Source organism: Benincasa hispida, chromosome 10, assembly GCF_027475165.1.
Source record: "Benincasa hispida cultivar pf3 chromosome 10, pf3_genome.v1.1, whole genome shotgun sequence".
Taxonomy (NCBI): domain Eukaryota; kingdom Viridiplantae; phylum Streptophyta; class Magnoliopsida; order Cucurbitales; family Cucurbitaceae; genus Benincasa; species Benincasa hispida.
Window position 1 is genome coordinate 9,247,739 of NC_143487.1, and position 72,089 is coordinate 9,319,827.

The 72,089-nt window shown below is 32.5% G+C and overlaps 4 protein-coding genes and 1 pseudogene across 10 annotated transcripts; 1 reads left to right on the forward strand and 4 right to left on the reverse strand.

Annotated features, from left to right (window-relative positions):
* The first annotated feature begins 1,754 nt into the window (after positions 1–1,754).
* LOC120089377 (bZIP transcription factor (DUF630 and DUF632)) lies at positions 1,755–8,118 on the forward strand. 6 transcript variants are annotated; one of them, XM_090305678.1, is made up of 6 exons: positions 1,755–1,845; positions 3,547–4,708; positions 5,142–5,213; positions 6,322–6,536; positions 6,657–6,880; positions 7,072–8,118. In XM_090305678.1, exons 2-6 carry the CDS (start codon positions 3,607–3,609, stop codon positions 7,787–7,789), a joined length of 2,331 nt encoding a protein of 776 aa, XP_090161804.1. In that variant the 5' UTR covers positions 1,755–1,845; positions 3,547–3,606; the 3' UTR covers positions 7,790–8,118. The 6 variants fall into 6 exon arrangements, with proteins under 6 accessions (XP_090161804.1, XP_038902750.1, XP_038902755.1 ...); XM_039046822.2 differs by having other exon boundaries at positions 1,822–2,143; XM_039046827.2 differs by lacking the exon at positions 1,755–1,845 and adding an exon at positions 1,869–2,798.
* A 697-nt stretch (positions 8,119–8,815) lies between these two features.
* Positions 8,816–10,041, reverse strand: LOC120089378 (NDR1/HIN1-like protein 13 pseudogene; annotated as a pseudogene). Its single transcript, XR_016523708.1, has one exon. The product of XR_016523708.1 is annotated as an NDR1/HIN1-like protein 13 pseudogene (transcript).
* Positions 10,042–10,974: 933 nt separating this feature from the next.
* Positions 10,975–18,720, reverse strand: LOC120088297 (protein argonaute 4-like). The gene is made up of 23 exons (XM_039045495.2): positions 18,529–18,720; positions 16,831–17,098; positions 16,469–16,674; positions 16,140–16,364; positions 15,904–16,040; positions 15,726–15,823; positions 15,546–15,643; positions 14,946–15,105; positions 14,738–14,854; positions 14,551–14,658; positions 14,404–14,466; positions 14,221–14,334; positions 13,982–14,147; positions 13,795–13,907; positions 13,508–13,645; positions 13,223–13,353; positions 12,617–12,682; positions 12,386–12,449; positions 12,173–12,284; positions 12,019–12,092; positions 11,829–11,923; positions 11,713–11,744; positions 10,975–11,585 (listed from the first exon to the last, which is right to left on the reverse strand). Exons 2-23 carry the CDS (start codon positions 17,095–17,097, stop codon positions 11,410–11,412), a joined length of 2,760 nt encoding a protein of 919 aa, XP_038901423.1. The 5' UTR covers position 17,098; positions 18,529–18,720; the 3' UTR covers positions 10,975–11,409.
* A 3,695-nt stretch (positions 18,721–22,415) lies between these two features.
* LARP1A (LA RNA-binding protein) lies at positions 22,416–33,508 on the reverse strand. The gene is made up of 15 exons (XM_039044625.2): positions 32,782–33,508; positions 31,336–31,855; positions 30,975–31,134; positions 30,215–30,305; positions 29,877–29,948; positions 28,051–28,309; positions 27,761–27,929; positions 26,744–26,813; positions 26,008–26,112; positions 25,577–25,917; positions 25,262–25,405; positions 25,111–25,174; positions 24,458–24,603; positions 24,128–24,232; positions 22,416–22,967 (listed from the first exon to the last, which is right to left on the reverse strand). The coding sequence occupies exons 1-15, from the start codon at positions 33,028–33,030 to the stop codon at positions 22,817–22,819; spliced, it is 2,646 nt and encodes an 881-aa protein (XP_038900553.1). The 5' UTR covers positions 33,031–33,508; the 3' UTR covers positions 22,416–22,816.
* A 25,527-nt stretch (positions 33,509–59,035) lies between these two features.
* LOC120088561 (NDR1/HIN1-like protein 6) lies at positions 59,036–60,217 on the reverse strand. Its single transcript, XM_039045953.2, has one exon. It carries the CDS (start codon positions 60,046–60,048, stop codon positions 59,269–59,271), a length of 780 nt encoding a protein of 259 aa, XP_038901881.1. The 5' UTR covers positions 60,049–60,217; the 3' UTR covers positions 59,036–59,268.
* Between the last annotated feature and the right edge of the window lie 11,872 nt (positions 60,218–72,089).

The window sequence follows — 72,089 nt, forward strand, 5'->3', positions numbered from 1 at the left end:
AGTAGATTTACAATATTCTTCAATTGAAGCTACAATCGCAGGAAGTTTAGAGGGTAAAAAATTTAATCGATATAGTTGCACTTGCAAATATTGTACTCATGTTTGAACCGGAGTTTAAATATTTGATTTTGATGTGATTTTAATTTTGATTCATTTTAGTTATTGTATTTATTTCTTTTTAAAGTGGCATCAAAGGCTACAATGAATAACACTTGAGAGTATAAGAATTAAAATAGACATTAATATATATATATATATATATATATATAAAAAGTCTAATACGAACCAAACCTAGAACTACAATAAAATCCAAAATAATATGAATTTGTGTTTGTTGGTCCCCTTTTTGGGGCCAAAAGTAAATTTGTGAAAAGTGAGGGGACGTGTGTAGAAAATGACGTGGCATCTGAGTGGATGCTTTGTATTACAAATTACATACAACCTTATTAGCTTTGAGATTCTCTGCTTCGCTGTCATTTGTACAACCTCTGTTTTAAAGCCTTTTTTCCCCTTTCCTCTATCTTTTAACAGAATCCAAATTAAAGTCTCAATTCAAAGAATATTGTACTGCGTTGTTGTGACATTTCTTTATTTTATTCAACTTTAAAAGGCATTGCCATTTTGTCATTTAATATCACTTCTATTATTATAAATCTAAATTAACTGACTCTAACGTAACATGATTGTCAAATATTAATAAATTTACATCCTTCTCCTCTACTATTTTCTCGTTAATTTAAATGTGCTTACCATTGTCACAATAAAAAAACACATCAATTGTTGTATTTATTATGGTGTCTATATTTTATTAAAAAGGCTAAAGTTTTATCTTTCGGTCGACAAATTTGGTAAATAGACAAGTTTAGAAGTCTCACGTGCTATTAAATTAATTATAATAGTAAGTCAATAATAAGAGGTTAAAACAATCTGTGAGGGTCTTTTTTGAGGAAATAAAAAACAATAACTTAAAAGGTTATATTATATGTTTAATTATTGAACTTTAACGTTGGTGTCTATTTTATTCTAAACTTTCGAAAGTATTTTGATTTTTTAAAATTAAGTCTATTTTCTTTCAATTTTTTACAATAATTTTTTTTTATCTTAATTGAGTAGATTAGTTGAATTCTTAACTAAACTTTAAAAATTAAAAATAAAATTTTTTAAAACTACTTTTTTATTTAAAAAATTAACTTGGTTTTTGACCGTAGATAACAAAACAAAAAAATTGAAAGGTTTTATAGATTTAATTTTAAAAAAATTAAAACAAACAATCAATTATCAAACAAGTCTTAAATTTTCAATTTAATATACAAATGTTTCAATTTTATGTTACTTAGGCAAACAAAATGTTTAAAAACTAATTGAGACATAAAATTTAAATTTATAATTTTGTATCTAGTAATTCAATTTTAGTCTTTATATTTTTCATACGTCCAATTTTAATTTTCATATTTTAAATAAATATTAAATTAATTATTGTCCTTTTTTTTAACTACTTTTTATTTATTATTAGCTTTTATCACTATAAATATTAAAAATATATTTAGATATTTTAATTTTTTTCAAAAAAATTATTATAATTATTTAATCAATTTTGATAAAAAATAAGTTCGATACTAAATTTAAGATTATTTAAAAGTTAAAAAATTAAAATGGAACAATACAGACCAAAATGATATTTTAACCTTTCACTAACCTAAAAAAATCCAGGATTAAAAGACACAATTTGTAAATTAGGAAGTTACAGACAAATTTAGTAAGAGTTTGAAGCCTGAAAAAGTTACCTTACAGTTACAGCAGAGCTTTTGGAGCGTGGATGCTACGCGCCAATGGATGTGAGAAAAGGTAAGTAGGAGTAAAAGGGCTCCACTGTTCAGCCTCCACTTCCGCCATTTTGCATGGACTGGACGCCACCGCCCACCGCCCACCACCACCACCAGTTTCTTCACATTCTTCATTCCTTTCTCCCTCTCTTTTGCCGTTTATCTTTTTCTCTCTGTAAAAACTAAAAACCCCAAATTCTCTGTTCTTTCTCCTACTCATACTTCTCTCTCTGAATTGAATGATTCTACCACGTGGGTCATCTCTAAAAATTCCCCATCTTTTCTTTCTTTCCTCCTGTTCATGGCTCTCGTGTTCTCTGGTATACTCCCTTTTGCAAATTCCTTTTCTTTTCACTTTTCTGTTCTCAAATTCATTGGTTTTTTTGGTCTTTTATGCACCTTTTTTCTTCTTTTTTTGTTTCGTTTAGTTTCAAGTTCATTTTAGTATTTTCGGATCGGTTCTTGATTCTCTGTCATAATTGTCGATACCAGTGAGTGAGCTTTTGGTTTTTCGTGGTCCTGAATCTTATCTATTTGCGTTTCCTTCTGGTTAAGATGGGGTTTTCCCTTTCTGTTTCTACATCGCTATTTGGTCGGTTCTCCAATATTTCCAGTCTTCGAATTTGATTTATTCTCTGTATGTATATTTTGTTTGTTCCTCTGGATTTGAGTTAAATCCTTTGTGTTGAGGGCAAATTCTATTTTTAGTTCTGGTGGCTTTTCCCTGAAGATTTGTGGAAATTCATCTCTTCCCTTGATTTTTTTCTCTCTCACTTTTAGGGCTCATATCTTTAGTTCCCTACTTTTTAGTCTGTGGTGGCTTTCCTTTCTGTTTAATTCTTTCTTTGTTCTTCATGTTTTCTATGGGACTTTCAGTTTGAATTCTTCTGGATTCTATTTGGTTCTCACTTACTGCTTTGCAGTTCATGTTCTGGATGTTAGAGTAGCTTTCGTAACACGTTTTAATTAAAGCTGGCAAGTTTGTTTTGCTTTGTGTTATCGATTCTTCAAGTTTTTTAGCTTGATTTCTTGCTTTGGAAGGATTGAATGGAAAATGAATTTAGAAGGAAGCTCTACTCTATTTTCTTTTTCATTGTTAGTTCTCTCACTTGTCTTTTCCATAGAACATCATCGTATCTAATCTTTTTAGATCCTTCTGTTTGCCTCTTGCAATTCAGCTGTTCTTTCTCTCCCTTGCTGGTTAAAAAATTGTTAGAGGCCAACAATGCCGTGTTTGTCGCCTGAACTTTTCAGTTCAGAACTCTCATCTTAACCAATGATTTATACACTACACGTTCTATTTTACAGTGTTCTCTCGGGATGTTTGTTCTTTTGTATGCTTATCCTCAAAATCTCATGCTTCTTTTTGACGTGTCCATTTCTTTCATAACTTCGAATCATTGGGAAAGTATTTTTTCACCTGAGAGAGTTTCTCTGTTTAATTTATGAACATCTTGTTTGAAAATCAGTAGTTTTTGTCAATAGTCGTTAGAAATTTCAGGGGAGTGCAATTGAATTATAGATTTGGAGCGTTCTAAAGTCTTTGAATTATCTTTCCCTTTTTTTTTTTTTGGGATGAGGCATCGTTTGTTCATCAGTTGTCAAAACATCTATAAGAATTTTTTGTTTCTCTTGCCATCTTCATAAAATGCACCTTTGTGCGGTTAGTTTTATTTTCTGCTTCATGGTTTCTTACTAGGTTATGCTTGACTTTCATTTGCAGGATGAGTGTACCATCCAAGTTCTGTTCTGAGAGGGATATCCAGCAGTAAGGTCAACGGATATGGGAGCCTCGAGTTCTAAAGTAGAGGAAGATAAGGCCCTTCGACTATGTCGTGAAAGGAAGAAGTTTGTTAAGCAGGCCCTTCATGGAAGATGCTCACTAGCAACAGCCCATGCTGAATACATTCAGTCATTGAGATGTACAGGGACTGCTCTCAAGATATTTGTACAACCTGAAGGTCCAATAGAATCACCCTTATACACTTCCAATATTGCAACTCCTGAGCCCCTTGCCTTTACTGAAAAATCGTCTCAATTTTCATTTTCTCCATCCTTCTCACAACATGTGGATACTGCTGGTAATCTTTCTCCATCACCTTCTCCTCCTACTTCAAGTCGGTTTCAGGCAAATCATATGCAATTCAGGGGTACTTTTGCTCACAAGGTTGAAGAAAAATTGCCCTCACCTGTTATTGGAACTATAACCTCATCAGACATTCCAGCTAGTGCCACACCTCAAACCTTCGAAAGACCTCAAACACTATCATTTGAAGGCTCTTCTGCACCTCAGGAAGGAGGTTGGGATTACTTTTTTCCTTCAAATAATCATGAATTTTCCTTTCAAGATGGGAATGGTTTGAATAATGGAGGGTTTGAGTTTGAGAATGCTGGTGGTGGAAGATACTTTAAGGAAGAGGATGGAAATTTTGAATATGGAGATAAAGAAGGGAAGGGTTCTTTACATGGTGGGGAGGAATCTCAAAACTCGGAGGATGAGTTCGATGAACCTGCTTCAGAAACTCTGGTGCGAAGTTTTGAAAATTTTAACAGGGTACACGATGATGGAGCAGCAAATGCTTCTCCTACTTTGCATACTGTAAAAAGTATAGCTTCAGAGCCTGAGTTAGTGAATCAGGGGAAGAACCATTCTCCTGGTTTGTCACCTTTACGAACCACGTCTTCAGTAGTTCCATTTACATCTGTTTTTGGTAAAGCAACTGCAAAGGAGGACAGTATTGAGAATACAGCCGTCAAGGACTTATTTTCAAGCATGAAGGAAATTGAGATTCTCTTTATAAAAGCTTCTGAATCTGGCAAAGAAGTTCCAAGAATGCTGGAAGCAAATAAGTTGCACATACGTCCAATTTTTCCTGGAAAAGAAAGTAATTTCTTACTCTCTCTCTCTCTCTCTCTCCCTGTCCTTCTGTGTGTGTGCGCATATTACACAAAGCTTTGAACTTATGGTGAACTTCATAGATTTGGTTTTTCTTTCTTAATTGATAATGTGATCCACCCTATAAACAAGAAAGGTATCAGGGATTTACCTGAAGCCTAATGGGGCGATGGTGCTTCATGATTTGGTATGGTTCTTTCATTATTTCAACGTTGCAGTTAAGTTATTTGGAGTAGTTGTGTAGTGATCAGCTCAGCCGATCACTTGACATTGTAATTCTTTTTAAGGATTTAGATGTCTGAAAGGTTTTTCTTCTTCTTCTTCTTCTCTCTCTCTCTCTCTCTTTTCCCCCTCCCTTCCTCTCTCTCTCTCGTGAATATCTTGTGAAAATATTTTACTGGATTGGTTTTCCACCTGTGCAGACCCACCATTATCATCAACATTATTGAAGTCCTGCTTTTCATGTGGAGATGACCCGAGTGTTGTTCGTGAAGGTATAAGCCCCTGTGTTTGTTTGGTCTTCATAAATTATGAATTAAGTCTGTTTATGAATTACTAGCTCTTCAGTTTATGAATTATCTATCTCTTCAGTTGATCTGGAAGGTCCAAACTCTCTTTGTTAGTTAAACTCATGAGGTGAAATAACTTGTCAATGTTTATTTGTTGAAATGTCTGAATTGTGAATTCCCAATGTTGATGACTTCCAAACATTATTTCACATGTCTATGACATCCATCTTAATTACTAGGTTTAATATCTCCTTGTGGGCATCGCTTACTAGACTTTTCTGTTTGTTTGTTTTTTTTGTTTTTTGGTAATTTTAAGATTTAAGATAGATCTTATTCTTTTGGATTAGAATCCCTTTTTATAGTTAGGGTTTACACTCCTTTTTTACAAGGCTTGCTTTTTTGGATGCCCTAGTACACGTAATTTCTTAAAAAAATGGATATATACATAAAGAGGCTATTTTATTAACTTCGGAAATTCGGGTACAAACAGGGGAGTCCTCCCTTTATATAGGTTCGGTTATTATAGGTGAAGGCTTAGGTTACAAATACGTACTAAAAGTAAAAGGTATGATCCTACTAACTAATCCTTAAAACTTAAACAAAAATGAAATCAGGATTTTTGCATTGTCATTTTCTCATTTTTCATCATCATTACTTAGAGCATTATCAGTGGCAGGAAAGTACTGTTGATTCATTGTTCAGTTATGTTTGTTGGTTCTTGCAATGCCTGTCGCTAAACATGATGGGTTGACAAATAGAACGAGCAAGTCCTTATGTCTTATGTAGTTTTCTTGTTGAATGAGCGTATGAAATTATGTACTGCAATGGAAGTAGCATTATTTCTCATTGTTCTTTCGTGCCGTAGGCTTGTATATGTTGAATCAGCTTGGAACATCTAATTAATTTTGAAACATGCTAGTCTTGTTCCCTCTATAACTTCACTGAGATGCTTGTATGACTCTGTTGAGATATTTTATGAGCCCACATTTCTGTATTGATAAGCTATGGTTGAATGAGATAAATGTAGTCAATTCATGTAACTATTCACTATGATATGTTCATTAATCAGTTGTTGCTCTTTGTGTTATCTTAGAGCCGGTTCAAACTGCAACAAAGTACTTGACTTGGCATAGGACCACGTCATCACGCTCCTCTTCATCCAGGAATCCTTTGGGAGGAAACTCAAAAGAGGATGTTGAGGACCAGTCTAGCAACTTATTCGAGAACTTCTGCATGAACTCAGGCAGTCATGCTTCAACCTTGGATAGGCTATATGCATGGGAAAAGAAGCTCTATGATGAAGTCAAGGTACTGCCGACGATTATCCTTTTACTCATTTTTCCTATTTTATGCATCTTTAGATTTCAGAAATGACTTGTCACATGTCAAGGTAAGTCTTTAAAATAGGTTTTGTTTTGTTAATTACAGGCTAGTGAGATGGTCAGGAAAGAGTATGATCTCAAATGTAAAATGCTACGGCATTTAGAATCAAAGGAAGTTGGTCTACCAAAAATTGATAAAACACGAGCTGTTATCAAGGATTTACATTCCAGAATCAGAGTGGGAGTTCATAGAATAGATTCTATATCAAAGAAGATTGAAGAATTGCGAGACAAAGAGCTCCAACCGCAACTCGAGGAGTTGATTGAAGGGTGAGTTCCTTTTTTGCTGCCATCATGCTTGGTTTGTTTTCAACAGATTCATTTTAGAATATATATGCTTTTTGTTTGTTGCATATTTTTGGTGATAATTAAGTTATCTTGATATGTCGGTGTAGTGTTTATCTTTGGGTCGTAGTTTTGGGGATTCACCACTTTGTACTTTTCATTTGGACAATGATTAGGTTAAGTCGGATGTGGGAAGTGATGTTTGATTGCCACGAGCATCAACTACAAATCATCAAAGCAGCATCCTACCATGGCACCATGAAAATCTCGATGCAGTCTGAAACAAGGAGGCACAACACCATTTATTTAGAAACCGAACTCGCATCTTTATCATCAAGTTTTATGAAGTGGATCACAGCCCAGAAGTCGTATCTGCATTCGATAGATGGGTGGCTTCTCAAATGTGTGGCTCTACCTCAAAAAGCATCCAGGGGAAAAAGGAGAGCACAAGCTCCATCCATCAAAACGTATGGACCACCCCCTATATACATTACGTGTAGCGTCTGGTTGGAAAAGATTAATGATTTACCTACAAAGGAGGTCGTAGATTCGATAAAGGACTTGGCAGTTGAAACTGCCCGTCTTTTGCCACACCAAGAGAAAAACCCAGGGAAGAGGAAGGTTGGGAAAAATCTTTCAATCTTAACATCGTTCAAGGCTGGGAATGACAGTGAGTCAATGGGGAATAATTTGTTACAAGGGGAAGCATCAGAGAGCTTGATCTCTGGTTTTGATCATTTCAGACCAAGCTTGGTTAAGTTTTTTGAAAAGTTGAATAACTTTGCAGATTCTTCTGTGAAAATGTATGCAGAACTTGGGAAGACCATTCAAGATTTCAAGAGTAATTATGAACAGTGGAAATCCCAGAGACTGGAAAAACAAACGGGCATCTGAGTATGAAGAAGAAATTGAAAGGAAGGTCACAGGATTTGTATATGAAAAGACAAAATAAAGAAGGCTGTTCTCTATGTCTTACCTACCGAAACTGAAGCAGAAAATAAAGGAGAAGCTGATGTAAGCAGCAGATATAGATATATATATATATATATTTGAAGATAAGAAAATTGATGTTGGAAGGTGTAATTACAGAGTTTTACATTACACGTCAAAATAGAATCAATTTGCTGAGTTATTAGGCATTGTACAGTTCTATTTTCTTTTCCCCAAAACATGAAGACACCTTCAAGTTCATTCATATGAAAAACTTTATCACATTCACATCATTCATTCATTCATTCTCATTATACAACTTCATTTTAGGATTTGATGAATAAGCAATGTAGGATAGCATATATTTTGAAGGGTATTATCCTTTTTCTATGGAAGAATCTGAAATCTGTCTCGTTTATTCAGAAGGTGTTTGGTTAAAGTCAATTCATCTGTGGGTGGATAAAAAATCTTTGCCATTATAAGTAGTAACCATTTGATCATTTAATGAATATTTAATTGCTTTCAATTGAATAGATCGTAATTGTTAGGCTATAGTTTTATCAAATTATCGTTGCACTGAAATATCTTCCTCATTTCTTGTCTGCACGTAGGCAGCATGTGCTTTGTTATCCGAATATATATATATATATATTCCAATTTGGCTTCTTATCCTTTTTAAAAAGGGTAAAAATTTCATTCCAAATATGCTATTTTCTTTTTCAATTAAGTTCTTGCAACCACTTCTATTCTCTATTTTACCCACTTTTATGCATTTCATCGAACAAACTCTTCTTACTCATTTATTATAGTTTTTTTTTTCTAATTTCTTTTTATGTGTGATTATAGTGAGATGCACAGAGATAATGTGTAGCTATTTTTCAAATTCTAAAATCTAAACTAATAATCCAGGTCTTAAAATTAAACAAAATTTAATTTTCAAAGTAAGAGAGGAAAAGCAAATTACGAAACAGGCCCCTCATGCAATCCCACTCACGAGCACGCATACAATTCTCATTTTATTTTTTAATTTTTTTTTAAAAAAGGAAGAAGAATAAGGAGAAAAAAAAAAGCGGGAAAGAAACATAAATAACTGAATGTTAGAAAATGGGAAGAGAGACAATTAACGAACCTGGATGGATGGATTGTGTTTTCTACCACAGCTTCATGCTATGATCACACCTTTCCTCCATCACTTTCGTCTTTCCCGTTACCTTCTTCACCAAGATCTTGCACAACACTTTTGCCTTAATCGTCCATGTCTTCACCCAGTACACCTTCAGCTTCAGTGGAGCTTTCAGATCCACCCTCAGTCTCATTTTCCCTTGCTTCTCCCAATCCTGCAATGCTTTCCCCCCACTGCTCGATAATCTAATACCAGATCCTTTCAACTCTACTGCCATAACCGTTACGTTGCTCGACGGCTGATACAACAGCGGTAATGCACCTTTGCACAGCATCACATCCGAGAAATAGACCATGACGCTGCTGTTTTTCTCGTAGTAGATTCCGATCTTTTTATTCTGGTTTTCGGCTCGTAAGGCGACGTTGAATTGGGGAGAGATTGAGGTGGTGTTCTGTTTGAACCCGTTGATCGAGACGGCGAGGATGGAGTAGCGAGGAAAGACGGGTTGGAGGATTAGGAAGAAGAGGGCGGAAGCAATGCCGGTGAGGACGAGGAATAGGATGAGGAGGAGGAGAATGAAGGAGAGAAATCGGCGGCAGGGGCAGGGGCGGTGGTTGTGGCGAGTGTAGAGGTTGAAGCGAACAGCGTTTTCAGGAGGAGGAACTCGGTAGACTTGGTCCTTGGGGATCTGGATGACGTAGGTGCCAGGAGGAGGGTTTTTAGGAGGGGGAGGGAGAGAATTGCCGGAGTTTACAGAATTATTATTAGAAGCAGAATAAGGGTGAAGGGAGTCATCAGTGGGGTGAACACGTTCCGCCATGGAAGCACGTACAGTAGAGAACCGAGGTATAGGAATCGAAAGAGAGAAATGGAAGTGCGTAAAACAGGAAAGAAACAGAGAAGAGGAGGAAGAAGAAGAAAGAGGTGAGCCGCTGCTCTGCCACTCTGCTTTTGTTTTCTTCCATCTTATTTTATCATGACGTGAAATCGTGACTGCATCACCCCTATTTTTAAATAAATTATGAGGATTCTCTATCATTTTTTTTTTTAACTTTGAAAACAAAAATTATTTAATACTTTTTACCATTCACTTAAGGGATATTAAAAAAAAAAACTTGGATTGGATTATCGATTTTGGATTGGATTCAAATAATTGAAAATTTTATAGGTTAGGTTGGTTCATGGATTCACCTAATACTCACAAACCAATCCTAACCAATCAGAATTTATTATTAACTTAAATTTTTTTTTTTTTTGTTATTTATAATACAATTATTTATGTTTATATTGATTTTAATTCTATTTAATTTCATACTTTTTAAAATAATTTATTCAGAAAATTTTCACTGAAGTAGTTAATCTAAATTCAGTAGTTAATCTAAATTCAATATATAAAAATTCAATATATAAAAATAATCCTAATTAATCTAAACCAACCCAATTCAAATATTTCACGAATTCATTTTTTAATAAGGACTATTTGGATTGAAAAATTTACAACAACCCAACTCATGATCATCCCTTATTTGTCTACTCACCAAATCTTTTTTTTTAAGGGTTAGAGAACATTTTGATCCCTCAACTTATAGTTATCACTTTATTAGAAGTGTAGGTATGAAAAATAATTTCTAACATTGTTTTTCCACGTACATAAACACAGATTTTAGATCAAAGAAGAGAGAAATATAGTTTTTTAAGTCTCCCGTCAAGAAAATTATTAAATGTATAAATTTCAATGTTACTTTAATTTTCTCAAGACGTCAATAAGTTTCAATAATGAAAAAAAGTATAGTCAAAAGAGAAATATTAAAGAAATATTAAACGATAATCTAATCTTAATAATGTGCAATTTGGAACATTTGATAGAAACCGAAACAAGCCACGTTTAGGATTAAATTTATGCTCATAGGATCAAAATCCATTTTGTGCCGAAAAAAATCGAGATGAATTCAGTCCGAGTAGGGGAATGATTTAACGCCCTAATCTGTGTCCCCTAAAAGTCACCACGAAAAGGTAAGTATAAAACTTTTAGGCACTAATTGTAGGCTTTAGATTAATAAACCAGAAATAAAAAGAGATTCAAATCTGCCATGGGAGGCAGTACAAAGCCTGCAGCAAGATGACCCACTATACGACTATGCTGCCAGTTTTAGAGGATACTAAAATCAAAATGGCCCCCTCTTCTCCTTGCTGGCTTTTTTCTATATATATATATTATATATATATATATATACTAAACAAAGGCAGGCCAGCATCACAAAATAAAATCAAAGGAGTTTTTAAGGTTCTTTTGTTGTTCAAACACAAAGGACGAAGGGTGCCATTTTAAACCACAACACTCCCAGAGTCACTAAATAAAGGTTGGTTCCCATCTACTATTGATGGACAACAAAGCCTACCACATCTCCTGTGCACCAAAATTAGACCACTAACTTACTACCATCTTCCAACCCCTTCCTCCTCAACAGAAGAACATGGAGTTGCAAACCTTCTCCTGTAACCTGGGCAGTTGGGGAACAGGAACTGCCCCAGCACTTGTCAGCCCGCCATCGCTCGAGGCTGTCTCGGATGTTTCTTCAAATTTGATGAACTGCCCAATCTGGGTGGCTGCCAAGTGTGCGTAGCAAACAGGAGCAACTACAACAATGACACGAGAACACAATATTACTAAAAGCCACAACTGAGTTCTTTGGTTTGATACGCTCAAGGGCAACAACTTAAACAAAATGTTAAATAGTAGATGAACTTGGGAACATTGACTTACCGACAGAAATAGCAGTAGTACTTCTTTGGTATCTGTATACACGATGATAAAAACAACATATTATGAACCCGTGAATGAAGAATGTAATATTTATTTCTGTTGAATATTTTACTTACACATAGGATAGAGAGTGCACTAGTTCTTGCAGGTCATCTGCAGAAAAACCGACTTCATCTAACAGAACGTGATAATGAGTTGGCCTCGTAGTGCCCTTGGAGAGTATAAAGAGAGAAAAAATTAGCAACCAAACAAAAGAAACAGCTAACAGGAATGATTTTGAAAGAGAATTTTAAACAAAAAACTCACAATCATTCCAGCATGAGCACAGAGATAGAAATCGTTGTTTCTTGGATGACAAATTTTGTTGTCAATGATAGTTCCTACACAGAAGGGTAAATAGTTATGTATTCAGAGGGGTAGAACAATTGCAATACACGCCATAAAAAATCTATAGGAATACCGGGAGGAACGTTGTCAGGAGATCCAGCCTGAAAGAACTTAGTGTGATGGTTCTTCTGTGCAACGATCACCACAAACTTGGGGGACCAATTTTCATCAAGGAACTTGCAAGACTACAGACATTTTAAAGATTTAAGATTATCTTAAACTTCTAATTGAAGGATCATAAAAGACGTTAATAATTATTATTTAACCAAGCCGCCATTCACAAAACCTGGATGATCTGATCTAGTTCTACATTCAGAACTTGGTTGAACTGGGATTCACTGACACCATCCCTACGCAGAAACAAGTATAAAAGCATCCTTTAGGAGCATTCAAAATATACACAGAAGCTGTGCTAACATAACAAATAACACAAATTAGTTGTCTCAAACGTTAAAAAGCCACATTGAAGCAAATGTCACAAGACCATGCAAACTATAGTATTAAGAGAAATGCTTGCCTGAATATGATAATCTGATCTGGCTTTCTTTTCCCTGAACTAGTATAGAAGTCGAGTAGAAGCTCCCTGAAATTCAAAAGAGAAAGCGAACTTCTGAAGTCAACAAACCCCACGAACCATAGGAATAAAGCTATTGTTTCATGCAGGAAGATATGAGTATACAGTAATTAGTAATTTTAGAACTTTATATATGTAAGGCAGTATTCAAAACATAGCCAATACTTGACAATACTTGGGTGAGCCGTAGATCAAGTACCTTGAGAAAATTTGTAGTGGATTTGGAACCAAGCATCACAAATTCATACATTTTTTTTTATCAAGTACCTTTGCTAAATAACTCCCAAACACATCCTCGGCTCTTCAAGTTTTCAGCTTTGTGAAGTAAGATTCAATTGCTACATATGTGAACTGAATTCTAGGTAAATTTTCAAAAACAAGAAATAGACCTTTAAAATATTCTTTAATTTTTGCCTAAACTTTTGGAATAAAGGAACTATAATGCAATCAGTATATAGTTATCAAATGGGACCCAACATAATACAGCAACATCTTGAGTTCAAGAAAAAAATATCCAGCAACCATGACTTTAAATATAAGCTATCAAACCTCATTATGCCATCATCTTCAGTATCAGAAATACGCTTATACAAAGAATCTATCATCTCCACTTTCGGTGATTGGGTACGTACTGCAGCTCGGTAACGAGAAATCAATGGCCACTGTCTGGAACTGACCACCTACAGAATAGGTAGGAAGACATTTCCATAGAATCTTATTGATCAAATTATGGTCAAAGATACAATCAACACTTAGATAATATTAGAAGGCATGCTAAAAGGAAGACAATAGGGCAATTGGGTGACATAATAAGTACGGAATCACGCGAGTTACCGCAGCAATAGACGGAATATCTGACTGTCCTGGAGAACCATGTGAAACATCCATACCCAGGATAATTGTGGGAACTCTTGAAACCATAGGAATGGATGGAGAATGCTCGACGGCTAACAAGGAATTAAGCCCACCAAGCTACAAAAGATGAGAGGATTTAGCCAGAAACATGCAACATTTAACAAACAGAATCACCAGGCATATGGCACAAGCTCATCCCCAGTGCAAGAAAAGAAGCAAACGGAGTACACAATATACCAATAAAACACACGCAAAAATAGACTTACCTTAGCGTTGATCTTAAGAAGCACATTTGTGAGGTATTGATCATTCACCCGTGTAGGAGCAATACATTGAGTAACAATTCCAAATTCTGCAAGATTCTTTTTCTTCCAAGGACCTGGGTGAAAATAAAATTGTCAACTCCATCTTCGGACAACCAATCATATTGCGGTGTGCTCAAGTAAACTTTACCATAAAGATCAGAATTCTTTCTCTCAGGGAGTAGACAAAGAAGGAATTGCGGTTGTCCAGGAAGTTTAGACTGAACTTCCTCAAACATCTTCTCAACTCTCACCATAGGTGGTGCACGTCTGAACTGTGGATTTTCTTCAAAAACATCAAAAGGCGCCTCTATTGCCTACAAACCAAAAAGGTATTTCAATCAGTATTGAGTATTTGTAGCAATGAACTATAAACCTTAGCTAACTTACAATGCCTTTCATATCACCACATTTGATCAGGTCTCTGACAAGGCCACGTGTATCACAGCGCGCTGAAAAGTTCACCACCGCCCATCGCTCTATTTTGGTAGGTTGAGCCAATTTCTGAAATTCAACAGCACTGTAAACCACACAGTATTAACAAGAAAATTACATAATGAGGGAAATACCAACCTTATTATTGAAATTCCACCGGCCATTCCGAGGAAAAAAATCTTCCCCATTGCCCACTTTCAACTTCATAATTAAAAAAGTCCATCAGAAAACTAACAAAATTAAGTGGTCAAGTAGACAGAACAACAGGCCAAATGCAAGTAATACCTTGGGTGCAGGTAGAACACGACCTTCAACTTGAATAAAGCTTGAATTAATAGCAATTCCACATGACCGTAACATTGGTTCAGCATCATATTTGTTCCTTTTCAATGACTGCATGGACCTCAATGATTCAGTATTAAGAATCAATAAAAATAAAATTCAAATGTTGCGTGAGAAAGACAAGATCTACCTCAGACAAAACCCTCATTCTTTCTTGTGGCTTTTGCCTAGATTTTTCAACGAGTGAGGCTCTTTGAAACGTGGACAGTGCTTTTGTGTATCGTTGCAGTGATACCAAGGAGCACAACTGAATAAGTAAGATCAAAGTAATCATGAGCAAGAAAAGCAATCACTAGCATTATGATCTTTTCAAGTTTAAGAGGTACTAATTGCTCCACCTCAACAGGGATATAAGTGGGGCGCTTGGGCTTCCCCACATTTATACAAGGAAGATCTGATGAATACCGAAGTTCAATGTTTCGATGCTTAACAAAATAATCATAAACAGTGATTTCAATGCAATCTTCTTCACTTCCACCTTTCTGTTTCAAGGTAAACCTAAAACATGCACCAAAAATAAAGTTATATATCCAAATAAGAAATGAGACAACATTTAGGAGCCATTTGGAAAACAATTCCATCTAGGTCTTCAAAATGCTTGCAAAAACTGTGAAATGCATGAAAATTTAATTCTATTCTGCACATCAAAATTATTATTTATAATTCCAATAAACAAGAAGGGATATTGATAAGGAGACATGAAAAGAATACAAGCAAAAATAGTATCTAAAAACAATTTCTAAATACCTTTCTACAGAATGATTGTTCGAAAAAAAAAGAAAAAGAAAGGGAAAGCAAAAACAGCAAAAAATGTTTTGAAAATTATTTTCAAACCCCATGAGTCAAAATGTAGTGAACACTAATATCACTATTTATTGAAAACTAGAACTTAAAAATGATAAGGAAATGGCAACAAGATAACAGCAAGAAAATAATACGTTTGCTCTTTACAAGGCTTTTCACTTAATCCAGTAATCTTGTATTCTTGATTCGATGGGCTTGCTCGAATCCTCAGATTCTTCAGTGTCCGTTTAGCCTATTATATAAACATATGAGAAGCTGTAAGACAATGCAAAAGACGTAGCACAAAAAAAAAAAATCAATCAACCATTGGTCACCTTGGTCCAGTCAAGTGAGAAAGGATCTCTCACATTCTGGTTTGCAATTAAAAAGTCCACAACAGGACCAGGCTGAATAATCATAGTAGTGGAAACATCTAAAGGGAAAAAAAATAGAATCAATTAGATTATTAGTAAATCCAAACATAAGAGAACGGGTATGATGACAAAGACTTGCCAATATTCAAAGAGAGGCCACTCTGGGTTGTTCTAAAACTAGAGTGAAAGCCTCTGCAGCCAAGGACACCACCGCCTACATCAGTACAAGAGTTTGGGTCATTGTGGAAAAATGACTGTCTGACAAGGAGGCAACCTCTGCAATAAAGCAGGTTTGTGTTAGAGAAAGTATCAAAATAATCCTACAGTCAGATGTCTCTTTTCAGGGAATGAGTAAAACCAAAAAGTTGAACTTACTGCTTGGATGCATTCTGCCTTAAGATAATATCCAGTACCCTGATAGCCTCTTGGAAATTCTCAGATTCCTGACCACGTAAAGCACTTGCTATAGCCTGCATAGGTATCTTAGCTGCAAAGCTAATTTCTACCTTGAATGATTTTGAACGGTAGGGCCGTTTCATCCTTTTTCGGTCTCCATCATTGGGACTTCCATGACCATCAGGACTACAGTTACCATTGTTCCTGTAGGAATTAAACTATATGATGTAGTGACAAACAAACTGGTTTGATTTGACAAATATTACTCAGATAGTTTCAATCATAATGAAGAACAATTATAACCATACCTGTTTGACGTGATATCCTCAAGAACAACGGTAAATTCAAGTTTATTCCGCGGGAGAGGACCAACAGTGAATAAACTTTTCTCTCCATCATAAGCAAAATCCTTACCCGCCAATTCTGAATTATAAGTTTCATGAACCTTGTCTATAACTTTTCTTCCTACGCCCTTGCCATCAACAGGGCGACCATCTTCATATGAAAGTGAAACCTATAAATTGTAAATGATCCTTAAAAATAAATATGATTACCATGAAATACCTCTAGATAAATATCATATAAGCTCTAAGCAGAAGTGCTGAATGTGAATACCGAGAGTACAAATTGGTTTAAAGATAAGAGGACAAATATGAAGAAAGGAACGTACACTGTAATGGAAAAAATGCCCTTCTATATTAGTCACATTGACTTTAAAATGATTTGTAAGCAGAGATATCTTCTGGCCTTTTGAAGCAAGGCCACGTCGGGCGATAGGAACCCTCACAACCTTCTTCTTCACAAATTCTGGAGCCTGCTCCAGCTCAGCTTGAATCGGAACAACATTAGGGGGAATAGGGGGAGGGGGAGGGGGAGGCGGCAATGCCCCGTCAGCTCCATTTCCGGCTCCATTTCCATCTGGCTCATTTGAACTCATCCTGAAGAAATTTACACGACTAATAAGTCACAGGATACATAAACAAGGAACTATTAAGATCGAAAACCCACAATTCATACGCATATGCTAACCCAATTACCAACCGTCAAATCCAAAATTCCCATTCAAAATAGTTAGAGTTGAAAAACCTATATAGTACCAAGAAATATTCAACGCTATGGAAGACGATAATTGTAATTAACCATAGTAGCTAGTCTCGTCAAAGTTCCAGAACAGACAAATCATATGAGAAACCTCTTAACCGGAAAGAATTTCACCAGACACGCACCGAAAAACTCACATGACCGATTGCCAGTGACATCAAGTTGAAACACTAAATTCTTGGACAAATAATGATGACGTTTATGATAATGACATTAAGGACCCAACTAACAGACGCGCAACGAAACACTAAATCCTTGGATAAAGAATTTCACCAAACGCGCAACGAAAAACTCACATGACCGATTGCCAGGGACATCAAGTTGACACACTAAATTCTTGAATAAATAATGATGACGTTCATGATAACGACATTAAGGACCCAACTAACAGCAAAAATGCGTAAAGGATATACCATAAAAAGGCATTACAAACTAGAAGTCATGGTTTCAATATTCGACTAGAGAATAGTGTCTTTGAATAATGAAAAACAAAGAAGCGAGACAGCTTAAAGAAACATCAGCGACAGAAATGAGCATATCCTAATCCCTATCCAACGAAGAGGAGCCATAACATTAAGCAGCTGGTCCAACACGTAATTTAGAAACTATAAGAACATTCATAATCAGCATGCAAACACACATGCACATGAACTTCAGCAGATAAAGCCTCCTCTATGGATCTTGAGATGATCCACCAACGCTTCAAAACAGAGCCTCGGGACGAATCAACAATAAAAATAAAATTAAAAATATTAAAAAACGGCGTCGCACGTGGACAGTCCAGAAATTTAAAGCATTAACGATGAAAACTGAAGTTTCTTCGAAAACAAAAACAAAAAGAAGCCGATAGCCGAAAAATGCACTAACGAGTATGATCGGAAACAGAAAACACAAGCCGTTCTCCAGAAAACCGATTTAGGCTTGAAATCAGGGGAGAAAAAACGTCGAAACTACAGCAGAACGTGACAGTCTCAACAACGAGAAGAAAAACAAAAAAATTAAAAAAAAAAATCAATTGTGAAGCTTTAAAGAAGGAAGAATAATCTGAGAAATAAAGTTAAAATAAAGCTAAAAAGGAAGAGCATTGTAGGGATGACAGTCGAGAGTAGCCGCATTTTCTCTCAAAAGGGAAAGAAGTAAGAGGATAAAAAAAGAAACAAAAGAGAAGGGACGAATATCATTCAGAAGCCATTAAAGCATGAGAGACAGAGCATGAGCTAAGAGATAGAAGAATGAAAACAGGAAGAGATGATGATGAAATCAGTACCTTAATCACAGAGACTTGAAAGGGAGAATGTGAAAACCCTAGAAACTGGAAAGATGAAGAGCATAAACTTTAGCACAGTCCGAGTCAAACTCAATTCTGCCTCGCTCTCTCTCTCTCTCTCTCTCTACGTATATATGTAAATGGATAGAGAGATGAAATCAGCCCCAATAACGACGTTATTTTCGCTCCCTCTCTTTCCTTTTATATAAAAAAAAATCTAAATCACAGCTCAGACTTGGCTGAATCCTAACCGTCTCTCACGTGGGTCCCACGATCCCCTTGGATCAAAAGATGAGCGAAATGGACGGTCACGATTGCATGGTAGCGTCTTCTTTACAACGTCACTCTGCGCTGCTCAACTTCTCGACTTCGCCGCGTGTTAAACAAACCCTACTCTCCAACTGACTTTTTTGCCACCATTAAAATCGCAAAATGGCGGCTGTGTCCTCTCCCCACATTATGATGCGTGGGTCCCATTCTTACTCGATTAACACGCATTTTTACGGTGTGGTAAAAATAAGCATTAATTTGTTATTTATGATACTACAGAAGCTGGGACCCTTTTCTTTCCTTTTTTAATGAATAATTATTATTATTATTGATAATAAATGTAAAAGATAATTGTTTGAAAATTGAAAGTTAAAATTACTAAAAATATTTTTAATTATAGCAAAATATGATTCATTCACAATAATATTTTGTTAAATTTATAAGTACAATATTAGAATATATATAATATAATCAAGATCATGTATTTGATTTCAAGTCTATGGACGTCAAAATCATATTCTTGTAAATTAAATCATTTAGAAAAGTTATTTAAATTATTGATTTTTTCATAGATTTTATTTTTAAAACTTTTTAAAGATCTTATTATTAGTATTTATAGTATTATTGTATTTATAGTAATGTTACAGATTAATTGATGATATTTTCTATATTTATTAAACTCAAAAATGAATGAAAATTTAGAGATATATCCAACTAATATTTTAATCTTGTGAATATAATATAATATTTATAGCATAAAAATAATGATAGTGGTGTAAGATGTAAAAAAAATAATAGAAGTGGATGTGTTAAAAAATTTGTAGAAGTGGGTTGAACGATATCCCATTCCGTTAAAATCATCTGTGTTATTTAATTTATTTACAGCGATTTAAAATTTTTTAATTCTATCTAAATAGTTTAAGCCGGTTTAGTAATCTCGTTTTTATTTTCGATTTTTTAAAATTATGTCTATTACTTTTTCATTCATGGTTCAATTCTAAATCAGATTTAAAAGTAAAATTAAAATTTTAAAAGTTACTTTTTAAATTTTTAAATTTTTTATTTGGTTTTTAAACTATTGTTAAAAAATATATACCAGAAATAGGGTTGGCAATGAGATAAGATGGGACATGATGAAGCAGGACGGGGCAGGGCGGGATGGGGCCCATTCCTGCCCCATTCATGATGAAGCAGGACTGCGAGGATTTTTAATCCCCATCCCTGCCCCATTCCCCGTTTTGAGGAGTCAGAGTTGGGGTCGGAATCCCCGTTCGGGGATCGGGTCTTGAATTCCCTCCATTAATTGTTCTTTTTATTTTTTATTTAAAATCAATAATTTTTTATATTTCTATTAAAATTATACACTTTTAAGGAATAAATTAGTATTATTATTGTTTTATTTATTTAATTTAATAATAAAAAATATTTTAACAATTTTTTGTTTTAAAATTTAATAAAAATTTAAAGTTAATTATATTATGAAAAAACTTTAAAAAAATAAAAGGGCTTTATATATATATATAGGTTGGGGTCATGGGACGGATATATACTCCCATTGATTTTCCATCTCGATCGCGATGAATACTACGAGGATTTTTGTTAACCTAACTAGAGGAATAAACTTAAAAGTAGAAGGAAGTAATTTTTTTTTAAAAAAAAAACCATATAATAACCTTGATTTTTTAAATTTAATCTCTCAATGTGATAGACTTAGTTGATAAATTTAAAAGAAAAGGAAGTCTCTATATTTTCCATAGAAATTTCTATAAGGGACTAAATTTTCAAAAATATATTTGTATGTGATAATATATTTAGCCTAAAATAAAACAATATAATTTTTAATGGGATGATAGCAGATCAATACTTCATATTTACCTTTTTTTCTTTAACTTTCCAAATATATGAATCTAAATTTTTTAAAGTTTGAATTAGTATAATATCTATTTAAAATAAAATGTAATATTTTTATTTTATTTATTTTTTGCTCTATATACTCTTGTGAGCTTCACAATTATAAAGTAATAAACAAGTTACTAAAAAATAAATTTTAGAAAGAAAAAAAATAAAAATAAAAATCCTACATTAACAAAAGTAGATGTCCAAAAGATTGGGGGTATCAACTAAAGTTAAGGACTCAATTAAAGTTCAGACCAACAATATTTTTTTAACCTAAAAGTTATTCAAAAGTTATCTACCCAAGTCTTTCTAGAGAGATTAGTGATTTCCCATGTTTCTATTTTTTTTATTAGAAAATAAAGGAAGTATAAAGATTAAAAATGTGACTACCTATGTAAAGAGTTAATCATTTAAAGATTAGTTCAAAGGTAATTGGCACAATCTTATTTTTAGAGGTAAGAGGTTCTACCCCTTCTTTGCAATTGTTGTACTAAAAAATATGAATGTTGAATGAATCAAATTCGATAAAATTTGGGATGGAAAATTCTTTCTCCCAAGATTTTCACATATCTGTAATTATTAAGTAGTAATCAAAATATTTTATTTTATTTTATTTTAGATATCAGTTAAGATTCTTCTAATCCTAAATGTCTGAATTTTGAAAAAACTAGTACGAACTTTTAAAAATAATTATTCTAATCCATAACAGTACTTTTATATAAGCATGAATTCAAGCGCAACTTAATGACAAACATGGAGCAAAATATATTAAAAGTAAAAAAATTAAAAAAAATATAGCAAATACTAAAATATTTGTCAAATTGAACATAACTCATAATATCAACCTCGAAGTTTTGATTCCACGTATTGTAAAAAAAAACAAAAAAACAAAAAATTGCTTTTTAAAAGTTTGAATACTAAAATAATTATATTAAAACTTTAGAGGTCAAAGTAAAATATAGGTTTAAATATTAGAGTCATATAGTTTCAAAGTGTTCATTTTAGCTCATATACTTTCCACTTTAGATTATTTTTTAGTTCTATTACTTTAAAAAATTTCATATTGGTTATTGTGATTTCAATTTTGATTCGTTTTAGTCTTATATTTTTAAAAAATGATCATTTTAGTCCCTCCATTTTCATTTTTATTTCATTTTAAGAGATAAAAAAAATTAGTTTTGAAACTTCGAAAATCCAAATGACCAAAGTTGAAAGTAGGAGGATCTAAATTAACTAAAGTTGAAAGTATAAGGATCAAATTGAATATTTTGAAAATAAGGAAACCAAATCCAACCAAAATTGAAAATGGAAAAACAAATAGAGAAATCAAAATCAACCTTTTGAATAAGACACTTCTCTACCTCTACCATCCAATTGGTTTTTGGATATATAAATATTAAGAGCATTATTTGCTTGAAATTACCTTTAAAATAGCAAAAGCAATTTTAATTGATAAAATTCATGACTACTTAAGAAAAACAACTTTTAAAAAATAAGTTTAAATACTACTCCCCAAAAGATAGGTCTGTTTTCACTTAAATCAAGATCTACTCTTGAAGACATGTTTCCCCTTGCTTCAATACGAACCATCTTTTAAGGCAGTAAATAAATATGTTAATTAGAGAATGAAGACAAAAAGTGTTGAAGTACAAAATGAAGTTTTCAAAATTCACAAGCTTCTGTAGGTAACACTTAATGCCAAACAAACAGATTAGAGTAAATAATCAGCCAAAAAAAAAAATAAATTTTCTTCTTATTCAATTTCCATAATGCCTAAACAACAATATTTTTTTTTTCTTTTCTTTTCCCTTATCCAAAATTTCCTTTTCTCCTATTTACAATGTTACAGTCCACAGATAAAACAAATGTGACTAATAAGACAACATGGGGATCTCTCCTTCAAGCTTGCAGGCAGGCAACACAGCACCAAAATGAAGGCATATACCCCAGAAACAGCCTCACCTCAAATTATAAGTAACCTCAGCAGCACAGCCATTACAGAGGCCATTTACTTATATAATGTACAGAGCCATTTTAGCCTCAAAACCAAACTTGCTCCTCAACTCAAAACTATCAAGTTGTTAGAAATGTCGTTCAAAATTGGAATGTTCATCGCATCATTCTAATTCCCATCCTCTTTTACATTTGCTGCCTTCTCTTTAGCACGGAAATCGTCCAAGCTACGATATTCCTCCCTAAGTAACTTATCCAATGCTGGATGTTTTCTTAGGGGTTCTTTCTGATCACGTTGTCTACGATAGTGGTGGAAAGCCCTGCCAAGTACACATAATAATGTTAAGACAATCGGCTGAAAGAAGGAGCAGAAGAAGAATTGAAAACTTGACTAGTTTCAACCTATGAACAGTCTGAAATATGATACTTCCAAGTCTAAAGAAAGGATGATCAAAAGTAAAGCATATCATATAGTGCGTTCAAACTGTCAAGAAGAAGAAGAAGACTCTTTCCATAAAATCTATTATGGAACGGGGACAGAATGCTGAAGCCAGTTACTTTTGAAGCTTTGTTCGAAGCAGGGAGAGAACTAGACCTTGGAAGGCATGTGTTTATAACTGTCGCATCAATTTTCAATCTTGATTTCAATGGAAAATATATACTTTTTGGGACTAATTTTGACGTTCAAGGGTACTTTTTCAAAGAGTACAAATGAAACTTTTCAGAGTTTAGGGACATAATTGAAACCTACCTCAAAGTTCATGGGTATTTCGTAAAATTTAACCTATTTTTTAATATATATGTGCGTGTGTGTATTTATAAACCAACTTCCATTTTCTCAATGAAAGAATACACTATGGAAAAAAAAAAAGCCAAAATCACTGCAAACGAATTATAAAGTTACAGAGGGGCGGGCTGGTTTTGAACCGGGGATAAAAAATAATAGCTTAAATTCTTAATTGAAAAAGACTCAAAAGAGATAGGTCCAGGCCTCCTCCCCAAGAACTTTCAAAGAACCTCTGTTTTTCTTTCTTTTTTTATTTTAAATGAAACAAAACTTTTCATTATTAATGAAAAGAGGGTGGAAAGATCCTCCTCTTGATCATGCATATGACTGAAGTTAAATAATTTAACCTTCATGCCTTTCTCCAAGAATGAAGGCCACCCTTCTGGTAGGTAATGTTCACGAAAATGTATTGATTATCCTATCAGATTTTCACATTACGTCATTTTTCCAACAGATCAAATACAAGCTGTCTATCATGATAAGAACCCCAAGCATAAATTATAGAAGACAGCATTCCTCTATTTATTGTTTGCGATCACTAAAACCACCGAACAAAATTGTCAGTTTACTGTTTGATAATTTCGTCATTAGTGCAACAATTTACTTGTGATAGATAAAGCAACTTAATAAGATTAAAGCATGCAGTCATAATTTAAACACCTTGAAAATAACAGAAAATGCGTAAGAACTCACCAGTATTTCTCAAGGCCATAAAGATTTCCTTTCTGGAAAAACTCGAGGGTAAGCTGTTCAAAGTCTGTGTATAGATCCTCTCTAAATTCTTTTTCCAAACCATAACTGATACCAGAAAATATGGTCAAATTTATTAAAGCAAACCAGAAGATTTTATTTCCGGACCTAATTTTCATTCATATAAGAAATTTATGCTTAGAAAAGTGAACACTATAGGGAACAGAGTCAGGCTGAAACTTCGGGAAGTTAAGGGAAGTTAAGATGGCAAGTAAGCAAGAAAAATGTAAACGATGCATTGAAGAAAAAGAAAGCACGATTTATCATCAATACCTGTAGAACCTGAAGAGACACTCCATTCCATAATTATAGTTAGAAGCAGCATCTTCCAGAGCATATTTTCGGAAGTCATTGTACATTGAATCGACAAACATGTCTCTAAGAAAATAAGACCAAAACCGATATAGAGTATTCATTTCCTGCATAAATAGATCACTTTAGAGGAGAACTTGTATATAAAAGGTAAATGTAAAAAATTGGTAGCATCAACTATATAAGAATTTGTTCAACAATGTAAACTCCCAGAAGCCAAGTGTGTTATTACTTATAACCATGAAGGCAAAGAAATCGGTATAAACAGTTAAGACAGCAGGAGTTAGCATGACGGAAGAATAGATCTGAAAAAAACTTCACTAGATATAAGCCAAGGGAGGCCTTATAATGTTTAAAATTTGTCCTCATTTTGCCTAGCAATGATTAAAAAAAGAATGAAAGATCAAATATAATTAATGAAGTTCATATGAATATCTTCACGGAAGATTCACCATTGCAGATTAAGTAATCCAGAAGTCTGGGCTTTAAACATAAAATATAAGTAAAAGGCCCAATGGTAGATGCAGTTTATGGCAACTCCATGCACATGCATAATTTTTTGTCCGAGATGCAATAAATATGATGGGATGGGAATGTTTAGGAAGGTAATCCACCTCACTGCAACCGATTCCCAACTTCTTTCTGTCGCTCAAGCACTTTTTGTAAAATTTAAGGTACCTAGAATGAGAACAATAAACAGACTTCACGTTACAAGCCTCTATCCTCATATTTGAGCAATATTTCATAAGTAAATGAGTGTCTTACTTCTGCTGTTTAAAACCATTCTCTTCTAGAAGTTGGTGACTGGGATGCTGAAAGGGTGGAAAGGACTTGGGAAGGGAACCCACTGGTGGACTATTGCCAAGGAAATTTCCATGAGGAGAAACACTCAATTTCGATGGCCTGGAGCTGTAAATATGAAACCATACCCGTATTAGCCCCATAAAAGTGAGGGGAAAGCAATTTGAGTATGATTTATTTGTTTAGGAAACTGAAAGAAAGTAACTTCCTTTTTCTCAACGGCAGAGAGATGTTATATTATGAAATTTTATACACAAATAATGGCTCTTTCAGACTAACCTTGTGTTATCAGGGGGAGTAGAACCAAAGAAAAAACCTACAGAATTACTAGGTGGACTCTCTGCTACAATGCCAAGAGAGTTCCGACTCGTTCCATGATTTCTAAAGTTGCTGGAGAAAAAGCGTTGCTTATGTGATGATTGTTGTTTAGGGAAAGTTTTAGTTTGTTTCTTCCTGGGACTAGCATTCCCGATTTCATCCAAACCACAGTATCCAGCAGAATGTTCACTAGGTTTTGACCGTGCTGATCCTGAAGCACTGCTAGATAATCTTGAGGTTCCCTCCCTATTCTCTGAGTTGCACTTGCTCTTTTTTTGATTAGAACGTTTTTTTTCCAGTACCTTAGCATGTTAAAACAACTTTAACGATCATTCAAAATTGGAGGAAAGAATTGCATAAACACAAAATAGGAGGGATGGTAGATTCTCAACTTGCTCGTAGAAGTAAAGGCCATCATTTATTGTTGAAGCAAGCTCTTTAGATATTGATTTTGATTCTTTGCCTCCATTTGCAGACCTTTTTTCGATGGCACGATTCTGCAAAGCAATTATGGTGGAAATTTGTTTTAAAAAAAATCCATACAAGAAATGGAATAGGACATGAACTGTATACGTGAACACTTTCTGGATGATTAAAAAAAAGGGAAATTCGAGAATTGCCATCAGTAAGGGGAATACAGTCTCATAAAACACAAATAAACAGTATCTGGCACTAAATCTATTTGAAAGTACAAATTATCCTAAATTCATTTAACTAGTTACCAGCACAACTGCTTCTGATCAGAAACAAAAAATTCTACCAAATAAAGATGGCAATGCCACAATATCAGACTGGGGGCAACTATGACCAACTAATACACTGGTAGTTTTATTTCCAAGTAAATATTTATCTTCCAGAACACAAACCAAGCAAATCCTCTGATATAGAAAAGTTGGGACAACAAAACTTTTATTGATTTCTTACACTTCTCAATAAGAATATTCAGATGAAAGATTGACTCAAGGTTCGTACATGATCCAACAACAGATAATAACAATATAAAAAGATGACATGAATATTTTGACTTGATCTTCATCAAATGTCAATATAAAAAATAAGATTAATGTTATGAAGGCGAGCAGCAGTTGCTCGACATGGAAGTAGATCATTTTCCCTAATAACATCTACCTGGGTGACAATAATAAGTCTCTGAACATCTTGATCATTGACAGCAATCTCGTCATCGTCTTCGTCAATCCTTGATGGATTATCAACATAAATTAAAAAAATAAAAACAAAACAAGCTTAGAACATTCTACAAATTGTATCACCACACCAATGGATCTGATCCATTGTATAGAGTGAAAAGATATGTGTGTGTGTGTTAAGGAAAACGATAAAAAATCATAATAACTCTCCAACAAACAATGGATCATGCCAAACAACATTGTTGCGATCCAGGTAGATCATACTTGTACGATAAAATCTATAACACTAAACCATGCAAGACATCAACATGTGAGAGAGGAAAGATAGATTTATCGGTAATTATAGACTAAAGAATTGATGGAAGGTATGCTGTATGCATGGAAGAAAAGGAGAAATTAGATATGAAGAAGAAATCAAAGAAATTTGTATGCGTATGAAAGAGAATTTAGAGGAGTCTTGCATTAAATAGGATCTAACGGAGGGCAAGAAGTCTCCCAAGCATCCATAAAATTGTTGAATGGCACTCAAATGTGGTGGGGTGGGGGGGAAGGGGGGGAATAATAAAATAAAATAAAAATTTTAAAAATAAATAAATAAAGCTGGGGAATTAGATTTAAGGGAGACACACCTTCTTATGTAAGCAAAAACCAAAAAACACCATCTAGAAACCCTAATCCTTACAAAATTCTCCGGTTTGTTCTAAAAAAATATTCCCAAAAGAAAGCTACACAAATGTATCCACAAACGTTTTGTTTTTCAAACAAAAGGATGTCTTACAGTGATTTGAATGAAGTGTTTGACCAAGTGAGATTAACCAATTGAAATCCCTCCACCAAGTGACCAAGAACAATAAACAAACAAACATGGATCAATCGCATCCTTCATCATAAAAACATAATCTTGTTTTATTTATTCTATCCTCTTAAGTATAATGCCTATGGTCATTCTACAAGGAAAGAACGGACTAAAATTACCAAGCTAGAATCAATCATATACCTTCCATTTGAAGTCAAATCATCTTTTTTTACCGTTTTCTGTTCAATCTCTAGCTCTTCATCAAGCATGAAAGTGCTTGAAAATTGGCTTGAAAGGTCATCAACAGTATGTGCACCAACGTTTGATGAAATCTCTATGCCTTGAGGAGGCACAGTTCCACGAGAATGTTCTGAACAAAGTTACAATCAGCACAAAACCAACAGATGATTATTGAATTGATCTCCCACTTGAACTACTACGTTCATAACAGTACTTTTTTACTCCATCAAGCTGAACAATCAAACTATCACCTTCCACTATATCTAGGTTTGCTACTTCCAGGCTGTCCCTGCTTTGGAACTTCTCCCGAGAACAACTCTGAAGTAGTGAAGACTTGATATTATCATTAGATGGCAGCACTCCACAACCATCTGAAGCATTCTCATCCGCCAAAGAGTTAGTAGTTTCAACAACCACATTAGATGAAGTCTCAACATTTAATGTTGATTTAGCGTCTGCAGGAACTGGAATCCACTTTGACCATTCATCACGTTTTCGCACTTTTTCACCCTGCAGAAGATTAAGTTTTGTAAGGTAAAGTAGAATTCATTTTATTACAAGCCTGTGTAGTTTCTAATTCATTTTCAATACATGCTTTTATTTGAATACTCTTTGGATCCTTCTTCTTCAAGTACATTTGCACACATAGGTACAGCAGTTGTATTGGTAAAGCAGAGGGTATTTAAGTGGGAAAAGTCCAATATAAATATGTCAGAGAATTAAGCCACCGTTTAAATCATGGATTATGATTTTGCTACATGAGCCATCACATAGATATTTGAGGTCCACATTATTCAAGCACACATCCAACCAATCTGCCTTAAATTCAAAGGAATACTTTCAGATTTATCCTTAGATCCCTAGCAAAACGCTAATTGTCACCTCTGCTCTATCTGTACATCCTCATCAAACCAAGTAACTAGCTAAATAGAAACTGGTGAAGCGATCACAATCCACCATTTCATCACTAAAAAGAAGGATCTTCAAAATTCATTCATATGGAAAGGACCAAAACAGATTCTCAAACACCAAATTCATCAAAAGGACACTTCTCTCTTCCCCTATCTCTTCATCTTTCTACTCTCTCCCTTTCCACTGTCCTGCATCAATTTCGTATCTTAAATCATCACATTCGAGTATGTTCCACACCTAACTTAAAAACCGATGCTGCAACTCCATGAGAAATAAAACCTTAGTAACACTAGGAGCAATGTTTCATTCATTAAAATAAGTAAGACGAACCAAATGCTTGTACAAGTTCAAAATGCAGCCAGGATGCCATCCCGGCAATCCCACTATCTTAAAACGAGAATAAGAACAGGAAAGATATTAATTTCTGCATGCGTTCAGAAAAGAGTTAGGAATTACACATTAAAAGTTAAAAACTGAAATAAATAAAAAAAAAAATGAATAAATAAAGGCATTATCAAACTATGGTATTTAAAGCTGTGGACTTTAGATACCAACCAACACGATAGCATTCTAGTTAGATAGGTTTCTCAATATGACGGCAAGAAAAGAGTGTTGCAGAAAGTCAATAGTTTTAAATTTCATCATTCTAACTGCAGCACTAGAATCCTTGCAGTCTCAAGGTTTTTGCTCAATGCATTTCATAGGATGAATTGAACTAAATACAAATACCAAGAAGAAGAAGCATGTGCTCCAATTCCTACTACGTCGAGAATCAAGCAACATAAAATGCCTGAGGAATTAAGTGGGTAGCTTCAAATATATTTATTTGAATGAGTGTTATTTTAGATTAATATAAATAGATAAGAAAATTATTTCAAGCCAACTGAAAATTTTCTGCATCCATCTAACAGGGGAAAGAGCTAGGCAATAATATAGCTTCCAAGTATATTTAATTTATTCTGAAAAGTAAATTTGATAGAAAGAAGAGGGTTGTCAATTAAAAAAGGAAAAAGTTAAACGGGGATGAATTAGAACTCAAATCAATAAAACCTATTGTCATCAGATTTTTGAAGTCTATATTTTCCCCAGATAATTCATATGAATTCCCTTTTGCCCCAAAAATACAGAAACGAACAACAAAGCCATGAAACAAAATAATAAATACCTGAACTTCGACACTTGCAGATGAGTGCAGAGAATCAAGGATAAATGAAATGTCAGTGCTCATTTTCTTAACCTGGAACCAAAATTCCAAGGAAAAAAATGTTAACGACGAATAAATCTTCGAATTACTAGAACATGATAACTGAAATGTGAAATTTCTAGGCCAAATACATATCATGAACATGATAACAGCAAGGTACAATTAACCTATCAGTACACCACATGTTCCATAATGTCATGATTATAAATATCATGAATCCATGGGACAGAGTCACAGATCTACTAGATGGAAAAAAAGGGCTTATTTTCTGAAACACTCCAATAAATATTAAACTATACCCTTTTGAATTCAGCAATGGCTGATATTGGAACCCATCCATGGTCATCCATCAAAGATATTAGATAATGGTCATTCTTCAGATTTTCATTACTGCAACCAAAGAAAAACCCAAGATCATATAACAAACGAGAAAATATCCATTGATAAGTGGAAAGCTACAAATAGATGAGTAATACTCAACCAGCAAGGGAACTGTCAAAGAGCTTCTCCAACTGGAATTAGAAGGCCAAGCAAAAACATAAATAACAAGGCTACATTCAATAGGAATGAAATACTTGTCTAAGTGTAATAAAAGAATAATCCACCCAAAAAAAAAAAAGGTTAAGCACAAATATTGCCAAAATCCAGGTACAACAAAGCATTCAATGAAGAGTTCTAATGTTTTATTTGGATTGTTTTAGTTTTCTTTGCTTTGATCTTGCGCTTTGTTGTAGAAGGGTTTTTCGTCTTAATTTTATATCTTTGTATCTTGAACATTATTCTCTTTTCCTCATTTCAATGAAAAGTTCTGTATCCTCAAAAAAAAAAAAAAACAAAAAACAAAAAACAAAAACAAAAAAATAAAATAAATAAAAATAAAACAAAGACAAAGACCAAATAAAAAAAAAAAAAAAAAAGCATTCAACACTGAATAAATAAATAGAATATATAAAAGGACGGTTCTTAACATGCGGCAAATCTAATGTAAAGAAGTATCAAAGTCTCAATATTCTCAACAAATAGGGGGAAAATCTCTTTCTAGATTGATGGTTGACCTACCTAAAATAATACTCAATTTGTTTTATTATGTTGGCCCGAAGTGCTAGCAAGTCTGGGGGAAGCATTGAAGCCCTTGGATTAATAGAGTGTGGAATGAACTGAGGAGGTCTCCCGATTGCATCAGGAGGTGGAACAGGAACATAGTACATAGGTCCATGTCCTGCATAACATAGAAGTCTTTGGTGGTAACTAATACAATCAATAATTTCATGTTAGTATAGTCCAACAACATAACAGCACATATTTATATTTGGAGCAGTTCAAATATTTGTGTAGCAGATTATTTTACTTAGAGAATAAAGAGGAACAAGGAGGTTAATATCTCAAGACACCTCAAGGGTAATTAGGATGGCATAATTACCAGGAAAACTTGGACCAACCATGAAGCCAGGAGCTGGAGAGAAAAACTGTGGTCGTATGAAAGGGCGTGGTCCAGCACCATGTTGCATGGAAATGTTGTCTCTTGGATTAAATCCCCGTTGATGATGCCAGCCATGGTTCCAATGAACACCGGACTCCTGCATATTAGGTCTTCTATTATGAATACCAACAACATAACCATTTGGATCACCTCGTGGGGGAGGCTCAACAGGTGGAACAAAAGCTTGTACTGGTGCCTCATTGCCAGGCTTAATCATATGTACTTCAACACCAGCTACAGGACGAGGCTGGTAAGCATATCCAGGAACAGCGAGATGAGGAGGATGTAATAGGGGTGGAAAAAGCGGAGGCATTGGTGGTTGGTGATAAGGAAATGGAACAGAGACATGTGGAGCACCATTTGGGTTGCGCTTAGAACCTGGTTTTTGATGATGTGGTTGGAAATTCTTGTGTGAATAATTAGGATTCCGAGAGGCAGGTGACTTTTGTGCATATCCTCCCTGATTGAAAGGGCCATATGATCTCCATTTAATTATATGCAAGAGGAAAAATAAAATAAATTGGATATAATAAGTCAATAAGTGGCAGGAATGTAACTAGTTATTAACAAGATTTCATAGCTATAGCCTATAGGTGATGGACTTTACCGGGATACTCACTGGTTGAATTTCATGCCAAACACAAACATGACATTTATAGGAATATTGAACTACTAATCTTAGTTTCTTAAAGATTACACTAATTGTTTGTGTTAACATACACAGAGATTTTCTGTCATTTTCAGGTCAAGAAAACAAGATAGCCAATAAAGAACAATAACAGAATAAAGGGAACTGAGGGAATCAGCTGGAAAAGGAGAAAAGGAAACTGAAGTAAAACAGTCTGCCCAAAAGAGGCTGGAAGGGTTCCTGACACTCGCTCAGGCATCTCCATAGATAGCATTATTCACCGGGAAAATGATTCGCCATCGTGCAGCATTATATTTATCCAAATTCAGAGACTCCCCAATAGTGGGTGGAAGGGGTGAGAGAAAATGAGGAAAACATGCGAAAACCCAGAAAACCTCCGTTGAATGGTATGTTGCAGTTGAAAATTTTGCACACTGATTGAACAGCATCAGGCCAATGTCTAAGAAAATTAGCTCATTCATGACCAATTAACGGGAAAAAACAAAACAAAACAAAACCATGACGAATGAAGCTAAAATCAAACTCCTAAAAGAAACTTCCAAATTTTCTGTAGCACGCTAAAATAATGGGAGTCGTTAAGTTTACAAGGATATGATAATCTGTAATAAGTCAAAGCGGATACCAATAACTAATAGTTGCATCCCACAATATTTACTTTATGCTATTTTGTAAGTTATATGCTGAAACCACCATTTTCGTCCGTGAGTGTGTGTGTGCGTGTTTTGGGGGAAGTTGACCTGAGCTCCTAAAGAAGGAGAGTGAAGAGCTACTCCATCAGAAACCTCCCCTGAATCAGAAGACACAGCAGACGTAGTAGCATCGAGATTTTTGGGTCGCTGGGCGTCGGCGAGTGCAGGCCAAGAATCAGCTCCCATTACAGGAGCATCCGTGTCCTTCCCATCGACGGCAGCCGGGGTCTTCCAAGGAGACTTTCGGCCATTAGTGTCTTTGTTATCGTCAGTAACCTCGGTGTCCACCATCACCATTCTCAGCAGGAGATTCAAAGCAAGACCCAGATTCCTAGGAGACTGAAGAGGGAAAAACAGTAAGAAGTGAAATTGGAAGAAGCCCAGAATCAAGAAGCTCCCAAAGTGAATGGAGGTACTATCTTGAGTAGGGATCAAAGAAGGTGAAAGAAAAAAGGTGGGTTTGAGGAAGAAGCGGCCAATAGAGGGTCGGAGAAGTGGAGTGCTAGGGTTTATGAAGCAAAGCAAGCAGGGGAGGTGTGAAATGAAGAGGAGAGAGAAGGAGAAATGAGGAAGTTTGGCGGAAGCAGAGAGTGAAATTGAGTTGCAGAGAATTTATATAGCGAGGGCAAAGAAGGAGGAAGAGAAAGGACTGCGACTGAGCTGTAATTGTGACTGTCAAATGTGTGAGGGAATCGGCCGATATCCTTCGATTCCCTTTTTTCTTCTCTTCCTATTTGGAGCTTCCACTAAAACTCCCCACTTTCTTTTCTCTCTCGATTAACAATTCCATTCTCTATATTTATAATTTCTTAATTTCAATGCTTCAATATTTTTCTCCCAATCATTTTTTTATTTTCAAATTAGTTTTTTCTTGTCTCAGTTTCATAAATTCAAATTTAGTTTGTAATAATAGAATTTTCTTGGTTTCTTTCCTTTTCTTGTGTGTAATGATTTTTACCCTACCTTGTCATTATTAAAAAAAATGTCTTTTTCATTGTCATTTTCACTTTTTAAATGGTTTTCAAACAAAAGTATAGACTTAATAAAGACTACCGAGAATCCATAAACTAGATTTATAATTAAAAATTTTATTAAAAAAATGTTAAGGTATACTAAACTTAAACATTTGATCCTCATTCTAATATTGTTTTATTGAAAGAATAAACAAATAAAAAAACAATAAATACGACATCTCATATCAAACTCGAACTCACACATCTACGAGCATTAGAATAATTGTGCATCCATGTATTGGAATTTACGAGTGTTAAATTTCGATTTAGTCTGATTGATTTTGGAATGTCAATTTATCTATGGAATTTAGTTAAACCTCCTAATTTTAGCAATCTATTTTCTTATTCTTATTTTTTTTACTATCATACATCTTAGTGCAATCGATTCGAAAGAGTTAATCAAATGAAAGACATCAACTTGTTATTAATTGTTACTTAGAATTTTGATTTGGTAGCACGAGTAAACATTTTGTAAATTTATGTAAATCACAAGGATCAATTTGATAATTTTGTCCACTGAATAAACTAAGTTCTAACAAGGTGTGAAGTACAACCATAAATTTGAAATTTCAAAATTATGGGGTTAAATTTTTGTTTCGTTTATTATTATTGTTTTTATTGGTCGGAGGAGGAAATTTTAATTTAGTTCTTTGGTTCACGTGCTTTAGATTTCTTTATTGGTTTTTTAAAATATTGAATAAAATTTACCAAATGTTTACCTACTTACTTAATATTTAATGGACAAATTATTTATTTAGGGAATGAATTAGTTTTGTGACGTGAATACTTTTGTTTTTTCGCCCTTAAAAATCAAATTTGTGTAAGTTAATTTAAAATATAGAGGTTTTTTAGATAAATAAGGCATTAACTCCACACTATTTTTTTGGAATATTTGAGGGTTGGGTTGAAAGACTTTTTTAACTCAATCAAATGGTTCAAATTGTTAATTTCTTCCATCCAAATAATCTTTATTAAAAGATAAACCTAACCCAACCCAACCACGAAACATTTGGAGATGAGTTAGTTCGGGTTGATTGGTTATTTTTGTTCTAAAAGAAAGTAAGTTGTTAATATGTAAAAGATCGATTTAATTATTTTCATATATTGAATTAAGATCAACAACTTAATTTCAATTTATATTATTTTCATAGTGCTAAAAAACTGTTTTTAAGAGTCATAAATTATCCAAAAAATGATAAAACTTAAATAAATATATGTATATATGATTGTATCATAAATAAAAAGTATACATTATAAAGTTAATAATAAGTTCAGGTTAGTTTAACCATTTTAGATGAATCTATGAATCAACTCAACCCACAAAAATTTCATTTCTTTTGAACCCAACCCAACCCAAATGAATTGATAACCCGACCCAAAATATATGGGTTGGGTCGGATTAATTGTTTTTTTTCGGATTATCAAGTTTTTTAAACACTCCTACTATTTTCTATTAAGGATGAAAATGATACAATTGGTTTTCCTTCCAACAAAAGATATTACATAAGTTGAAACACTATGGTGTTTGTGATCATTTTACCTTGTTTGTTGAGAATAAGGAGTGATAATGCGCTTGTCTTTTTTTCGATTTTGGGCCAACTATGAATTAAATCGAACTATGGATTTTACAACATATGAATGTTGGATAATGAAATGGGCATTCAAATGCCATAATGATTAAGTTTGGATCAGGATCAATAAATGTGATTAGAGGTCGATTGGACATGGAATTATAAATGTCCAAAATCCAACCCAATTCAAATCAAAATTTAGACAATGAAGATATTGGACACAAGTCCATGTAAGACTTATGAAAACTCTTTTAAATATAGGGTCTTTAGATAGAAGGCCTAAAGAAAACTTTATATTTCATAAATGGCTTAAAATTTGATTTTTTTTTTTTTAAATAAATATGACTTTTAGGGTTAATTTTGAAGAATTATAACCCTTTTCATTTATTTATATTTGATTTTTATATGTTTTTTTCCCTATTTTTGAAGCAACTTTAATGATGGTCAGAGAAAATATATTTATTATAGAGAGAAAATACATTTATTTATTATTATTATTATTATTGTCATTTATCAATCGAGAGAGAAAATGTATTTATTGTAATTTTTTTTCCACTTTCCAATTTGAAAAAAATGCATTTAATGAATTTTTATTTTCTATTTATGTTGGTTTTCCCGTATCAACTTATTGACTTTTTTTATGGATTAATAGTTATTCTAAATATACTTTAGAACATTTTTACGGATTCATGGTTATTTTAAATATACCTTAAAATATTGTATTAGGTATTTGAAAATATTCTAACAAAGATATGAAATATATTACCGTTTATAAATTAGAAATTGACTCGACGTTTGACATAAACCATAGTATAAACCAATATATAAAGTATACCACGGTATATAAATCTTCATAAATTTCATTTACGCCACAGTATATACATCATAATATATGAAGTTTAAATAAATAAAAAAAAAACACTCTCGTTTATATCAAATAAACGAATACATACACCATAGCAGATACCAATTTTCATACATAAGCTAAAAAAAAAAAAAAACATATATATTACAGTATATATAAAAAATATAAAAAAGTAAAACTAAAAGTTGAATCAGGCCCGTCTTCGTCTGCTCCTAGTCGGTCGTCGTCGTTTATTTACTCCGAGTCTGCTGTCGCAGTTCATTTGCTCCAAATCCGCTCTTGCCGTTCATTTGCTCTAAATTCGTCATTGTCGTTCTTCTGCTTTGAGTCTGCCATTGTCGTTCTTGTCATCTCGTGCTCGCCCCTTCGTTGAGTCGCCCCACATCATCCGTCTCCTGCCTAACTTACACCATCGAAAGAAGAAATGAGAAAAAGGGAGAGAGAAAAGAGAGAAAGGACGAATAAATGAACTTGAAGCACAGGGAGATAATATATGCATAGGGGAGAGCAAATTATAATGTGTATATATATAACATAGGTGAGGGTTAAATTGTAAATAACCATTAATATGGGTAAAAATAGGGAGACCATTGGATATTTTCTGTTAAAAAAAAAAATCAACCCATTAAGATATATTCCTAAGGCCTTTTATGTAAAGTTCCTTAAATATGTCATTGTTTCAGGATAGTTTTTTTTAAATAATAATAATAATAATAATAACAACAATCAAATCGGACCAATGATTTTGTATTATTTCCAAATATAGAATAAATTAAATATGATTAGATAAAATTAGGTTTTGTTTAATAACTATTTGATTTATTAGGATGATTTGCATATTTCTTTGATAAACTCAATTGATTTTTAGTCGAGTTAAAAAACAAAAACAAGTTTTTAAAAACATTTTTTAGTAAAAAAATTGCATGTTTTTTCTTTTTGTTTTTTGAAAAAACATTGGCTACTAGTTGATAACAAAACCACAAATGTTAGAAGTATAAAGGATGTTTATAGATTTTTAAATATCAAATGATTATAATAATCTACTTTAATAATTAAATTTTTCAATAATCGGTTTATTGGTAGCACAAATACGAAAATTGAACATTTGAGGATATTAAACACATTTCATTGAAACCAAAATGGTATTTTAACTTTTATTTTAAACCTCTAAAATAATATATTTTATGGTGAATTGCAATAATTAGTTGGCTTGATAACCATTTAGATTACATTTTCTGGTTTTTAAAAATCAAACTTATAAATATTATCCTACTTATAATTTTATTTGTTTTGTTATAAACTTTTCACTAATATTTTATAAAACTAAACAAAATTTTGAAAACTAAAATTCACTAAATGTAGTTTTATACATAAAGTTTTTTAACATTCAAATGTTTCTTTAAAAATAATAATAATAAAAATCATAATATGAAATTTAGGTGGAAAGTTGAAGCTAGATGCAAATTTGACCTAAAAACAAACAAAGCATTGAAGTAACTGGCCTTTGGGAGTAAAATTCTTGAATATAATAATACATAAAATTATGTCGAGGTTTCAAATATTATTTTGATTAAAAGGTTGGTTACTATTATTTTCAATTAAATTGCGCCTCGTAATTCTATCAATTTTTAAGATTAAATCAAACATTTGCAAATGACATCAATTAAACTTTGAAATGTAAATGGATGCTGATAAAACTTTTATTAAAAAAAAAAAAAAAAAAAAAAACCCATTGTTTTTCCCCTTTTGTTTGATTATTCAAATTAGTTCAGTCAATGTATTTGGTAACCAATTTGAACTATATTTTCTAGAATTTGTTTTTAAATCATGTAGTCTAGATAGTATAAATTCTAAAAAATAATAAATAAATGGTTAAAATCACCTTGGTTAATTTCATTTTAAATATGTCTATTACTCTCAGAATTAGTTTAACATTTTTTAAAAAGTGCAATTTTCATATATCAATTCGAATGCAAAAGTTGTTTCAGTATATCTTTGGAAGCAATGGTTGAAGTATTAATTTTACAAAAAGATATATATTTTGTTTGTCTCATTGTTAAATTTTTATATGCATGATTGATTTGTTGAGTAATTCTAAACATATATCTCATTCAAACTAGTTGTCGTTAAACATTTAGGAGGTGTTTGGCTCAGCAACATGAGTTTAATTGAGTTGGTAATGAAGGAACTCTATGAGGAGAGAACCTTGAGCGGAAGCAAGATCGTCCCAAATTCATTTTTCATTGAATGTGAATTTTATAGTAAATCAAGAACAAAATATGCATTTACATAAATTATAGCATGCACTAACAGAAAAACTTAGGGTTTCAGAAACTCTTACCTTTGAAGACTATTCTTTAAGAATCCCTCGAACAAGTCACGAATGAATCTCTTTCTCCAAAAGGGACACCACCAAATGGAGCCTCATGTATTCAACTTAGGGATTGAGAATGGCAAGAGGTGTGGGCTCTACCTTGGGGTTTTGGAAGAGGGAAGGAGATAGAGAGGAGGAGAGGGAGGAGAATAATTTTTCTTCTCTTTTCGTTTATTTTTTTAGAAAGAATTATTCTCTCAGTGTTTCATGAAGGAAGATGAATGAGCACCATCCCTCTCTTTGATCCCTTTCATCACGTATTTGGATGAGATAAATTAGGGGAGGGAGTTATAACTCTCTCTCTTTAATTAATTAATATTATTTTAATAATAATTATACATATAATAAGAACCTTATTATATGTATATAAACTATATGTTATATCTCATATGACACATAACCTATAGTTACATACTGTATCAAATACAATATAACCTATAGATGTATTTTCTCTCAATCATACATGACATTTAATATAAATCATATTTATAGTAAACTCATTTATATGAATCTCATTCATATAATTGATATTTGGATCATATCCAAATATTTAATTTCTCTCAACTTATTTATGGTATTTAATATAAATCATATTTATATTAAATTTAATTACATGGATCTCATTCATATAATTAGTATTTGAATCATATTCAAATTTCTCTCATATTACCTTATATAATAATGTATCAAATACATTATATTAATTATACCACATATATAATTAATTTAATTAATTATATCATATGTAATTATTTTCCTCAATTAATTTGAACATTTTAAATTTTCAAATGAATCCAAAAATAATTCTCAATTAAATTCCTATTAAGCTACAGAGGGGACCTTATGAACTTGTAGATTAAAGCTCTAACGGTACTTTGATAATTAATTAAACCTTAATTAAATCACTCAACATTCATTAATTGTTGGTCATTCCACTAAAGACTGACATATGCACTCTTCGCACTACAGATAAATTTTCGTGTCCATTTGATATAACCAATCAACAATGCGATGACCCTTCACAAATTGCTCGTAAGTACAACTGGACCAAAATTACCGTTTTACCATTGTAGTTACATCTAACTCCTTAAGTACCACTGATCCCTCTAATGAACAATAAATCATAGTCCAATCATGACCAAGTTCCTCTTAGGCCAAGAGAGGATGTGGTCACTATGTTCAAGCCCCAAAATCAGCCATTAGGTGAGCAATTTATCTACTTGCCCCTACATCCGGGAAGGGGTGAAGTTCGTCTCGTGTAGTGTGTTCCCAACTCCCCAGTCAAACGAATCCCTAAAATGGTAGGCTTATTGAGTTGGCAATCTGGCCACTCTCACCCCATACAAATCAAAGGACCGCCTTCATGAGCATAAGTTCACGACTCACTTGAGATTCAGGTCATGTTACCTATGGTCACCCTAGTGAAATGTAAGTCTCTATTATTAACAACGTTATATAAATAGACTAATCATTTCGTGGTCCGGTCTTATACAAACTATTTGTATAGGATACCCCCGCTCACATGTCTCTACATGAATGATCAGGATCATATCATTTAGTAGCACTTAACAACACTTGTAACAACTACAAAGTGGGTCATATCCGCAGTGTCATCAAGATAAAGTACCCAACCTCATCAATTTACTATAGACCGTTTAGGTTATTATTTAAACAAAATCCACTTGTATATCTCTACATACTTGTTTAAATTATATAAAATAACCTAAGATATTAGTTTATTGGATTGAGTGTATGCATATAAAATAACACTTGTTTTATTAACAACAATATGTTTATACACAGTTTACAAACTACGAGATTACAAGAAGATCTATGACACCAATCCCAACATTTTTTCATTAGCAAGAGTTCACAACTCACTTAGGATTCAAGTCATGTCACATATGGTCATCATAGTGAAATGTAAGTCTCTATTATTAACGATGTTATATAAAGAGACTAATCATTTCGTGGTCCGGTTTTATACAAACTCTTAGATACCTCCACTCACATGTCTCTATATTAATGATCGGGATCAAATTATTTGTAGCACTTTACAACGCTCGCAAGTCGTAACACCTACAAAGCGAGTCATATCCGTAGTGTCACTAGGATAAGGTACCCAGCTTTATCCATCTACTACAAAAAGCTTACGTTATTATTTAAACAAGATCCACTTGTATGTCTCCACATACTTGTTTAAATTACATAAAATAATATAGGATCTTAGTTTATTGGATTGAGTATATGCTTATAAAATAATATTTATTAACAACAATATATTTATACAAAGCTTACAAACTACAAGATTACAAGAAGATTTAGGATACCAATCCTAATAATCTGCCACTTGTCCTAAAGTTTAGGGAGCCTAATGTACAATATAAATAAAGTACAAAATCAAAATAAACTAGGGCATTCACAATACCCAGTAACATCTCCCACTTGCCCTAGACAATATATCGCATATCTCGTAGACCCAGACTTTCTAGATGACTATTGAACAATTTAGCTGTGAGAGCTTTTGTCAACAGATCAGCAACGTTGTGCTCTGAAACAGTCTTCATGACAGCCGCGTCACCTCAATGCACAATCTCCCGAATCAAATGATATTTTTGCTCTATGTGCTTGCCTCTTCAGTGACTTCTATGTTCCTTAGAATTTGCCATAGCACCGTTGTTACCATGATAAAGTGTGATGGGCAAAAACATATTTGAAACAACTTCCAAATCAATAAAGAACTTCTTAAGCCAAACAACCTCGTTAGCAGTTTCACAAGCAGCTACCTATTCAACTTCCATAGTAGAGTATGAGATGCATCCTTGTTTGATGCTTTGCCATACTATAGCTCCTCCATTCAGAGTAAACACTGATCCTAATGTGGATTTTCGAGAATCTCGACCAGTCTGAAAGGAGTCTGTGTATCCTATAAGAATCAAATCCTATCTTTATACACAAGCATATAGTCCCTCATTCTCCGAAGATACTTGAGGATCGTTTTGATCGTCGTCCAATGATCTAATTCTAGATTGGACTGATATCAACTGACAATGTCAGGTATAGTATATAACATTACATACATAAGGCTACCAACAACCGATGCATAAGGAATTCATCTCATTTCCTCAACCTCTTGAAGAGTCTTAGGATACTATTCTTTAGACAATACAATTTCATGCCTGAAAGGTAATAAACCCTTATTGGAATTGTGCATCGAATATCTGACAAGCATCTTGTCAGTATACGATGCTTGAGACAAAGCCAACCTTTTGTTCTTACGATCCCTTATAATCTGGATCCCTATAACAAACTGTACCTCTCTCAAACCTTTCACTTGGATTTGGGTGGCTAACCATTTCTTTACATCAGACAGAAAACCTACATCATTCCCAATGAGTAGGATATCATCCACATACAGCACGAGGAAAGCTATTGAGTTGTTGATGATTTTCTTGTAAACACAAGGCTCATCAACATTCTGATCAAAGCCATAAGTTTTGATCGTAACATCAAATCTTATATTCCAAAATTGAGATGCTTGTTTCAGTTCATAAATGGATCTACTAAGCTTGCAAATTATTTACTTTTGATCTTGTTCAATGAATCTTTCTGGTTGATTCATGTAGATGGTCTCTTTAAGATTACCATTCAAAAATGCATTCTTGACGTACATTTGTCATATTTCATAGTCATAATATGTGACTATGGACAAGAGAACTCTGATAGACTTTAATATGACAACATGTGAGAAAGTTTCTTCATAGTCCACTTCCTCAACCTGGGTATAACTCTTTGCCACAAGTTTAGCTTTAAAGGCTTGTACCTTTCGTACACGCTTTTCCTCTTGTAGATCCATTTACAACCTATAGGTTTTACCGCATCAGGTTAATCTACAAGCTCCCAGACAGGATTGAAGTACATCACTCAATTTCTTGATTCATGGCTTTAATCCATCCATCCTTGTCAACATCATTGCTTGCTTATAAGACAATAGATCCTCAACTTTATCATCAGTTATGATGTTTTGGGCTTCTGTTAAACCCATGTAACGTACAGATGGGTTCATAACCCTTCCACTACATCAAGGCAATCTCAACTCTTGAGATGGATGATTAGATGAACTGACATCAACAACTCTTGTTGATGTATCGATCCATTCAACAACTTTGCTGAAGTCTCAGTAGATTCATTAGAAATTTCACTTAAAACAATTTTGCTTTATGACTTATGATCCCTCGTGTGGTCTTCTTCCAAGAAAGTAGCGTTTGTCGATACAAACACTTTATTCTCACTTGGATCATAGAAGTATCCACCTTTCATTTCCTTGGGGTTGTTGGGGTTGATGCCCTAAACTCTCGTAGGGTCTTGTAGTTTGTAAACACTTGTATGAATAAACACTTGTGATGTAGTAATATGAGATATTTTCTCACAGTTGTCTATGAAACATGAGATGTTTTATTTGTATTTACCACAAACTAATAAACTAAGATCCCTGGTTGTCGTTGCAACTTAAGCATGTATGTGGAGCCATACAAGTGGATCATGCCTTGAGTGATAACCAAAATGGTATGTAGCATATGAATATAGGAGGAAAACCTTATCCTGGCGACAATACGGATGCGGCCCGTTTTGAAGATAGTTTCAAGTGTCATGATATGCTACAGATAGTCTGATCCTGATCATTCATGTGGAAACATGTGAGCGGGGGTGTCCTATACAAAGGAGTTTATATAAGACCGGACCACAAAATTTTTAGTCTCTTTATATAACAGGGGTAAATAGATAGATTGCTCCCTTAAGAGCTGATTCCGGAGCTTGAACGATTTGGCACCACACACCTTCTCATGGCTCAAGAGGTGTCCACTCATAGTAGGACTATGATGTATTGTTTATTAGAGGGATCAGTAGTACTTAAGGAGTTATATGTGACTATAGGGGCAAAATGGTAAATTAGCCCAGTTATACTTATGAACGTCTATGAAAGGTTATCGTACTGTTGATTGGTTATATTTGATAGACATAAAAATATATTTGTAGTGAGAAGAGTGCAGCTGTCGGTCTTTAGTGGAGTGTCCGACAATTAACAGATGGTGGATCTTGTGGCTAAAGAATTTAGTCAGACATTCACATACCGTTGAAACTTAAAGCTAAAGGTCCATAAGGTCCCCTTGGTAGCTCAATGGATTCAAGTTGAAAATCCGTTTTTGGGTCAGTTTGAAGTGTTCAAATTGACAAGAGGGAGTTTGATTATATATGATATGATTAAACTGGTTCAGTTATATATGATATAATTGATATGATGTATGATATGTATTAATTGGAGGAAAATGATATAAATATGATTCATATCAAGTAAAGGAGAAAATAACTATGGTTTAAATGTTACATATGACGTGATATTAAAACTATAGGTTATAAATATAATATGATAAGTTAGTTATTATATTTATTTATAATGAAAACAATTGTGAGATAATTGTGGGTGGTTTCTCCTTAACCGTGCGTGAAAGTGGGAGGTTGTATTCAGTTTTAATAACTGAAGGATAAAATGAAAAAGGTTTTCATTTTGTAAAAGATCGTTTCATTAAGTACACACCCTATCGTTTAGTTCACGAGAGATTACACGACAGCTATCAAGTATTTGTCTAAACGATCGTGCAGTTTTTTTTTTTTTAATTAAACGATCGCGTGGCAAGCAAGCTTCACTAAACGATCGTGTGAATGATCACACCTGATTTCCTAAACGATCATGTACCTATTGAAATTTTACTAAGCACGAAGTCTATACGATAGACACTATATTATCCCACTTGCTTGGTTATTGAGTTCAATCGTTGTTTCCTCCTTCCCTCTACCAAATCCAACAGAGCCCACACCTCATGGATTCTCACTCCGAGAATACCAAGGTTACTAAGTAGTGGTGTCTGAGAGGTTACTTGTTCGTGGAGAATTTTGTTCGTGACTACTTGACGATTGGGTAGACGATTTGGGTGAGAACGAGATTTTGCTGTCCAAGTTTTTCACGAGAGCAAGAGACCTGTGAAAGAAGAGTTCTTCAAAGGTAAGTCTCTCACTCCTTCTGTATTTAATTTATAAAGCATGTCGTAATTGTTCTAAAATGCATAACTAGTTTGCATGTTTGTGAATGCTTGTAATTCCGTCACAATGAATTTGGATCGATCATACTTCCGCTCATGGGTTTTTTAATAAAAGTTCCTTCAGGAGTAGCCTACAAATTGGCATACTTTTGAATGGGGTTTCAACTTTTTGGGGTTTGCCATTAGCACATGGGTTGTACATCCCTAAATTCTGAAGTGGCGTAAACTACATTCACAACCTCTCTATAACTCAAAAGATGTTTAGAAACACTATTTGAGGGAACATTGTTCAAAATATAAACTATTGTCTCTATTGCATATCCCTAAAACGAGTCAGAAAGATGAGCATAACTCATCATAGACCGAACCATGTCCAACGGGGTTCTGTTTCTCCTTTCTGATACACCATTCTGTTGAGGTGTACCTGGGGCTGAGAGTCGAGACGTGATTCCATGTTCTATCATATAGTTTTGAACTTTAAGTCCATATACTCTCCACTACGATCAGATCGTAGTATTTTTATCTTTTTACCTAACAAGTTTTCAATTTCAGTCTTATACTCCTTGAACTTTTCAAGAGCTTCAGACTTATATTGCATTAGGTATAAATATCTAAATCTAGAATAATTATCTATGAAAGAGATGAATTATTCATACATTCATCGTGCTCTTACATTCATCGAACCACAGTGGTCTGAATTTATAAGCCCAAGGTTATTTGGCTCTATAACCTTTTCCAGCAAAAAGTTGTTTGGTCATTTTGCCTTCAAGGCATGACTCACATACTTCATTAACCTTTCATTCCTATTGAGATTGATGTGACTTAACCTTAGATACCAAAGATGAGCATTTTCTTTATGAGAAGATCTTTTTACAGTTATTGTTGTTTTGAACATTTTAGTATTGAGCATGATTTTTATGACTAACGACTTTAGTACATATAAGTTATTTTTCATTGAACCAAAACCTAACTTCATTCCATTCTTAAAATAAACACTTTATTTTCAGTTAAGGATATGGAATATTTTTGTTCAATTAGTCAGGAAACAGAAATTAGGTTTCTCTTATGAGGAACTACATATGCGTCATCTAATAACATATATTGTTTATTGTCCAAAAATAACTTAAGCTTGCTCTAATAACATATATTGTTTCTTGTCCAAAAATAACTTAAGCTTGCCCACAACAACAGCTGAAACGACCTCACCGATACCGACTCTAAGAGTCATCTCTCCAGCTTCCAATTATTTCCAGGAATTAATTCCTCGATGGGAAGAACACACGTGGTTAGTAGCTCCTGAATCAACTATCCAGGCAGAATCATCATTCTCTATTAAGTACGTCTCCAAGACAAATAAATAATATTTATTTTCTTTGGAGTTCTTTCTTTTCTGGAGAGTAGTGCGACTAGTTCCATAACCCAAGTTATAAACTCCAAGTTTCATCTCATAGGACAATCCTCGTCGATAAACTTCATCAAAGTTGGCAACGATTGCTTTCTTTGTTAGTCCTCTGACATTCAATATGGACTGGAGATTATTTTGGGAACTGATATTATTGGTTTAATTGTCATCAAACCCATTTTTCTTGAATCGTGAGAACTTTTGTTCAAACAATTCTCGCATTGATTGCATGATCTCATATGCAATGACCACGTTCTCAAACTTTTTGGCCAATACATCGAGTATGCTTGCCAAACTATGAACTCAGGTTGTTAGAATTAGCCTTCGTCCACACCTTATATGCATCACGAACATTTCCTGGTGCATCAGGGGTTAGGACTTGAAGACAATCCTCGGTCATGATAATTTTGAGTTCATTTACCATGAAAAACGTTTTAATGAATTTTTTCCATCTCGTGTAATTGAAATCGGTCAAACTAGAAAAGACAACTAATGAAAAAACGTTATTTGACATATTTGCTGAAAAATAAACACATTGATCTATATTAGATTTTAGCATAATTCTTTAAAAAAATCCAATTAATTTTAGCAAAATCTAGATGAACCCCATTTAACGTCTAATTTTGCAATGACACTTCAGTGATTTAAGACAAAAGTCAATGAAAGGTAGTCAGTTATCCCTTCACTGAATTGAGACATTCTCAATCAATCATTCCACCAGAATAACTCTTATTTCTATAACAACTAGTCCTCATTTATTTGGTCAATAAATCATTAACTTACTTAATAAATTCCCATAAGTGTGACCCTCCATTTTAGACCCCAGAGTTTTGCTCCAATGAGCCAATTGAAGGAAAAAAAACCGATTGGGGCAAAAACTAAAGTGATCCTATCCATTTATGGAGTCTGGATTGATATTGACCTACTGCATAAACCATCTGAAGGGGGACACTCCTAGGGCACCTCGAGGCCATGCAAGAAGATCTCACGGTGTAACCAATGAAAGAGACCGTAGGACATGTTGACACGCATCCCTCTCTCACTTACTATAAATACTTTCTCCATTCACCTTGATATTGATCCATGCAAACACCATTCGAAGGGATACACTCCTAGAGCGCCTCAAGGCCAAGCATGAGTCTCACGGTGTGAATATTAAAGGAGAAACGTGAGTGGAAAAATTGACATATCATATATATCTTTTTCCTCCCACTAAGTATTTTAATAACTTAGGGTTTAATTTACTTAAGAAAAATACGTCTAATTATTTTTACTAAGTGATTGTTTAAGTTTGCCCAAAAGTAACACTTACTTTAGAAAATTAAACAATTTTTTTTTAATTAATATTCGTTAAACACTTTAACAAATGTTAATAAATAATTGCATGTTTGCAGCAAATCCATCTAATTCACCTTTCCAGGTAGGTTCCTAAGTAGGAGTGTGACGTTTTTGTCATCTCAAGTACCCCAGCCTAGACAGAACCCGCCTTAAACAAAAGGTCCCTTATATATATGTTTTCTACAAATTAATCTTTTATTGAAATCAATTTAATCCTATTAAACTGATTAAAAAATATTAATCTAATTTCTAATCTCATTAGAAATTTGTGAACTTAGGTCTATCTCAATCATATTTTAAAACAATTTAAAAAAAATGATTATAACCTAAGGTTTGCGTGCAATTCTTAATTCTTAATTTTAATTCTAATTTCAGTTAGTTATAACGATTATAAATAAATGAAACAATTAAAACATCCATTGCATGCTTGACATACTTCAGTTAATCATAACACTTATAAATTAACCTAAGGTAACGTCATGCTCCATGCAATCTCCATTCATTACTAATATATATAACAATTATATAGCTAGGTAAGAATCATATAGCATACTTTTCATATATACATTCAACCATATATTATAATAATTATAATATAAATGATGCATGAAAAATGCTATAATGCATGCATACATATAACATTTATACTATATGATGCATGAGCATGCTTTATAATTTAAATCATGCACATACATATATTATAACATTTATAATATAAAATGATGCATGAATATAAATGCATAACCTACGGTGGGTTTTAAAACAATATGACATATAATATAGAGCATACATCATATGTATATTTGAAATAAACAGTTAATGGACTGGGATAGGACACCTTAAAGGAAAGTTAAAAGGCTAACTATTACAGCATGAGAGTCATCCGGTTCGAAACAGGTGAACCAGGCCTTGAACCGCTTGAACCGAACTGCCCTTCAACAAACTCTCTGCAGTGATCGTGTAGCAAATTTGTCGTGTGATTGTGTAGCAAATGCTACACGGTCGTGTAGCAAAATCTACACGATCTTGTAGCTGTAGCTACACGATGTTGTAGAATTGCTTTATCTTTTTCATCGAAGCAGTGCTTTGAAAAACATCTTTGAAGCTTCCCGAGAACAGCACGAGCAATTCAAACAACAAATACATACTCTATAGCAAAATTACGCCCAAAACAGGGGCCTTTTATAAACCAAATTTGTAAACGAAATAAAGCCTTAAAACTAAGTATCTTATCCCGAAACATCCATCAATAAAACCACATTCATATTGAAACCATTCGTCACATGAACTTTAAACATAATGCAGTAAAACCCACTAACACTGTAAAAACGATTCAATAAAAAAAAATGGAGTTTGGGATTAGAAAACCAGCAACCTGGCTCTGATACCAATTGAAGAAACTTTATGAGGAGAGAACCTTGAGCAGAAGCAAGATTGTCCCAAATTCATTCTTCATTGAATGTAAGTTTTACAGTAAATCAAGAACAAGGTATGCATTTACATAAATTATAACATGCATTAATAAAGGAAAACTTAGGACTTCAAAAACCCTTATTTTTGAAGACTATTCTTCAAGAATCCCTCGAACAAGTCACGAACGGATCTCCTTCTTCAAAAGGGACACCACCAAACGGAGCCTACTATATCCTCCTTAGGGATTGAGAATGGCGGGAGGTGTGGGCTCTGCCTTGGGGTTTTAGAAGAGGTAAATAGGTGGAGAGAAAGAGGAGGAAAATAACTTTTCTTCTCTTTTCGTTTTTTTTTTTCAGAGAGAACTATTCTCTCAGTGTTTCATGGAGGAAGATGAATGAGCACCATGGCCCTCTTTGATCCTCTCATCACGTATTTGACTGAGAGAAATTAGAGGGAGGGAGTTAATTAATTAATATTAATTTAATAAAATTAAATTAATAATAATTATATATATAATAACGACCTTATTATATGTATATAAACTATATGTTATATCCCATAAAACATAATCTATAGTTACATATCACATCAAATACAATATAACTTATAGATGTATTTTCTCTTAACCATACATGGTATTTATTGTAAATCACATTTATAGTAAATTCACTTATATGGATCTCATTTATATAATTGATATTTGGATCATATCCAAATATTTGATTTCTCTCAACTTATTTATGGTATTTAATATAAATCATATTTATATTAAATTTAATTACACGAATCTCATTCATATAATTAGTATTTGAATCATATTTAAATTTCTTTCATATTACTTTATATTATAATTGATCAAATACATTATATTAATTACAACACATATATAGTTAATTTAATTAATTATATCATATTTAATTAATTCCCTCAATTAACTTGAACACTTCAAATTAATCAAAAAATAATTCTCAATTAAATCATTATTGAGCTATAGAGGGGACCTTATGGAGCTTTAGATTGAAGCTCCAACGGTACTTTGATAATTAATTAAACTCTTTAATTAAATTACCCAACATTCGTTAACTGCCAGTCATTCCACTAAAGACCGGCAACTACACCCTTCGCACTATAGATAAATTTCTGTGTTTATTGGATATAACCAATCAACAATGCGATGACCCTTCACAAATTTCTCATAAGTACAACTAGGCCAAAATTACCGTTTTGCTCATGTAGTTACATCTAACTTCTTAAATGCCACTGGTCCCTTTAATGAACAATAAGTCATAGTCCAACTATGACCAAGCCTCTTTCGAACCATGAGAGGGTGTGACCACTATGTTCAAGCCCTGAAATCTGCCCTTAAAGGAGCAATTTATCTACTTGCCCCTGCATCGAGGAAGAAGTGAATTCTGTCTCGTGGAGCTGTGTTTCCAACTCCCTAATCAGACGAATCCCTGAAATGGTAGGCTTATTGAGTTTGCAATCTAGCCACTCTCACCCATTCAAATCAAAGGACCGCCTTCATAAGCAGGAGTTCACATCTCACTCAGGATTCAGGTCATATAACCTATGTCATCCTTGTAAAATGTATGTCTCTATTATTAACGACGTTATATAAAGAGACTAATCATTTTGTGGTCCGATCTTATACAAACTCTTTGTATATGATACTGATAACTTATAGAAATACAAGTTATTTATGCCACCTTATCTAGATATTGTGGCCAAAAATTAGTATTTATGTGCCAATTATATGAAAATTAACCTAGTATGAAAATAATTATAAATGTTTGCAATTACACCTACTAACGCCAAAAAGATGGAGGACAAGCCAAACTTTACTCTGTTTTGCAGGAGACCAAGTCACCGCTTGCGCTCAAGGCTCATGAGAAACTGATCAACGCATCTCTGTCACATTGCGTCTGTCGATCAACCATGAAGAGACGATTACCGAAGTAACGGCGCAATGCGACAGTCGATCCAGAGTTATGCTTTGACCGCATACGGTAATAAAAACAAACACCGCATGCGAACTCATGATCGAAAGATGCAGCTGAGCAATGCAAAGATGAAGGATTGAGACACATGTACAACTAACCGTTGTGCAGAATTGATGGTCCGATTGCATAAAAGAAGGAATAATATCCCTCCATCTTCGAAATTTCCATAACAAAAGTGGGGACCACAAGGCCGGATTCAAAGGATCTACTCCTATAAATACCCCAACGAATTTAGAGAAAATTATGCTATTTGATACTGGGCTAAGTACTGTAAGATTTTAGAGAGAAAAAGGTTGAGCTGGGTGCTGAAAAGAAGAAATCTGGGAAGAGAAAGAGATAAGGCCGAGAGGTAAATCTCAGATCCGACTAGCTGTATACCCGATCGAAGCTCTGTGCAGAGACCCCTTTTACCAGTAGAGCAAGCATGAGAGGGAAGCTCTTCCTACCATCGCAACCATCCTATCCGGCAAGTAGATCTCCATCGAATCTGTGTCAAGACATTGGCACCAGATTGTATCTGTTCTATCTCTCTTTCATTGTATTCCATATTTTCTTTATCTCTTAATTCACACATCATGTATCAAATACTTAGTAAAAATATTAAATGTTTCGATAGATTTCATTTACCATTCTCTGTCTGTTTTCGTTCACCCATTAGTCACTTTCTCCATGATGTTTTCTTAATCTCTTGATGAGCAATATGAATCACCAAGAACTTAATATGCAGTAAAGTTATCAAATACGTTTAGCTAAAGCATGCTAGACGACATCTTCACCTGTGAGAGCAGAAGTGAAAATGTCATTTTGATCTATCGAGAGAAGGTCAGAAGAGTGCATTAACTAAAGTGAGTAGACTTCTAGACATGGAAGTAACCTTGCATTCATTATGTTAAACTCTGTTTCACCACAAACATGTAGGAAATGCGGTCGATCACCGAGAGGTGTACGCTAAGAGAAGAGTGTAACAGTATTTATACCTCAATTCAATTAAGAACTTGCATTGTTTGTAATACTTATCTTTCTCTTTCTAATCTGTTCACAAGACTTGTCATTGCATCCCATGTCTTTGCACAATCTTCACAGCCAGCCTTAATCCTAGTATCTTGCACATAAAGCCTGTATCTTGTAACATCTAGTTTAGGTTTATTGTATTTCCATGTTTTATCGCATTCTACTGCTTTCCTTTATTATACTGTAATTTACATACTGTACACACTTTTTAAAGAATTGAAAAATCCGGTCGCATATACCATGAACATACCGCAATAACCGGCACCACTTTCCCGTGTTCGACCTCGGATCACACCGAAAAACTTGTGGTGGAATTACACTTGTTTCCATCGTAAGGAAACTTGTGACAACGCAGGGCATACTACTTGAGCATCTCTAATTAACGCATAAATAGTAGTAGTATCGCATCATCATGAGCATTGAATATCATACATACAAAATCGCATTACAAGTTTATATCCCCCACTCACATGTCTCTACATGAATGATCAAGATCAGATCATTTGTAGCACTTTACAATACTTGTAATACCTACAAAGAAGACCGTATTTGTAGTGTCACTAGGATAAGGTACCCAACCTTATCCATCTATTACAAACTGTTTAGGTTATTATTTAAACAAAATTCACTTGTATATCTCTACATACTTGTTTAAATCACATAAAATAACCTAGGATCTTAGTTATTGGATTGAGTATATGCTTATAAAATAAAACTTATTTTATTACCAACAATATATTTATACAAAGTTTACAAACTACGAGATCACAAGGAGATTTAGGACACCAATCCCAACAGGTAAAAATTATCAAGTCAATGTTTGGCCACAAAATTTAAATGTTGGTGGAGTTGAGATTTTTTTTTTTTTTACCAACTCACCCCAACTTACTCCAACTCCCCATCTAACTCACTCAAACTCTAGCTCATTCTAATGTTTTCAATGGTTCTACCCATCGGTCACTGTTGTCGACTATCGTTACCACACTCCGACGACCACATTCACATGGCCAACTTCGACAACCAACTCGAAGCTTCCACGACCACCTATGACGACAACTTTGGCGACCAACTATGCCTTCGTACAAAGCAACTTCGACGACCACCTTCGCATTACTAACTCCGATGACCAACTTTAGTCTCCTATAACCACCTTCGTACAAGCAACTCAGGTCACATACTTCGACAATCACCTTTGTGTGCCCAATTCTGATGACCAACTACAGGCTCCGACAACCACTTATGCACAACCAACTCCAGGCTCTTGCAAAACACCTTCGACGACAACTCCAACAAAGACCACCTTCGATGATCAACTCTGGTGACAACCACCTTTGACAACCAACACTAACATTAACCTCAGGCAACCAACTCCAATGAAGACCATCTCTTACTTATTGCACTTAAACTAATTGCATAATTCCTCTAATAAGAAGTTTAAAGTTCATTAGTTTTACGTTCGGAGTCTACTTTTTATAGTTTAGATTTTGTTTAATTGTGGGAGAACAATTTGTGATGTATTGGGTGTTATTCATTGCTAAGTATTTTTGTTCGTATACATAGACCTTTTTATGGACATTATTATTTCATTTGTAATTGGTAAATTAGACTTAACTATAAAAAATGTTTGCTGAAAAAAAAAGTTTGCAAAAAACGAGTTTGCACAGAAAAAAAATGTCGTTGTATAGTGTAAGATGTAAAGAATCAAACCTTTGCACAAAAAAGGAAAAAAGTCATTAACTATGAAAATTGAAATTCATATTACTGGGGTTGATGCCCTAAATCTCGTGGGTCATGTAGTTTGTAATTGTAATGTATAAACGATTTATTCATTAAACAAAATCTTAAGTATTTTACTTGACAGAGTAGCATTAGCCCACAAAACCAATAAACAAACATTCAAAGTTATCTTCTATAACTTAAACATGTATGTAGAGACACATGGATAGATTGTGTTTAAGTGATAACTTGAAGGGTTTGTAGTAGATTGATAAGGATGGGTACCTTATCCTGGTGATATTATAAATACGACCCACTTTTTAGATGTTACAATTGTGTAAAGTGCTACAAATGATCCAATCTTGATCATTCGTGTAGAGACATTGGAAGAGGGTCTTATATATAAATGGGTTTGTATAAGATCAGACTACGAAATGAATAGTCTCATTATATGACACCGTTAATAATTGAGATTTACATTTCACCAAGATAACCATAGGTGACAAGACCTAAATTCTGAGCCAGTTGTGAACTCTTGCCTATAAAGACGACCATTTGATTTGTATGGGTGAAGTGGCCAGATCACCGATTCAATAAGCCTGCCATTTTGGGGATTCGTCTAATTGGGGAGCTAGGAACACAACTACACAATATGGAATTCACTACTTCCTCAATATCGGGGTAAATAGATAAATTGCTCCTTTAAAGGCTGAATCTAGGGCTTGAACAATGTGACACCACACCCTCTCTTGGCTCGAGAGAAGTTTGGTCACAGTTGGACCATGATTTATTGTTCATCAAAGGAATCAGTGGTACTTAAGAAGTTAGATGTAACTACAGGAGCAAAACGGTAATTTTGGCCCAACTGTACTTACGAGTAATTTGTGAATTGTTATCACATTGTTGACTGGTTATATCCAATGAACATATCAATATTTTTATAGTGTGAATAATGCAACAGTCAATCTTTAGTGGAGTAACCGACAGTTAATGGATGTTGAGTAATTTAATTAAACTTAATTAATTATTCAATTACCATTTGAGTTTCAATCTACAGGTTCATAGCTAGGATTGTTGAGAATTAATTTTCTATTAATTTGAATTGTTCAAATTAGTTATATATGATATAATTAATTTAAATTAATTATATGTGATATGATTAATATAATGTATTTGATACATTGTAATATAGAGTTTATTTGAAAGGAAATAAATATTTGAATATGATTCAAATATTAATTATGTGATTTTGATTCATATAATTAAATTTAATATAAATTTGATTTATATTAGATTATTGGGAAAACTACAAACTATGTATTATATTATATTTAATACAATAAAAACTATAGATTATATATTATATTGAATATTATATATAGTTCATTATATATTAGATATCATATAATAAAGTGTATATTATATTATATAATATTGTTTTATTAAAATTGTTTAATATTTGAATATTAATTGAGGAGGGAGTTATGTAACCCCTTCCCCTCAATTCTCACGTAACATTATCGTGGGAGGTTACCACAAAGAAAGAAGTCTTCTTCATTGGTTCTCTAGTTTTTTCAGAGTGATGGATACAAAAATTTTCTCAAAAAAACTTCCTCTCAAAAGATTTTTCTTTCTCATCTAAAAATCTACAAAGATCAAAATTCTTGCATATTCTCACTCTACTCTAAGGAGAATATAGATGACGATTTTGTGGTGGTGTCCACATCGGTTTGCTGGTTTTGGTTCTTTGGTCGCAAGATTGTGATAGTTCGTGAAAAAGAAAAATTACGTGAAGATTATTTCTTCAAGAGGTTAGATTTTAAACTCTTATTCCCTTCTGCTTATTTCAAAGCATGATGTAAAAATTTATGCATAATGTGTTTCTCTGTAATTTTGTATTATGTGAAATTTAAATTGGGACCGATCACCGCTTCCGCATCGAACTTCACTGTTCCCTTCACATATTTCACAGATGGCCAAAAAATAAAATAAGATAAGAATGGATTTTTTTTTTCCTTTTTGAATTAACATTTATGGTTGAGTTAAAATTAATTGAGAGTTAGGGAATAGAGAAAATGTTCACATGACTTCGGGAGTGTGATAAGATTATTATACAATTGAGTGTTCAAATTATATAATGAAAATATATTGCATTTTTCCATAAGGAAAAAAAAAAAACTATTCAATTTTAAGTTTTTTCATGATTGAAGGTTGAGTGGTTATGAAAATTTTCATTTATTTGGAATATGTTTAGTGTTTAGGAATGAGAAAAAAAAAGTTATATAATTGAGTGTTCAAAATTTGTATTTATTATATGTTTATTTTATAGGAATTTGTTATGTTTCAAGGGAAAAAAAAACATTGTTTATAAATTTTGCTTAGAAAAACCGTACTAGATACCATAATCCAACTCAACTAAACTTTGCATCTCGATTACAGACTTTCTAACTCAACTCAACATCCCTAATATAGACATTTCAACTCAAATTAATTCAACTCTACACCCCAAACATAGACAATCTAACCCCACAAATAATCTAACTTTTTGGATAATAATTACCAACTAAACTCACGCCAAACGTTCCCTTAATGTTAAGCAATGTCTGTGGTTGTTCAGTAAGAATTTTAAATTATGAAGATAAAAATCACAAATAGCTAATCTAATATTTTAACAAAATTTAGCTACCAACTAATTCTTACAAAGTCAATTTAAATAATTTTTTTTCTAAAGTTAATTAACTTTACCAAACACAGTGATTCACTGATTTTAAGATGAAGTGATTTTGGTAACAAACAAACAATATATGTATATATAGTTTGACCATCCCAAAATCACTCAAACATATACACCCATGGAGTGGTGTTGACAGCGACACAATAAACTTAAGTAATTTATAAATCACTTAAGGCCATAATTTTTGTTTTTAGTGCCAATTCAATTTTTTTAAAAAATTTAAAATGAATTTTTATATTAAAAAATATATTAAATTAATAATATATTATTTCATATAGCAAATTCAATTCAAATTTTAAAATTAAAATATTTGCTATGTGATGTATTGTAAAATTATATGGTATTTCAAAATAATAATTATACAATATGTTCATAAATTAATATCAACATGAGTATAGTTCGACTAACATAACACTATAATATTGATCTCGATGTTAGATGTTTGATTTTCCTTTTTTCATATATATATATATAAGGCTTATATTTAACATGATATCTAGTAGTATCTACTACTAGATTTGTGGTCTATAAATATACTATCACAAACATTTTAAACAATTGTTTAAATTGTGAATGTGTTACCAAACTCATATTTAAATATGAAATACGACTCTTATTTCAAATTTATATTTGTGAATGACATACCCAAGTAGCTAGAGATGTTGTTCATCATCGATGCCCCACCCCAAATAGATGGAGAATCCCTAATTGGACAGGGAATGGGGAGGGAGCGGGAAAAATTTTCTATCCGTTAACAAAGGATAGGGACTACATTCCTCATCCCCGATCCCGATCTCGTCCCGATCTCGATTAATATAACATACACACGTACATAATATAACAACAACAACAACTCACATTCTACAAAGAAAACATGAGTCTATAGTTTCATAATGCATACATATCTATGCGTACGCGCGCGCACACATATTTTTTCTTTCTTTCTTTCTTTCTCTCTATTCATCATATCTACTTTACAAAAATCATAGCTCAGCACAATTAGTTATTTTCTATTTTTTCATCTCAACTTTTTCATACTTTAATACATTTCTAAAATATTTTAATATATATATTTTTTATTTTTAAGATCACGAATATCGTAATATTTAAATTTGTAATATATAAATTGAAGATATACTATAATATTGTAATATTTAAATTTTAACTTTTAGAAATTGTTGAGTTAAATATTTTAATCATATAAAATATTATCATTATTATAAGACAACTTTATGATATTTTCTTTGAGTGAAAAATGTATGTTCAATACCACTTATTGAATGTATAAAATTTTATTTGGTTGATAATAAATTAAAAAGCTGTTTAAAAAAACAGATTATATTAAGAAAATAAATGGAGAATTTTCCTCGAAAAATTCCTACCTCGATCCTTATGAAAAATTTTATGAAGATGAAGATTGAAATGGGGGACGGAGATGAAAACGGGAAAACCTACGTTTATGCCTGCCTCATTCCGTGAACATCTCTACAAGTAGCCTTAAACAATATTTCTTTTTTTTTTGTCTACATTTTTTTTATTGGTAATGACATTATGCACTTGTCATAGATTTGATACATTCGAATTCTCACATTATGTTGTTGGAAAAACAAGGTTTTCCTTCTATTATACATTCGAATTCTCACATTAAACAGACGTGCAAAGAAATTTCTTTTAAACTTATTTTTGGCCATTGTCTTTTTCAGTGGAAGAGTTTTTTTTTTTCTTTTTTATTTTTATTTTTTTTGTTGAACTATAAATTATAAATTAAATTAAATTAATTTTTTTAAAAAACAAATTTTTAGGGTATAGACTGCAGTAGGGGAATTGAGACATGGATATGGGAGCTTTGTTATATTTGATGGTTATGGCAGAGAAAGAAACGAAGCCGCATGGTGTGGGCAAGAAGATAGGTTTCGATGAGGTGAAATCTTTGATAGAATGCGCTGCTAAAACCAACTAATCGGAAGGGGCGGAGATTGATTCCAGGGTATAATAGGAATATTGAAAAAAAATAAATTCAGAGATTCAATGATTTTGATATATTTACAAATTGTTTACAAATTTACTCTATAATTAAATATAATCACCGAAAGGGCTACCTGTTGAAAATTTCCAATATCAAATCTCCTCAAGAAAATCAACACTAACACCTACCACATACTACGTATATACAATTTCAACTATTCATTAGAGTCCATAATTTATATGAATGCAATGTTTACAATAACTTAATCAGACCGTCACAATATATGTTATCTCATAATAATCGTTAGATGTTAATTTTTAAATATACAATAATCAAATATAAATTTGATGTGGCAGTGACTTGTAGTTGTAATGAAAATTGCAACAAACTCAAACTACAACACATCCTTTTTAAGTATTGATTTCATCTAAAATTAAAAGATTTCTATCTAAAACGTTTATGAAATATTTTTTTTTAATAATGATAAAGTTTAGGAGTGTTCTTATAATTTAGCCAACTATAATTTAAATATCTAAAGAGTTAATATCTAATATTTTTTTAAATAATAGGATCTCTTATCACACTGAAAAAATAATTAAAATATTTTTGAAAAAATTGTCAAACAAATTATAATCGAACAATTAAGTGAGATGCATAGAAATAAATACGGTTGATTTATTTTTATTCAAAAATCAAATGTAATAGAGTAAATGTGTGGTTGTCTCTCACAATGGTCAAAGACATATTCAAGTTGTGCTCTTCCGATTGCTCTGGAAAAATAATAATAAAAGTAGAATATTGAATATTGAACTGTAATAGTATCTTATTCAAATATGCTCACGTCATATATGATTTATTTTCAGTAATTACTAGTCTGCACCGTGTATCAGTATCAGGAAAAGGAAAAAGAAAATTACAATAATATACATATACTAAAAACTAAAAAAGAATAATAATTAACTGAAAAAACGCGAATAGTAATTAAAAAAATAATAATAATAAATGCACCGTACAAAAAAGGAGCTGGTATTTCATAGCCTGAGCTTGAACTTGCAGCTACTGTTTTTAATGACGATATCGTTATTCGCTGAAACGCTATCAACCAACAGTCTGCAGGTGGCCGAGAACTTCACCTTCATCAGCTTCAAGCTACCCAGCTTTATCCTCACCGGCTGCCTCACATTCAGATTCAAGGGAATATTTCCTGTTTGTTGCTGCTGCTGCTGCAGCGTCGTGAAAAGCGCGGTGGCGTTTTCCGTCACTCCGACCAACGGCACGTTCAGCACCGTCCTATTCCGATGGCCTTGGTAAAATCTCGGTAAAGCCCCTTCGCAAAGCTTCGTTTCCGTGTACCACGCGCTTATATGGCTCCCTCCTTCGTAATAGATTCCGATTTTCTTGTTAGGGTTCGTAGTGGTCAGAGTTAGGTTGAAAGTCGCGTCTAATCGGTCGTTTCCACTAAGCGTGAACTGCGTCACTTGCAATTTGTCGATTGAGTATTCCGGCAGCTTCGGCCGGAACACTAGGTACAGGATCCCGATGACGATTCCGATCAAAATCAGGAGGACGACTAAAATCGAGATCGTCCAACAGAGGCATCTGCAGCAACAGCTTCTCCTCTTCTTCGGTGGCTTCGAGTGCATCACCGGAATCGTTCGCTTGAACGGTGGATATTGAACGGCAGTCTCCGCCGTGCGTGGCGCTCCGGCGTCGGATTTTTCTGTTCCATGCGGCACTAAAGGGTCAGTGGGAGCCGCCGTGGGCGGTGCTTCGACGTCGTGGACTGGATGAATCTTTTGGTGCTCCGCCATGGACTGGCGATCGACGGGATCCAAACAAAAGGTATGAAAGCGAAACTTAAACACTATAAGAAATCAAAATGAAATTAAAAGCAAAAAAAAGAAAAAAAATTGGTGTAGAGAAATAGAACACAACGAAGGTGGGTGCTGTAGTAACGTATATATATAGATAAAGAAAATTGGATGCTCATGAACATGTGATATGAGACTTTTAAAACCTTCCAACTTTTTGACTTTTTGGTTTGGGATGTGGCTTTCTAAGAAGGGAACTGAAATTCAAGAAAATGTTCGTATTTAATTTTAGTGATTATATTAATTCAAAATGTTGACTGATTGATGACGGAAAATTCATATATGATTTTTTATGCCCATCAAAACAGCATAGACGGCGGGAACTGAAAAATGCTAACCCCCCCCCCCCCCCTAAAGGGAAATTTCCAAAAATAAAAATATAAAATAAAATATTTACCCAAATAATAAAATTTAATTATATTGTAATAAACGTTGTTATTAAATACGGATAGAAGTCTATTATTTATATTATTAATGCTAGAAACTGATACAAATAAATATGGATAGAAGTCTACCAGTATCTTGTTATTTTTTTTATTTATGAAAATTTCTCCTTTTTTTTTTTTCTAAATGTCAATCTGAACTTTTTATTCAATGGCTATCATGAATTTTTTTTTCTTTTTTGTTTGAGTGTGTGAGGGGAGAAGATTTGAATTTCTTATTTTTTTATGAATTGAAAAATGTTTAAATTAATTTAGATATATTTTCGTTAATATAATATTGGGATACATTTGAGATCATCTTTGTACATCTTTCATTTAAAACTATTAATAAATTAATAATTTTTTTTTTTCTTTTAAACATTTGTCGAGTGATAAAATAATTGGATGCAATTGATGCTGCACCGATTATTTTTCTTATTTTAAACTCATTTCTTCGGTTTTCTTGACCCTTGGAAATAGGAATTGAAGAACCAGTCAAACGAAGAAAACTAGCAAAGTAGAAGTTTCTTTTTTAGGGACGTTTGAGATGAGCATTATGCTAAAACTATAATAATTTTACTACAGTGTATACTAGTTTGTTATAATTAATTAGTTATATTAACACTATTTCAAAACTCCAATTTGTTATCGTATTTATTATTTGCTATAATTTTTACTATTTTACATTCATCATTTTTTTTATTTACTAGAGTGTTTACTATTTTCTCGTGAAATTGAAATAATTTACATCTCAAACACATACTATAATAACTCAAACGGAAATAATCAAAATCCCAAACACAAATTATTATAATTCAATTATAATAACTTAGGACTATGATAACAATTCATTATCCCAAACGTCCTTTTATATTTTATAATATCAGTATAAATAGTTTTTTTTGGGGTCTTTGAAACTTGTATTGTCCAAATAAACCTGTATCAAACTTATATCACATAATTAATTATGCTATGTTTCAATGTCGATTAATACTTAAATATTAACAATTTGAATATATCGAAAAAAACAATACTAAAAATTTGAAAGTGGATTCGTTGAGAATAATAGTAATAATAATATTTTGGGTGTGGTAAGCATGTGAATAGTTTAGTTGAAATTTGAGCATAAATGTGTGAAAAAAAGACATTATATAATTGAAAAGTAGTTCACCAAAGAAATGGTCTTTTTGATAGCGTGTTCCCATCTCTCTCTCTCTCTTTCTCTTCTAATAAATTTGTTTTTTTTTTATAAAAAAAAATAAATAAAAACTATACCATACATCAATTAAATAACTTACATGTTTAATAGGTGATTTAAAAATTTTAAACAATATTTATGCCGAAATTCGTTAAGGCTATTTGGAATTTTCTTTTCCAGATACAGAAGTCACTTGGTGGTCGTGTTCTAGAAAACATATTGAGTGTTGTGAAATTGAGGAGTACAATGAGAATACGGATATGGAGAAAATATAATATAATATAATATTTATATAATAATATTAAATATATAAAATATAATATAAAATGAAATAACTAAAAACATAAAATAACTAAAATTATGAAATTGGATAATATGTAAATTAGTGGAATTTTGAAATGGAATTCTCACCAATGTATATGTAATTTTAAGATCCACCAAATGTCACTATTTATAGACAAAGTGGCAAGTATGAATAAAGTGGCAAGTATGACGTGGACGTACATGGACACCAAACATTAATAATTACAAGGCACATGGAAAACACGAAGGGTGACACATGGCTCTGGGACACTAAGCTATGGACATCTATTTATTATTATAATATTCATAATACCCCCTTAGATGCCCATATATATATATGAAATATGTCTCGTTAAAACCTTACTAAGAAAAACCCAATGGAAAAAAACCCTAGTGATGGAAAAAGAGTATATATTCCATATAATACATACTCCTAAAAGAATACAATATATTTACTCCCCCTTGTGAAAGTATCACTTAAGATCTCTGAGTCACCGCATTCTAATGTTGTGCACCAATATTTCAAAAGTTGTGGTTGGTAATGTCTTTGTCAATAAGTCTCTCAGGTTATCTTTCGAACAAATTTATTGTATAGTGGTGTGCCATTTTTTTCAAGATCATGAGTGTAGAAAAACTTCAGTGAAATATGGTTTGTTCTATCTCCTTTAATATATCATCCTTTGATCTTGGCTATGCAAGTTGTATTGTCTTCATATAATATTGTTGGAAGATTTTTATTAGAAGACAAATCACACGTTTCACGAATGTGTTGAGTCATTGACCTTAGCCATACACGTTCTCAACTAGAATCGTGAATTGCAAAAATTTCAGCATGATTTGAGGAAGTGACTATTATAGTATGTTTCACCGATCGCCATGATATAGCAATTCCTCCACATGTAAACGGATAACCTGTTTGAGATCTAGCTTTGCATGGATCAGATAAATATCCAAAATTTGCATAACTAAATAGATCAAAATTTGATTTATTTGAATAAAACAAACTCATGTCGATTGTTCCTCGGAGATAATGGAGTATACACTTAATTTCGTTCCAAGTCTTTTTATAGGAGAAGAACTATATCTAGCTAATAAATTTACTGGAAATACAATATCTGGTCTTGTATTATTAGCAAGATACATAAGTGCACAAATTGTACTAAAATATTGTACTTCAGGACCAAGAAGTTCTTCATTACATTTTCAAAGTCAAAATATATCTTTTTTTATATCAAATGAACGAACTTCCATTGGAATATTTAATAGATGTGCTTTGTCCATATAAAATTTTTTCAAAATTTTTTCTGTATAAGTTGACTGATGAATAAAGATTCTATCAGCTAAATGCTCAATTTGCAAACCAAGGAAAAATTCTGTTTTTCCGAGATCATTCATCTCAAATTCTTTCTTAAGATATCATATTGTATTTGAAAGCTCTTCAGGAGTTTCAATTATATTCAAGTTATCAACATATATATTTATAATTGCAAATTCTGATTGTGTTTTTTTATAAAAATACACGGACATATTGGATTATTTTGATATCCTTCTTTCAATAAATATCTACTCAGGTGATTGTACTATATCCATCTTGATTGTCTCAATTCATATAGTAATCTCCGTAATTTTATTAAATACCATTCTCGGGAATTTGATGTATATGTTTCAGGTACCTTAAATCACTTGGGATTCTCATATAAATATGATTATCAAGAGATCCATATAAATATGTTGTGACTACATCCATAAGAAGCATGTCCAAACTTGTATACACAGTTAAGCCAATTAAATATCTTAGTGTAATTGCATCCACCATTGGAGAATATGTCTCCTCATAATCAATACATGTCTTTGTGATAAACCTTGTGCAACTAGTATTGCTTTATATTTTGTGACCTCACTATTTTCATTTGTTTTCCTCACAAATATCCATTTGTATCCCACTGGTTTAACACCTTATGGTGTTCGGACTACTGGTCCAAAAATCTAACGTTTTAAAACTGAGTTTAATTCTGCCTGGATTGCTTATTTCCACTGAAGTCAATCTTTCTATATCGACATTTTTCAACAGATTTTGGTTCGAGATCATCATTTTCAGATATAATATCAAGAGCAAAAATGTTGTCGATAATTACATTAGTACGATTCATTTTTTTTCCCTAACATGACATAGTTCATTGAAATTTCATTATTATCTTTAGGTATTTCACCTTCCTCACTAGTCATGTCGAGGATTTCTTCATGGGTATTTACATCCTCAACCATGCCTTTTTCACTATTAATTATTTTTTGTTTTCGAGGATTTTTATCTTTGGAATCCATTGGTCTACCACGCTTCTAGTGTGTTCCAGACTCATTAGTGACAACTTGTTGTATTGAGATATCGATTTTCGATGGAACATTTGCAGCTGGTATATGTGACCTAGTTACTTTCTTTGCATTTATAAATACATCTGGTTATTGATTTGCTATATTTTTCAAATGAATTGTGTTTTGAACTTTAAGTTCACATTGGTATGTACGAGGATCTAAATGAGGCAATAATGATGCATTTCATATAATTTCTTTTCCCAACTTTTTAATTCCTCACTCTAATGTTGGAAAATTTGTCTCATTAAAATGACAATCAACAAATCGTATAGTAAATACATTACCCGTCAGGGGTTCAAGATATTTAATAATTGATGCGAAATCATATCTAACATATATTTCTAACCTCATTCGAGAATCTTAGTGCGTTGTGGTGGAGCAGTTGGAACATATACTGTACACCAAAAAATTATCAGATAGGAAATATTTGGCTCATGAGCATAAACTAATTGTAATGGTGAGTACTTATGATAAGCTACTAACCTAATGCGTACAAGTGACGCTGCATGCAAAATAATATGTCCCCATATAGATGAAGGAAGCTTCTCTCATATGTAATCGTCTTGCAATTAATTGCAAACATTTTATAAATGATTCTGTTAAACCATGTGTATGGATATAAGCTACAGGATGTTCAACACTTATCCCAATTGACATACAATAATTAACAAAAGCTTGGGATGTAAATTCACTAGCATCATCAAGACTAATGATATTAATTGTATAATCAGGTGTGCTTCTTAACTTAATTATTTGAGCAAGTAATCTTTCAAATGCAAGATTTCGACTTGTTAATAAGCACATGTGTGACCATCTACTCGATGCATCTATTAATACCATAACATATCTAAATGGTCTACTTGATGAGTTAATAGGTCCACATATATTAACATGAATTCGTTCTAAAAATGCAGGGGATTCAATCCCCACTTTAGCTGTGATGATCTAATTATCAATTTTTTTTAGAGCAAGCATCGTGTGATAATTCATTATATTGAAGAATCTTATGGCTCTTAAATGGATGTTCATTTGAATTCTCAATAATTTTTTCCATCATTACAGATCTTGGATGACCCAATTGGTCATGCCAAATTGTAAATATGTTTGGATTCATGAACTTCAGGTTCATTGTTGCATATGTTTCAATTACTTGTATATGAGTATAATATAATCCAGAAGATAAAGCACACAACTCTTTCAGTATATGTTTTTTATTTGAGACAGTAGATATGATATATAGATATTCCACATTATTCTTACTATCAGTCTCAATATGATAATCATTGCAACAGATATATTTGAAACTCAGAAAATTTCTCTTTGATTGACTAGAGAACAATGCATTATCAATTGTAAATTTTGTTCCTTCATGTAAAATAATATTTGCTTTTCCAAAACATTCGATCAAGTTTGCAGAACCTGATATTATATTTACTTTTGCTTTCAGCATTGTCAATTTGAAAAAGTATTTGTTATTTGTAAATATTATGTGTGTAATTGCATTGTCTGCTAGACATAGATCTTCTTTACTAATTTTTTAATCACCCAACATATGAAAATGATCCATGTTTCTTTATTAAAAGAAAATAATTACAATAAGAAAAATAACACTTAAAATATACAAAAGTTACTAAAAAGAACATGAGGATAGGTAAAAGAAAACAATAACATTAAGTCTAAATATTCTCAAAATTAAAAGAAACACTTGATGTTCCATCAACTGTGCCAATTTCCTCTTCGTGAGATTCAAAGAAGTCTGCCACATCTAAATTTGTCATATGGGATGAGTCAAATATATCATTATCCTGGTATGCAAAATTTGCTTCCACATTTTTTCCTTTTTCCTTTAGGGAAGCTTGATAGAGGTCAACTAAGTTGTTTTGACGTATGGCAGGTATGTGACCAATGCACGTCATTCCGTATCAGAAGCATTTATTTTCAACACTTTTTGAACTCTTATCTTGTGGAGGTTTTCCTTTGTGATCATCATTTTGTGTGGTTCTTTTGAAATTTGAATGATTAAAACGACCACCATGAAGATAATAATTATTTCTTCCTCTTCCATGGTTACGGCCTCGATCGCGACCATGACCTCGACCACGATTATTATTAAAATTCACAACGTTCACTTCAGGGAATGGTGTCATTCCGGTTGGTCGAGATTCATGATTTTTCATCGATAACTCGTTTTTGGTTCGACCACGAGAAGACATGAAATTAATTCATAATATTGTTTAAAACCTTTCTCTCAATATTGATGTTATAGGAGCATATTTGAGACATGAAATGTAGGAAATATATTCTCTAACATATCAACATCAATAATTTTTCGTCGCATAACAACAATTTTGAATTGATTTAAAATAATGTGAAGTTGTAATCACTTACTGATATGAAATCTCGTAGCATCAAGTGCATTCACTCATTTATTGTAAGATACTCCATTTTCAATCCCTCGTGGATATGATGACGGAGGAAGATCATAGCTTTTGCTTTGTTCTGACTGGATGTCATATTTTCTTCTTTAATTGTTTCTCCCAAGTTCATAGCATCAGGAGAATTTCGGCATCAAGTACGCATAACAAATAATTATTGCCGTTAATATCAAGGGTGACAAATTCTAATTTTGTGAGATTTGTCATGACAGCACTATCATAAAATATTGTACTTATGTTAGAAATTTAATAGATATTGAATATGCAAAATAACATTAAATTTATTAATTACAATGAAAAGGGAAAAATCAACATACCTTTATGATCTACCTTTAGCGGGAAAAACGACAGGAGCTCGTGCTGATAACATGTTGTGAAATTGAGAGCACAATGGGAACACGGATATGGAGAAAATATAATATAATAATATATTTATATAGTAATATTAAATATATAATATAATATAAAATAAAATAACTAAAATTATAAAATTTGATAATATGTAAATTGGTGGAATTTAGAAGTGAAAACCTCACAAATGTATGTGTAATTTTAAGATCCATGAAATGCCACTATTTATAGGCAAAGTAGTATGTAGGATGTGGACTTAGGATACCAAACATGAATAATTACAAGGCACATGAACAATATGAAGGGGACACATGACTTTGGGACACTAAGCAATGGATATTTATCTATTATTATGATATTCATAATAATGAGTATATTTCTTTTATTACTATTTTAATTATTTTATAGTCCATTTTTATGGGTTTTTTTACGGTGGATATTTTAGGGCAGAAAATATGTACTATTCCAAATAATTTGCTAAGAAAAAACTAGTTACACTGTTTTGAAAAATAATTAAAAAATCGAGGAAGATAAAAGTTTTATTTATATTTTTGGTGAATGAGAGAAGAAGATGAAGATGTTATAGGAATAACTTCACCACAAATATAAGAAAATACGATAACCCGGTAAACGTGATGGAATCTGAGTCCAACGAATTCACTTGTCTCCTTAAGACAATTTTACTCACTCTAGTGTCTGAATTTCATGAGTAATTATCTCATAGGATAGAACATGTTACCTTTCTTATGGAAGCAACACCTAACCATAAGATCTAACGAACTATACTTTGTGGGAATAAATCAACAACTTTATAAAATGGGAGAAAGTTTTGATGGGAGAAAATTTATTAGGAAAGAGTTCTTAGAAGCAATTTGAAGAAGAGACATATTTTTAGACTATTCATAGCCATTCGAATAGTCGTGTCTTTTATTCAAGTTGGTTATTTTCAAAATGACATATTCATTAATGAAACACTGTAACTCTACACGAAATGTCACTACCATTAATTCAAAGAGAAGATTCACCAAATTAAGACTCCGTTTGGGATTGTTTTAGCTTTTAAAATAATTCCTGGCAACTGTGCTTTTAGAAAAACCAGCTATGAAAAGAAGTAAATGAGTGTTTGGTAAATTTCAGCTTAAACTTGAAAAAGTAGGTTAGAGTATTTGATAAATAAATATAAAAACATCTTATTTTAAATATAATAACTAAAATAGTCTTATCATCATTTTTTTTTTGTAATTGAAAATTTTAAATAATTGTTTAGTATGATAAATTTGTTTGTTATGGATTAATTTGTAAATATTAAGAAAAATAGCTTTATTTTTTTTAAAAAAATCAATATGGTATATATATATATATATTTAAAAAATGATGTAAAGTGATGAAAAATAGAAAATAGATTTGATTAGATGAGAAATAAAAAAAGTATTCTTTTTAAATTATAAAATTGAAAATTAAATGTTAACTAAAATTTCACTCGGGGAGAATGTAAAAGCCAGTAGAATTATGTTTTTAAAATAAACGTGAAATTAGTGTGTTTTCAAAAGTGATTTTAATAAATTTAATTTAATTAATTAAATCTAATTTATCAGACACAAAAAATGAATTTTTTCTTAATGACTTTTTGACACCGTTATTACAATGCCCAACGTAGTGGGTGTCAACCTCTGATTATGGAGAGAAGTAAAGTCAATTAAAATTCAATGTAGCCATAGAAGAAAAGGGTCCTCTTTCTTTTTCCATTTTTATTTTTCCCCCCTTAAAATTACACGACAAATATATATATATATATATATATTAAAAGTATTTTGGAGTAATTGGAATGAGTTGAAATAAAAACATGAAAACAAAAATACATTAGTCTCAACGTGGAAGGAAATGGAAGCTTTTTAGTTCCATAACATAGCTTGAAAAGGATGCACTTTTACGCGTAGAAGAGAGAATAAAAAGTCATGGGAGGCGGCTCCAAATAAGAGCTTATTTTTTAGCAGAATAAAAGTTTCTTAAAAAAAAGAAAAGAAATTATTTATAGTAATAAATGTAAAATTGAGTTGCCTAAAGTTTCGATCACCTAATATATTTGCTTATTTTTTAGCAGAATAAAAGTTTCTTAAAAAAAAGAAAAGAAATTATTTATAGTAATAAATGTAAAATTGAGTTGCCTAAAGTTTCGATCACCTAATATATTTGACTTCAGTAATAGGCGACCCAAGTAATGTTATGGGCACGCCATTTAATGTATTATATACATTCAATAATTTAATTAGAGAGGTGTATCTAAGTAGAAGTTGACGACATAATGATCTAATTCATGTATCACTTAAATTGGAGATTGAATATGTTTTGTTATATTTTAAAACGCATGATTTATTTTAATATGGGTTAGTAATTAAGAGATTTGTGGTTTGAATATTTTCAATTTTTACTATGAAACAAAATTGGATATCGATATGAATATTACATGTATGTTTATTGATTTTAATTAATTTATTAATTGATTAGATTATATTTTTATCGTTTATTTATAAATATTAAGTAAAATACACGTGCGAGGCATGTGAATTGAATTTCTCTGTATAAATCTTGGAAGGTGAAATTTTGTTATAGAATTTAATACTGTTTATTCATTTTAAATAGTAATATTTGATCCTATTTAAGAAGTAATAAATAAAATAGTATTTAGAATTGTCTATACTCGGTTTTAAATAGCAGTTAGTTGAACGTTGTGGATGATTAGCTATGAAGCCCAGACACAGATACGACTACACGACACGGATACGATTGGATACGACGATTCGTCAATTTTTAAAAAACTAAGATACGGATACGTCTAAGGATGCGTCATTTTATATATATATTATATATATATATATATATATATTTCTAAAAAACGAAGTTACTGATACGTTAAAGATACATTTTATTTTCTTAAAAAAAATCTAGAATATAAATAAATTTAGCATACAAGTTAATAACAATAGCACAAAATTGAATATAAACACTGAAATACAAAACAAAAAAATTAACATTTAAGATGTTGAAGTACAATGGTTAATAAAATGGAAGAAGAATAAGATTAGAGAGAGAAGTATGAAGATAAATGAATAACTTATTGTTGAAGATATCCAAATGGTTTATATTTTGGTGGACTTTTTTGGGATTCAAATGTGAAGATGAAGATTAGATGATTCTAGTCTAGGGTTTGGTTCATTATTTATTTACTTTTTTAGTTTTGGACTCGAGTAGTGAGCTTTTTAAATAGGTTGTCTAATTTAGATTGAGAAAGATTCGATAAGTTACTTGCCTTTTTTTTTTTTTCTTAAAAAAAAAGTACGCATAAAAATAGATACGTCAAATCACGTGTCAGATACGTATATGGAAAATATCTGAAAATATAAATACGTCAAATCGCATGTCAGATACGTATATGGAAAGTATTTGATAGTATCGGTATCTGATACGTGTTTGATACTGATTCTTTGTTTCACATTAATATTTGTGCTTCATAGATGATTAGGTATTTCATTACATTTAAATTGTAAATTGTTTACATTAATTTTTTAAATAAGAAAAGAGAGAGACAGTAAAAACTTAAATTGATAAATAAAATTAAAATCCATATATGATGTAATTACAACTATAATTATAAAATGGTTATCATAAATAAAATTGGCATAAGATTATATCTTATTACCTCACGAGTAATTGTTGGACGGTTCTTGTAATTAATTGATTTTTGCAAGCAAAAAGAAAGAAAGAAATGTTTCACATAAGAATCATGCCCTTCAATTTATGAAGAAAAAAAAAATAAATCAGTATTTAACAAACTGAACCTTTTTTTTAAGGAAAATCTCTTTTTAAACAACGTTCATTGTCTATCTGGAAAACAAATTTAAATTTGGATCATCCAGTGATTTGAAAATAACTTTTATTGTTGACATGGAAATTCCTCTTGATGATGCAACGTAGAGTCGTTCATATAGAAATACATGTTGAGGAAGATATATTCCAACATTAGGAATAGTTTGTCACCGTGCCTTGTTTATTGTCATTGCAAAACATAATCAGATTGGAAATTGTTTCCTTTTGAACTTGAATGAATACCCTTCGTCAATAGGTGGATAATGGAATTTTTGGTATAAAAACTTACTTTCCTTCATATTCTCCCATTGCTGCTTTGATATGCATAATGTTTTTTTTTCTAAATGATCGATATACCATTCTTGTTCCATTGCATAATCTGTTGGCAGAGTTTAAATTTTTCAATAACATAATAGGACAATTAACTTTAAGTATAAGTTTATGTGGCGGAATTTCATTTGGTAGCAGTGAAATTAAAAAATCTTCTTGATAATAAGCATTTGTATCGTCCATTGCCTCGCCAAAACTTCTGAATGTTGTAACTTCTCCTGGAAAGATATTTATAAAAAGTCATTCAAATAATCAACTTGATCACTTGTTGTTGCTAAAATTACTCTGTTTGTCATGTATTCCATCGACGTAGCATGGAGTTGTAAATTAGGATATATCTTTTTGATGAATTCCATCTCCATGTTGATTTCAAAATGCGTCATCGTAATTTCTTGCGGCAAGGTAACGATATCATCATTATAAGCAAGTTCTTCTCCATTTTCATTTCTTTAGATAAAGTCTACAATTTTTTTTGTCGTTATGTACCCTCATATATTTTTTTCAATTATAATTGATGCATTTTATTTAAAAGATATGATCTTTTCTAGCTAATTGCAATAATCTATTGTCTTGTTGCTTTTGGAAGTACTTGACAAAAATCTCCTCCAAACATAAATAGTTTTCCTCTAAATGGTTGAGGACAGTCTATTATATCTCTTAATGATTGATCAACCAGTTCAATGGTATATCTTGTTGTCGTAGTTGCCT

Excerpts from the sequence above, each read along its gene's own strand:
- LOC120089377 (XM_090305678.1), top strand. The coding sequence starts at position 3,607 with ATGGGAGCCTCGAGTTCTAAAGTAGAGGAAGATAAGGCCCTTCGACTA. Across the intron at positions 4,709-5,141 it reads AATTTTTCCTGGAAAAGAAA|ACCCACCATTATCATCAACA; the intron begins GTAATTTCTTAC and ends CCACCTGTGCAG. Across the intron at positions 6,537-6,656 it reads AGCTCTATGATGAAGTCAAG|GCTAGTGAGATGGTCAGGAA; the intron begins GTACTGCCGACG and ends TGTTAATTACAG.
- LOC120088297 (XM_039045495.2), bottom strand. The coding sequence starts at position 17,097 with ATGAGTTCAAATGAGCCAGATGGAAATGGAGCCGGAAATGGAGCTGAC. Across the intron at positions 16,675-16,830 it reads GGCATTTTTTCCATTACAGT|GTTTCACTTTCATATGAAGA; the intron begins GTACGTTCCTTT and ends TACAATTTATAG. Across the intron at positions 14,855-14,945 it reads CCACTTATATCCCTGTTGAG|TTGTGCTCCTTGGTATCACT; the intron begins GTGGAGCAATTA and ends TTACTTATTCAG.
- LARP1A (XM_039044625.2), bottom strand. The coding sequence starts at position 33,030 with ATGGTGATGGTGGACACCGAGGTTACTGACGATAACAAAGACACTAAT. Across the intron at positions 31,856-32,781 it reads CTCCTTCTTTAGGAGCTCAG|GGAGGATATGCACAAAAGTC; the intron begins GTCAACTTCCCC and ends CCTTTCAATCAG. Across the intron at positions 22,968-24,127 it reads TATGGCCTTGAGAAATACTG|GGCTTTCCACCACTATCGTA; the intron begins GTGAGTTCTTAC and ends TGTACTTGGCAG.
- LOC120088561 (XM_039045953.2), bottom strand. The coding sequence starts at position 60,048 with ATGGCGGAGCACCAAAAGATTCATCCAGTCCACGACGTCGAAGCACCG.